Below are 60,738 nucleotides of genomic sequence, written 5' to 3' on the forward strand. Positions count from 1 at the left end.
GGAGAGGGCTCTGAGGACTCTGGTATGGGGGGGGGGGGGGAGAGGGCTCTGAGGACTCTGGTATGGGGGGGGGGGAGAGGGCTCTGAGGACTCTGGTATGGGGGGGGGGGAGAGGGCAATAGGGACTCTGATATAAGGAGGATTCTGCGGATAGTGGCGTGAGGGGAGCTCTGAAAACACTAGTGAAGGAGCTTTGAGGACTCTTGTTGGGGGGGGTCTGAGGACTCTGGTGTGGGGCACTCTGATAATTCTGTTATGATGGGGCTCTGAGGAGGCTCTAATGGGGCGATTCTAATGTAAATGGAGATTTCTTATAAAATGGGGGACTCTGATGTGAAGGGTGCTCCTGATATGAAAGTGGCTCCTGATATAAAAAGAGGGGGACTCTGATGTAAAGGGGGCTCCTAATTAAAGGGGACTTCTGACGTAAAAGGTACTCCGATATGAAGGTTCACCAACACACAGACTGCAGACAGGATGTGACACTGAGATGCTCACAGAAATGCAGTCTGTATTTGACTGGGTGGAACTCGGAGCGACTGCACTGGTACAGAGAGGTGGATTAAAATGTATTTACAGTGCACTGAGTGAATCAACCACTCTCTGTTATGGATATAATGGCAGAGGATTAAGAAGTTGGTCTTGCATTTTTGAGTTGATGTTATGGTAAAGTTATCTTATATATGGGTGTCGGATGCACATGGCTTCAAATGTATACAATATCTTGCTGGCAAATACAAAATATTAATTTAAAAATTGCATTGGGAATGTGTGTCAAAACACAATTTAAAGAGGACGTAAACCCTGATGGGTGTTACTTCCTCTTTGATTCCCTGCAAAGGTAAAGCATAATGGACTACTATGCATCGCATCACATAGTAGTCCATTATGTGTCACTTACCTGACACAGGAGCCAGCGAAGTCACCGCTGTCCCCTGTAGTCCGGAGCCTCCATCTTCTCAGTGGGTGTCGCTGCTCCTCCGCTGTCATTCGACGAAGCCACGATGACGTCACTCCCGTGCATGCGCGCGGGAGCCTCCACTCCGCGGCATATTCCTGTTGACAGCGGTGCCTGTATTTTGGCAAATATCTTTCTTGGACCTACAGGTAAGCCTTAATCTAGGCTTACCTGTAGGTCAAAGTGGTTTGTAAGGGTTTACAACCACTTTAACACACAAAGAAAAAACACACGTTGATGCATGACAATAAAGCTGCACAATAACAGTACAAAAAAAAAAAAAAAACGCACCTCAGTCTACACATACATATAGATCTCAAGGAGCCCTGATGTTATATTTGTTGGTTTTCTATGACAATGGATTGTTACAATGCCTCCAGTGACAGATGCAACAATGTATCTGGCTTCTTATCCTAGACCAGGGGTAGGCAACCCTTTGAGCATAAAATGTGCCAAATTGTTTTTTCAAAGAAATAGAGAGTGGCAGCTACATAAAACAAATGTCAACTTCACACTATCGTTCATGAAAATGAATCTTTAAATAGTGAATGCTGTTAATTACTTGAATAATAGTAAGAAACAAATATTGAACTTTGCACCTTCACATCACTACAATTCCTACACACCTCAGATCACCCCAAATCCTGCACCTTCACACCTCAAATCACCCCAAATCCTGCACCTTCACACCTCAAATCACCCCAAATCCTGCACCTTCACACCTCAAATCACCCCAAATCCTGCACCTTCACACCTCAGATCACCCCAAATCCTGCACCTTCACACCTCAGATCACCCCAAATCCTGCACCTTCACACCTCAGATCACCCCAAATCCTGCACCTTCACACCTCAGATCACCCCAAATCCTGCACCTTCACACCTCAGATCACCCCAAATCCTGCACCTTCACACCTCAAATCACCCCAAATCCTGCACCTTCACACCTCAGATCACCCCAAATCCTGCACCTTCACACCTCAGATCACCCCAAATCCTGCACCTTCACACCTCAGATCACCCCAAATCCTGCACCTTCACACCTCAGATCACCCCAAATCCTGCACCTTCACACCTCAAATCACCCCAAATCCTGCACCTTCACACCTCAGATCACCCCAAATCCTGCACCTTCACACCTCAGATCACCCCAAATCCTGCACCTTCACACCTCAGATCACCCCAAATCCTGCACCTTCACACCTCAGATCACCCCAAATCCTGCACCTTCACACCTCAGATCACCCCAAATCCTGCACCTTCAGACCTCAGATCACCCCAAATCATGCACCTTTGCACCAGTTTACCCCAATTATTGAACCTACATCTCAGATCACCACTAATTCCTGCTCCTTTACACCTCAGATCAGTCCCAATTCCTGTACCATCACATTTCAGATCAACCCCAATTCCTGCACTTTCACATCTCGGATCACCCCCATTTCTGCACCTTCAAACCTTAGATCAGTCCACAATCCTGCACCTTTACACCTCAGAACAACCCTGATTTCTGCACCTTCACATTTCAGATCAACCTCAATTTCTACACCTTCACACCCCAGGCCAGCCCCAATTCCTGCACCGTCGCACCTCAGATCAATCCCAATTCCTGCATCATCACATTTCAGATTAAAGCCTGGGTTCCTGCACTTTCACATCTCAGGTCACCCCAATTTCTACTCAGCCCCCAATCCTGCACCATCACATCTCAGGTCAGCCCCAATTCCTGCACCTTTAGACCCCAGATTAACTCCATTTCCTGGACTTTCTGCACCATCACACCTCAGATTAGACCCAATTCCTGCTCCATCAAACCTCAGATCTACCAAATCTCTGCACCTTCGCATTTCATTTTAACCCCAATTCCTGCACCTTCAGACCCCAGATAAACTCCATATCCTGCACTTTCTGACCCCAAATCAGTCCCAATTTCTGCACCTTCGCACCTCATATTAGCCTCAATTACTGCACACCTGTAAATTAGTAGTACCCAATAGCTAACATGGTTCAGCAGTGCAGGGGCAGGGTGCAGCAGGGAATAGCACAGTGTTCAGCAGGGCAGAGGCCTGGGTTCAGTGGAGTAGTGTACAGGGGCCAGCAAGGCAGAGGATGAGGTTAGAGGACAGAAGTCAGTGGGGCAGAGGATGGGGTTGGAGGAGAGAGGTCAGCGAGGCAGTGTACAGGGGTCAGTGGGGGGCAGAGGACAGAATTCAGCAGGCAGAGGATGGGGTTAAAGGACAGGGGTCAGTGGACAGAAGTTAGTGAGGCAGAGGATGTGGTTAGAGGTCAATGGGTAAATGAGGCCTTATAAGAGAACAGTGGTGGGGCACATGAGCAGGGGGTACAGTGGTGGGGCACATGAGCAGGGAGTACAGTGGTGGGGCACATGAGCAGGGAGTACAGTGGTGGGGCACATGAGCAGGGGGTACAGTGGTGGGGCACATGAGCAGGGAGTACAGTGGTGGGGCAGATGTGCAGGGGGGTACTGTGGTGGGGCAGATTAGCAGGGGGTACAGTGGTGAAACAGATTTGCAGGGGGAGCCGTGATCTGCGGTGTGGAGTTGCAGGAATTGGGGCTGATCTGAGGCGTGAGAGTGCAGGATGTTAATTTCTTACCACAAAGGCTCGATTCACATCTATGCATGTTGCTTTTGAGCGTTTTTGCAGTGCTTTTTGCGGTGCTTGCCGTGTTTTTGGACACGCGTTTTTACCGCGATTTTGCCGCAATTTTTGCGTTTTTCTTCTTTTTTTTTAACACTGTGGTTGCTTAGCAACCAGATATATACAGTGAAAAAATTTAAAAAAAATAAAAACGCAAAACGCTGCAAAATTGCAGCAAAAACGCGGTACTTGCGTTTTTGATGCAGGTCCATTGACTTCTATTACATGCAAAACGCTACATTTTGCATGAAAAAAAGTCCCCGACCCTTTCCAAAAACGCAGAGGCACAAAAATGCATTGATGTGAACATGTTCCATAGGAACCCATGTTAAAAAAAATTCCTTGCATTTCTGCAAAATGCATCAAAAAACGCGCTAGTGTGAATCGAGCCTAAAGTAGTACAGCATTTATTTTATAAAAAATCCTTTTCGTGATTGAGTGTAAAAGTTTAAATTTTTTGTTATAAAATCGGCACACTCAATTTCTTTGAAAGCATTTTTCGGCACGCTGTACTCAAAAGGTTGCCTACTCCTGGTGTAGAGTCTGTGAGACGTTTTGTTAATTTCCTTTTATTTTCTTTTATTTTCTTTTTAACTCAATGCCCTGGTTCACATTGGTACGATTTGACATGTCAAATCAGCGGCAATTGCCAGCAACTTTTTGCGATTTTGGAATGCGATTTACATTGACACCTGTGCAGAAACCTGCACAGATGTCTCTGAAATCGCAGCCGAAATCGGGATTGACAAGCAGGAGTGAAATCGTATGTCAGCTGAACTTTCATGGCTTCATTCTCGCAGCTCAGCGTGAACCTGGGCAAATAGTCAAAGATGACTCAACTCTATGCTTTGGTGCACCGACATGCGTTTTGTGTGTTCTGCTTTTTACACAATGCACATCCGTGCTGGGAACATTTATCTATGCGTCTTTGCATTGAGCCTGCGTTCAACAATGCACCTAGTGTAAATGAGCACTAAGGATTGATTGAAATCTATGCATGTTGCTTTTGAGCGTTTCTGCAGTGCTTTTTGCTGTGCTGTGTTTTTACCGCCTTTTTACTGTGATTTTGCAGTAAAAAGCATTTTGCATTTTTTATGCTTTTTTGGGGGGGGGGGGGATATTTTGTTAGGCAAATTTAAAAATGCAAAATGCAAATCACGGCAAAAAAAATGCTTTTCTGCAGCTTCTCCATTAAAATCCATGGAACGGAAAAAAAAAAAAAATAATAAAATAAAGCACCGTTTTGCATTTAAAAAAGGTCCCTGACCCTTTCCAAAAAAAAATCGCAGAGGCACAAAAACGCATTTATGTGAACATGTGCCTTAGGAAACCATGTTAAAAAAAAATAAAAAAAAAAAAAAAAAAAAAGTCCTGCATTTCTACAAAAAGCATGAAAAAAACGCATTGGCGTGAATGAAACCTAAGTGGTTGTCTGGATACACACCCCGTCCCTCATTACAGATCTTTTCCAGTCTGAACAAGCCATAACGTATCACACTTCTCAGGAGCTGCTTTCTGAAAATAGACCATCCACAGCTTAATAACAAAGCGCAGAAGCAAGGTCGCCGTTTTCTCACAGGATCGCGGTATCACAATATCGTTTGGATGACAGGTTCTCTTCTACGTGGGACCTCTGCGGTGCTTCGTTCACACCGGATCATTTGACTTTTCAACACAAAAATATTTAGTATTTTACCGAGGTGACCTCCACCAGGAAAGTGTGAAGAAATATCGCAGCATATTTAGGAAAGAAAAATAGAATTACTAAATATACCTTTTCCTTGCAGTGGAAGAGCAGCTAATATAAGTACCCACTGCCTGACTCCTTCACAAAGGGTCCCTGTTCATACCCTCTTTAGTAGCTTGTATGGACTGACAGCCCAGCTCATGCAGGAGTATTGCATAGGAGCCCAAATTGCATCCCAGGCAGTAAAAAAAAATAAAAAATAAAAATAATAATATGTTCTTGGTAAAAGACCAACCTCGCCCCCATCTACAGATATCGCCCAAATCGTCCCCTCCGCTCCTCTGAGGACCTCTTGCTTTCTAACTCCCTTGTTACCTCCTCCCATGCTCGCCTTCAAGACTTCTCCAGAGCCTCTCCCATCCTCTGGAACTCCCTGCCCCAGTCTGTCCGCTCAGCCCCTACCCTGTCCACCTTTAAGAGTTCCCTGAAAACTCATTTATTCAGGGAAGCCTATCCCACACCCACCTAATTGTCCCCGAGCCACCCCCATCAAATCATTCTCTGCAGCTATTACCTTTTGTATCACCACCCCCTCCCTTTTAGAATGTAAGCTCTACGAGCCGGGCCCTTCTGTACCTTTTGTATTGTACTGTAATTGTGTTGTCCCCCCTATACATTGTAAAGCGCTGCATAAACTGTTGGCGCTATATAAATCGTGTATAATAATAATAATAATAATAATAATAATAGATAGTTTACCCGGACATGGATAGAAGGGAAAGTGTCTACAGATTTGAATCGCCATACATGAATCTTGTTTTTTTTGTTTTTTTAAATGCTGCTTTATGCATTGACATACAGTACATCCATCCTTAGACCCAATCTGTCCAGACAGTATTGTCACCTGCTGACTTGGAACCATCCATAGGCAGTTTAACTCTTAACACACTGAAGGTGAATCCAACACAAATTCTACTTCACCTGACTGCAGTACCAAGGATGGTTTCCAGTCTGGTGAAGTATAAGAAGACAATGACTTTCTTGAACCAGTCTCTATGAAATACTAACACCGCCTGAGAGAACATTAAGTGGGGAAGGTCTAGCTGGGACTAAACTAACTAGCACTAAACAGGGAGGGAGGACAGAGGAAGATACCAAACTCACATGTGTAAACAAGTTTTATTGCCCCAAAACTGCCACTAGATAGCAGCATGCTACAAAAAAAATGATAACCTGATACAGTACAATACAAGATATAGAATATATATGAAAGTGGGACTGAACAAAACTGATCGAAATAGGGGGACTGTAAACGGTATTGATCTGAGAAGATGCGTTTTTTGTTTTTTTTTCAATGATCTGCAAAGGGCGATTAAGTTAAAATTTCTATACATGTGTCTGATAGAGGCCCATAGACCTGTCCTTTTTAATAGGTATACCTATTTAGTAGCACTTGGGACCCCTTTTGTCTTTGCAATAGCTTGGATTATTAAGGGATGGTTCACACTATGTGCACAGGTCACTCCTAGGGCTCGTATACACTATAAAAACGCAGGTCACCACTGAGGCACATAGAAATGCTTTTTTCTATGTGCCCTGTTCATTCCACAATGCTGTTGTGATGTGCAGTGCAGTGCCCAAAAATGCAGTATGTCAGCACTAGCGATGGACTCGGGCGTGTTCGGATCGAGCCCGCCAGGAAGCCGGCACTGTACACCGCCAATCATAGGCAGCTGTTAAAGTAAAAAAAAATCATCTGGACGCCTGAAAACAATTACCACTCTCCTTGATCGGTAGGGTGAATCTTATTAAGATGAAAATTTTACTAGTTTTTTTGCAAAGTCCGTCGGATTGTCCGCCGAAAAGTCCGGACGTGTGTACGTGGCATTAACGGTTTTGAAGCATTTATTGATGCATTTGCTGCGCCACGACTCGTTATGACCTTTATACTTGCTGGCCTGTTTTGAGATCCGGCCAATAAGCATTACGGATTTTGAAAAATTTGCGGATAGGGCTAAAATCCTGACTGTTGAGCTTGCAGTTTATGAACATTGCACTGTGGGGAAATGGGGAGGGCAGGGGACAGGGGGATTGTTTTTTTTGTTTGTGTACTGTCTTGAAAAATGAATAAAAATATTTTTCCAAAAATCATAGGCCGCGTGTGTGTGCAGCTGCCGGTCATGAAATGCCTTGCTGCCTATGATTGGTGGTGTGCAGTGATGGCTTCAATCCAAAACACACCTGACCCCATCACTGGTCAGCACACTTGATGGCACTACACCATTCCCTGCCACAGCAGACACTGTTACTAGCCTGCACGGTATATTTAATCCCAGCCTAATGAATACAGAAAGGTCCTGAAAATGTTTCCTTTTGGCCTGTATACATGATCAGAAAATTGCACGAAAATACCGCTTTCCAAGCGATTGTACGATACTCTGATCGTTCGTGTAGCACCCTCTAGTGTGAATAAAAGCATTGGTCTAAATATATAAATATATATTATATATATATAATTATTATTATTCAGGATTTATATAGCGCCAACAGTTTGCGCAGCGCTTTACAATATGAGGGCAGACAGTACACTTACAATACAAATCAATACAGGAGGGATCAGAGGGCCCTGCTCGTTAGAGCTTAAAATCTAGAAATATTATTAAATTAAGCTGGTTCCACGCAATGACTATTTAAATGCTGTCACAATATGTAAAAAGCTGCAGCCTCCAATAAAAACTACCAGGGTAAAAGGTTTTTTTTTTTTTTTTTTAACAGACATGGTTAATAAAATTAAGTAGTGGGTGTGGAGCTGCTCTTTAGGATAATGTGCAAATATATAAAAATAAATTCAATAAGTTCCTGGGTATTTAAAAATTCGCACTATAGAAGTGCCAGGTGTTGTAAATCATATGTCAGTGTTAGAACCCTCTTTTTTTATTGGTATATATGCAACTGTTAAATATTACTAAAAAAACAATACATATAATATAAATTCATAACATGTGCAAAAAATATCCTCAAAATTGACAAATAAAAAAAAAAAAAAAAGTCCATCAATATTTGATTAAAATATAAAGTGACAAGTGCCTCTTTTAAAGTGCTTCAAAATATGAAGTTAGCAGTTTATCTCATTTAAGTTCATAAGCATGTGTAGAAAAAAAAATTATAAATAGTATATATCCTCAAAATTGACAAAATAATAAGTCCATAGGTAACTGATAAAGTGATAGGTGCTGTTTAAGGCTGGATTCACAACTATGCATTATTAGTGCTTTTTGCATTTTGCACATTTGCACTTCAGAACATGTTCCATAGGAAACAATGCAAATCTGCAAAATGCAAAAACCATTAAAAATGCATAGGTGTGAATCCAGCCTAAGGCTGGATTCACACCTATGCATTTTTAGTGGTATTTGCATTTTGCAGATTTGCACTACAGAATTTATTCCATAGGAAACCATGTTAAATGGACTGTAGTGCAAATCTGCAAAATGCAAAAACCACTAAAACTGCATAGGTGTGAATCCAGCCTAAAAGTGCTTCAACTCGTGCTCCCCCTCTTTTACTGCACTGACCAGAGAGCTTTCCCCTCAAGGGGGTAGACAGCATTCACAGCAGACCTCAGATCCACAGTTAGTGTATTGCTCCTCTCTCCTTTCATTTTTCTTGGGTCCTTTGAAGGGCTGCTAGTCCAATTATTGTTGTCCAAAATTCATGGGTGGGCAGACACAGACTTCCACTGACTGTTACTTTCTGCAAGAAGGATAACACAACGATCCCAGAACAACTAGGCCTCTCCCAGTAGAGTTCAGAAGGTTTCCAGACACTTCTCACTCTCAACTCTCACTACTCTACACTCCAGGTGATCGAAACAAGAGCCGATCACAACAGTTCATCCAATATTATCCAATAGGACAAGCGCAAACATTTTTCTCGTTTGATACCAGACCGTACTAGCTTCATTTTAATCAGCACAGTTTTCATCCAAAAAAACAATACAAATACAATATAATACATCACTTCCGAATATTTGTTCTGTCATGTGAGAATTTTTGCAACTTTAGTAACCTCTTCTTTTTCGATATGAAACTAGCATGCAGCGGCGTCCTGTCCATACGGGGTGCAGGGGGCGCCCCCATCCTAATCCATGCGCCCGGACCCTAATTTACCCTAATTTACATGCAGGGTACCAGACGCATGGATTCCAATGTTTTTTTTTTTAAAGCACATGATTAGATCCTGAGGCTCTAACTGGCTTCAAAAAAGTGTGGGCTCGGGGTACAGTGCTCACCCAGTTGTGTGATAATAGCGAATTAATATTCACTATTGTTTTTCTGATTCTCCTCCCCGCCAATCCCGGCTCAGGAAGCGGGTCCTGAGACCCAATTGAGAGGAGAAGCGATCCTATTGGCCGCCGAGGAGGAGGAGGTGGGAGGAGACACAGGGCAAGCTGCTCCGCCATGAAGCCGAGGAAGGAGGAGACACAAGGTGAAGCCACCACCCGCCACCTAGAGGAAGCCCACGACTAAGGATGAGCCCAGGCGTGTTCGCAAGCCGCACGTGCAGAGCCTGCCAGGAAGTCGGCACTGCACAGCGCTAATCACAGGCAGTGAGACGTTTCCCGATCTCTGCAGCCGTGCATCGGGATAATGTCTCACTGCTTGTAATTAGCGCTGTGCAGTGCCGACTTCCTGGCGGGATCTGCATGTGTGGCTTGCGAACACGCCTGAGCTTATCCTTACCCACCACCTACAGTAGATGGGGTTAGTGCAGGGACCGATGGATCAACTGGGGGGGGGGGGGGGGTGCTGGAGACCCGACTGACCGACCGCTGGGATGGAGGGTGGCGGCAGATGGATTGCTGCCCCCCCAAAAAATATACCACCAGCCGCCACTACCAGGATGAAAAAAACAACAGTGTGTACCAGGCATTAGGGAGTGTAATACATGCTGACTTGATACATTTCTTACCACATGACAGAAGGTGATACAAATCCTAATTCCTCAACACAGTTTTGAAACTTTGACATGTGTTAGTATAACTGTCACTATCATTGTAACTACTTATTGTATTCAGGTTCATTTTAGATTTTTTTTTTATTTTGATTTTTTTTCAGGACAAATTGGGCCTTTGTTTGGTGCAAATGTGAATGGATATCTGCAGATTTTTTAATTATCAAAGAAAAACTGATTAAAAAAAATATAACAAAATGTAAATCTAGCTGTATATTTTTTGCCATGATCCACCACCAAAGAAATCACCAAAATAAATTCTCCTACTTCTGAGATTTGTGGCAATACCACATTTCGTGCTTCTTGCGCATTGTTTGTTGTTTGTACCCATAGTAGGACTCAGAAACAATAGTGCACATTTTAGTTTTTTTTTCTACCCCCTTCACACAGAGCGTACACAAATATGCTGCCCCACTGGACTGGGTTTTTTTTTTCCATGGGGCCGCATATTTGTATATCTCCCCTTGTGCTGGGAGAGTACTGACTAGGGATGAGCTCAGGCGTGTTCGCATTGGAACACGTGCAGAACCTGCCAGGGAGTCGGCGCAGCGCTGCGCTAATCACAGGCAATGAGACATTGCCCGATCTCTGCAGCCGCACATCGGGGAAATGTCTCACTGCCTGTGATTAGCGCAGCGCCCTGCCGACTTTCTGGCGGGCTCTGCACGTGTTCCATGCGAACACGCCTGAGCTCATCCTTAGTACTGACGATCGGGACCCAGAACTTCTGATTCCAGGTCACCTAATTGCTGTAATTGCTTCTGATTGGTTATCACAGTGATCAGTCAGTGTGAAGCCCGCCCCCATTTTTTCTCTGTCTGTGAATGGAGGAGAGAGATACATCGTGTCTGTCTCTCTCGCTCTCTCCTTGCAGAGAAAAAAAAAGTATGTGAAAAAAATAAAATACAAAAAAAAACCTAGATAAAGGTTTGACCTAGGTCAGTGTCAGGGTTAGGGTTTGGATAAAGGTCAAGGTCAGGGTCAAAGATCAGGGTCAGCATTTTTTTGGGCAGGATTTTTTTTTTAATTGGTATCAGTATCATTTAGTTTCAGTGTGTTTTAGGTAGGATAAAAATGCGCACTATTATCTCTGGCTGTACTACAGGTATAAACAGGAACTAACACACACATATGTGGTATCGCTGCGATCGTCAGCAGCAGCAGAGTTTAATTTAGGTTGCTCTTTGGTGGAAGGTTATGGTAGTATGGTAGTAGCAAGAAATATACAGCTATATATATATATATATATATATATATATATATATATATATATATATATATATATATATATATATATATATATATATATATATATATATTTTTTTTTTTTTTTTTTTTTTTTTTTTTACTATTTTGGGCCAGTTTTTTCCTTTGATAATAAAAAAATCAGGAGATATCCATTACAATTTACCACCAAATGAAAGCCCAATTTGTCTTGAAAAAAAGTAGTTGGGATGATATGTACAGTTTTACTGACACATGTCAAAGTTGCAAAATTGTGCTTAGGATTTGTTTTACCCTTAGGTGCAAAGGGGTTATTCTTATATTATACACCAGGGATATGCAATAAGCGAACCTCCAGTCCCTTCATGCCTCTGCCTCTGGGTGTCATGCTTGTGGCTGTCAGAGTCTTACTTTTCCTCATGGGACTTGTAGTTCTGCAACAGCTGGAGGTCCGCTAATTGCATATCCCTGTTATACACACTGACCCTGACCATTGACACTAACCTAGATCAAGCCCTGGTCTAGCTTTTTTATATTTATGTATTCATTATTATTATTAGCATTAGTATTTTTTACCCACTTTTTTACATTCTTTTTCTCCATTCAGAGAAGAAAAAGTTTACAGAGCCCTGCTTTACAGAATGACCGTTGTGATAGCCAATCACAGGGTCTCACAGCGATCATGTAATATGGAGCCAGTGTTCCGTCAGATTAGGCGACCCATCAAAACTTGTAATGGAAGTGACGTCCCGTCACGTTCATTTTGGTACACCTCGCACTCAGCCGCAGGAAGCCTACAGGCTGAAGTCGCCAAGTGGACATCTTTTTACATTTACCAAAGTCTTGCATTTCACACTTATTTTTACCACTAAACTGAGCTTATATTGTGAAATATAGTATTTACAAGTCCGTGACACTGTTTTCATGTTGAATTTTAAAAGCAGCGGCCTTCTGTCACATTAGCAAACGTTTGAGATCAGCAGGCTTGCCGCTGCTTTAAAAATTCAACATCAAAACAGTCACGTGGACTTCTAAATACTGTATTTCACAATATAAGCTCAGTTTACTGGTAAAAATAGGTGTGAAATGCAAGACTTTGGTGGGTGTAAAAAGTAGTCCGCTTGCCAACTTCAGACTGCAGGCTTACTGCGGCTGAGTGCGGGGTGTACCAAGATGGCTGTAACGGAACGTCACTTCCGTTACAAATTTTGACGGGTCACCTAATCTGACGGAACACCGACTCCATATTACATGATCGCTGAGAGACCCTGTGACTGGCAATCACAGTGGTCATTCCATTACGAAATCTGACGGGTCGCTCAATCTGATGGAACACCGGTCCTCCCGACCCTCAGTCATTAATAAGAGAAATAGAGCTGTTGCTGCTGGAGAACACTTCCAACACAAACATAAGCTCCATGGAGGAATGCCCCTCTGTAACCTGCATATATTTATGACGCTAGCATCCATTGTCTAAGGATGCAGCACAGTGGTGTAGTGGTTAGCACTTTCACCTAGCAGCAATAGGGTCACTGGTTCAAATCCGGACCACGACACCATCTGCCTGCAGTTTGCATGTTCTCCCTGTGCCTGCGTGGGTTTCCTCTGGGTACTCCGGTTTCCTCCCACAATCCAAACACATGCTGGTAGGTTAATTAGACCTTGTCAAAAAAACAAACAAACAAAAAAAAAATTGGCCTTAATATGTCAATGTTGTATGTGTTGTAAGCATGTCAGGACCTTACAGGGTAAAGGACCAAGCAAGAAAGCGCCCAGAGGCGATTCAGTTCGCATAGGTAGCGCTATACAAGTCATTCAGTCATAAGGACATAAACATTTTATGTGTAGTTCGCTTAACATAGCAAAGGGCTCATTCACATGACCATTCATGGCCATACACAGCCCAGAACAGGGGGTACAGCCCAGGGGGATACAGCCAAGGAGGGGTATGGCTCGGGGGGGTACAGCCCAGGAGGGGGTAGGGTCCAGGAGGGGTACGGCCCAGGAGGGGGTAGGGTCCAGGAGGGGTATGGCTCAGGGGGGGTACGGCCCAGGAGGGGGTAGGGTCCAGGAGGGGTATGGCCCAGGAGGGGTATGGCCCAGGGGGGGTACAGCCCAGGGGGGATATGGCCCAGGAGGGGTACGGCCCAGGAGGGGGTAGGGTCCAGGGGGGGTACGGCCCAGGGGGGGGTATGGCCAGGTGTTTACATTCAGATAGGAAGCCTATACAAATCAATGACAGACTGTTCACATGTAACCTCACAAGTTCAGTAGCTCTGTACATAGGCTGTTTGCGTCCAGGGCCGCTCATTGTTCCATGTGTGGTTGCACACAGACATCTGCATACATTCTCAGCCTGTCATTGATTTGTACTGGCTGAACAGCCACAGCTCAATGTAAACAACTGGCCGTATCTGCCGCAGAAATGCACTGATCCGGGTGGTGTAAAGCCAGGAGCAGCCATGTGAATGAGCCCTAAAACTGATACAAAGTACTAGGCCAGAGTAAGGCCTGATTCACACCTATGGCATTTTTAGTGCTTTTTGCATTTTGCAGATTTGCACTACAGTCCATTTATCATGGTTTCCTATGGAACACGTACGAATCCAGCCTAAAATCCTTAACAGGGGATTACAGGCAAACTATTGCTTGCCAAGATAATAACACAAAATTTAATTATTATATTTTGCGTAGAGCGGCCGGGGTCCCTTCTGGCAATTGCCCCCTTGCCATCTGCAGTTCCGGTATGATATCCTCCACCTATAGACCACATACAGTGATGAAAAGAGAGAGATTTCTGCGTGAAATGACACTTTCTCAACTTGAATAGAAGTCAACAGATGGTTTTATCTCAATTAAAATACTGAATTCAGCACATTGGTGAAATTCCAGAAGCTCCTCTGCGGCATCTGCAGAATCTCATTTTGGGAAAAGCCGGGAAACTTTCTACAGGAATCTCGTTTCCACTCCAGGAGGAGACAACACTAAACTTGTTTATAAACTTCTGCAAACTATTTTCGAGCTTCTGGCCAAGAGGTTTCCTGTGCCGGGAGGGGGCTCATGTGGTCAGATGAGAATATTTCCATGGGATAATTCAGGAGGGTAGTGGACTGCAGCCAAAGAGGGGTCTAAGCCAGGACTGCATAGATCTGTACAATTCACAGAAACCACTAAGACTGAATTCACAAAACAGTTTTTTTTTTTTTTAATGTAAGCAACGTTAGTAGTTGGTAGCAGCTTTCTGCGCCCACTGTGCGAACGAGTTTAGGCCCGGGGAAGGAGAACCAGTACAAGGAGCCAAAAAGTTGTGCTCCAAGGCAAGGAGCATGCTGATAGGAGGAGAAAGCAGAGAGACAAAAACAGATGAGCTTATAAATGTCCTGCTTCTCTTTTTACTGTCCCGCCATAGGCAGGGGAAGGGATAAGAGCTGTAAAGCCCCATACACACGATCAGATTTTCTGCTGATTTTTTTCCTTCAGGTTTACCAAAACCATGTAGTAGAAGGACCTGCCTGATTGCATACACATTGAAACTCCTAAGGTTTGACCTCATATTATATGGTTTTGGTAAATCTGAAGGAAAAACTCAGCAGAAAAACTGATAGTGTGTATGGGGCTGAAGTCTTTTTGCTCTGTGGCAAAAAAACAGGTTTTCTACCCTATAAGCCCTTGTACACACGGTCGGAGATTCCGACAACCAAATCCATCGGAGTAATTCTGACGGATTAATTCCGGAAGCGGTCCGAAAGTGATGTTGCATACACACGGTCGGACAAAGTTGTCGGAAAATCAGATTGTACATAACGTGATGACGTTATTTCATTGCGACGGGACTACGTTCAGGCTAGTAGCCAATAGCTTTGGTGTAGGATTTTGATCTGAGCATGCGTGGCACTTCGTCCGTCGGAGTAGGCTACACGTGATCGGAGTATGTCCGATAGGAGCATTTTGTCGGAAAATTTTACCGGCAAGTTGGAAAAGTTGGTCCGTCGGATATTCCGACGGAAACAGTCCGATGCAGACCACACACACAGTCGGAATATCCGACAAAACGGTCCGATAGGAAACATTCCGACGGAATCTCCGACCGTGTGTACAAGGGCTAAGACAGCACAGTGTGGTGTGGCAGAGCTTTGTAAATCTCAAGAGTAGGTGGTCAGAAATACAGATCCTTTGGCAAGAAAAACTGCTTCTATGTATGTATTTTATCCATGTATTTGATAGCTTGTAAGTTGCCAACTAACTTAAAGCGGTTGTATAGTCATTTTTTGGGACTTTTACCTACAGGAAGGCCTATAATAAGGCTTACCTGTAGGTAAAAAAAATGTGCGCACAGGGGATTCTCGGCTGAAAGTCCAGCAGACGCCGGACCCTGCCGGGAAGAAATCTCCCGCGCGCGTGCGCGGGAGTGACGACATCGCAGCTCCGGCCACTCACGGCGCCGGAGCCGCGATACCCGGAAGAAACGCAGAGGGAACATGTCAGCTCCCTCGGCGTGAATCGGGCCAGATGTCGGGACCTCGTTCTAAGGTAAGTATTTCATAATGAGCTAGTATGCGGTGCATGCTAGCTCATTATGCCTTTTCCTTTGCAGGTGAGTAAAAAAAAAAAAAAAACATCAGCGGGTTTACAACCGCTTTAACCACTTGCTTACTGGGCACTTAAACCCCCCTCCTGCCCAGACCAATTTTCAGCTTTCAGCGCTGATGCACTTTGAATGACAATTGCGCGGTCATATAATACTGTACCCAAATGAAATTTTTATAATTTTTTTTCCCACAAATAGAGCTTTCTTTTGGTGGTATTTAATTACAGCTGGGAGTTTTATTTTTTGCTAAACAAACAAAAAAAGATGCAAAATAAAAAAAAATTAAAAATCATGTTTAATAGTTTGTTATAAAATTTTGCAAACAGGTCATTTTTCTCCTTCATTGAAGTGCGCGGATGAGGGGCACTGATAGGCTGCACTGGTGGGCACTGATAGGCTGCACTGGTGGGCACTGATAGGCATAGTTAAGGCGGCACTAATAGGCACAGAAAAGGTGGCACCGATAGGCACAGATAAGGCAGTACTGATGGGCACAGATAAGGCGGCACTGATGGGCAAAGATGGGCACAGATAAGATGGCACGGATGGGTGGCACGGATGGGTGGCACTAAGGGACACTGATAGGTACCAATGATAGATGGGACTGATGGGCACTGATAGGTGGCACTGATAGGTGGCTCTGATAGGTGGCACTGCTGGGCACTGATGGACACTGATGGGCACTGGTAGATGACACTGATGGGCATGGATATGTGGCACTGGGGTGCAGCACCGTTGTTGAGGCAGATTGTGGGTGGCACTGTGGGCACTGATGGGTGGCACTGTGGGCACTGCTGGGTGGCACTTACGGGGGGCACGTGGGCACTGGTAAGCTGGCCGTGATCGGGACTGATGTCCCGATCACGGCCGCCGGTGATCAGCTCTTTTTTTTCTCAGGAGGAGGAATAATAGCCGATTACCGGCTCCGTTGTATCGCATGATCAGCTGTCATTGGCTGACAGCTGATCACGTGGTAAGGGGTCGGGATCGACCCCTTGCTTGGATCAGTGATCAGGCAAAACTCATAGACTCGCCGATCACAGAGCACGCCGCGCGTGCCCCTCAGGGGGCGCGCAGGCCACTCGTGCACGGGACGACATCAATAGACGTAGTCCCGGCAAAGGAGGTCCGCGCTGTAGCCGTCATTCGGCTATAGCGCAGGTCTCAAGTGGTTAAAGTGATAGTAAAGTCTAAAGGTCTTTTTTTTACCTTCATGTATTCTCTGCATGACGGTAAAAAATGTTTTGGGTGCAGCGCTCCCCCCCCCCCCCAAATACTTACCTGAGCCCAGGGCCGTCTTTAATATTGATTGGACCCTGGGCAAACATTTTCTTGGGCCCCCCCCCCACCCCCCATGCAATTTCACTCTCCACCAGCTCTGAGACATAAAATAAATAGCCGCTAGACTTAAAATCAGTTTGCTGTATCAGATCAGGCAGCAATTGTGATTGGTTGCCAGCGGTTACAGCATATCATTACTGCTTACTGACTGGTTACAGCACACATTGCAGCTCACTGATTAGTTGCTAGAGGTTACAGCAAATGATTTCTGCTTGTTAATTGGTTGCTAGAGATTACTGTACAGTAATACTGCTCACTGATTGGTTGCTAGAGGTTACAGCACATCATCTCCTCAGTGCAGGAGAGCATGATATACATATGAATGCCACCTTTATTTACATATCAATGCCGCTGGCTGCAGCTATTTACTTAGTAATGCTGCAGCAATTTACATATGAATTACAGTTATTTACATGTAAACATAAGGTCTGCAGGTGAATCATCTGAATACAATAGGGCAGAGCTGGGCAGCATTAGTAACAACACTTCACACTGAGATATCGGGACACCTCAAAAGGGACAAGGGAATTTAAACTGGGATAGTTGGCAAGTATGAGGCAGCTGCTTTGGGCCCCACAACATTGACAGGGCCCAGGGCAGCTGCTCCTTTTGCCCTGCCTTAAAGACGGCCCTGCCTGAGCCCCATCTCAGTTCAGCAGTGCTGCTCTTTCACTCCCTCCTCACTGGACTCAGTGAGAGCAGAAGGAGCCATTGGCTCCTGCTGCTGTCAATCAAATCCAGTGACGGAGGAGCATGGGGCAGGCCCGAGATACACTGTGTGTGTGTGAATAGATGCAAACAGTGCGGCTTGGGATCAATCCCGCATAAGAACCCCCCCTAGCAAGGGGCTTGCTTGGGATGGGACTCGAAAACAGAAGGAGCCAGGCGGGGGGACCCCAGAAGAGGAGGATGGGCGGCCCTTGCTGTACAGAGGGGATCTGTGACATCCTGACGTCTGACTTCAGCCCTTCTATACTGGAAACACCACAGTTTTCCTTAACAGCCTCCCTAATAGGACACCCTTCCTACCCCAGGCACCATGTCATTGCAGATACTTCCAGATATCTCCCTATTTCTGCCTCTTCTGAAAAGAGTGCGGCACATAAAAAAAAAAAAAAAGACATATAAAAGGCTGGTCTTGTCCAAATCACATGAGAAACAAAAGTCTGTTCATTTCTTTCACAGGGAGTAATGCGTTCAGAAGGTTTTCTGGTTTTCTAAGGTTGATAAATACACTGGCTGTCTGCACTTTCTGTGCCAGGACGATGGCTCTCATGGAGTAATTAGATATCCCGCCGGGCACCAAGCCGGATCCTTTGTGTAGATCTGGCTGTTTCCAAGTCTGGAGGAAGCCTTAAACAAAGTGTTAATGAGATAATTATGTATTCCTCTTGCGATGTTGAGCACTTTCTCTGTAGAAGTCATTATACATCTTGTACAAGTGCTGTGCTAAGGACTGAAATAAAAAAAAATGGTGTTATATACGTTTTATTTAAAGTGAAAGCAAAATGCTAACTCGCTCTCAGCGGTGTTTTAGGGGTTGACACATCCAGAGATGTGTATTTTACTCATCGGTGCCTGTTTCCACAATGTCAATGCAGATGGATAGTCATCACAAGCCCCCCACGTGCCACAAACACAATCACAGGGGAAGAAAGGGGAAGGTTACAACAGGATATTGTATGTGGAGAGAAATGAGTCACGCAGATGGAAGCCAGTACAGCAAGACAGACTACATGCAGCCTGTTCATTGTGAGTTTATCTCTTGTTAAAAATTTACAAAAAAAAAATTTTTTTTTATTTCTGCCAAGGCTTGTACATGCTCCATTTTATTCCTGCCAATATCCCGACTCTCACCGTCATACAAAACAACATACTTTAAAGTTAAAATAGTGTTTGAGGCCTGGTTCACACCTATGCAGGTTGCAGTTTGGATATTCCAGATGCATTTTGTGTTTTTCAATACACATTTTTAATCCATTGAAGTCTATGGAACCAAAAAGTCCCTGGCCCTTTCCATAAAATGCATAGATGTGAACGCGACCCATAGCAAACCATGTTAAATGGACTGTAGTGTGTTTCTGTAAAAAGCACTAAAAAATGCATAGGTGTGGCCTTAGGCTCGATTCACATCTATGCATGTTGCTTTTGAGCATTTTTGCAGTGCTTTTTGCGGTGCTTGACGCGTTTTTGGACATGCGTTTTTACAGCGATTCCTGATGGGTTTACTTCCTCTTTGTCTCCCTGCAAAGGTAAAGCATAATGGGCTACTATGCATCGCATAGTAGTCCATTATGTGTCACTTACCTGACACAGGAGCCAGCGATGTCACCGCTGTCCCCTGTAGTACGAAGCGACTATCTTCTTCTGGATATCGCTGCTCCGGCCACTCACAGCGCCGGAGAAGCGATGACGTCACTCCCGCGCATGCGCACAGGAGCCGCCACTAACGGCATATCGCCGTTAGCAGCGGCATGCTGCTAACAGCGATAGTGCGCCTGCGTGACGCTGTCTATGGTGCATGCGCCGTAGACAGCTATCGCTGTCTTTTAGTAAATATCTCCTAAACTGTGTAGGTTTAGGAGATATTTCTTGGACCTACAGGTAAGCCTTAATTTAGGCTTACCTGTAGGTCAAAGCGGTTTGTAAGGGTTTACAACCACTTTAATGAGCTTGTGTATTGTGAGGCTGGATTCACACCTATGGCATTTTTAGTGCTTTTTGCATTTTGCAGATTTGCACTACAGTCCATTTATCATGGTTTCCTATGGAACATGTTCTGTAGTGCAAATCTGCAAAATGCAAAAAGCACTAAAAATGCCTAGGTGTGAATCCAGCCTCAAAGGCCATTAAAGCGGGGTTCCACTCTAAAGTGGAACTTCCGCTCATTGGAACCCTCCCCCCCTCCGGTGTCACAGTTGGCACCTTTTAGGGGGGAGGGGGTGCAGATACCTGTCTAAGACAGGTATTTGCACCCACTTGCGGGCATAGACTCCCACGGGAGTCTATTCTGTTTCCTGTCCCGCTGCGCTATCTGCTGGGACACACACGGGTCCCAGAGACCACGCAGACCATTCCTAGTGCCCTGCGCGACTCGCGCATGTGCAGACGGGAACTGGGAAGAGAAGCCGCACCGCTTCACTTCCTGATTCCCTCACCTAGAATGGTGGCGGCAGCAGCCGAGAGCCAAGCAATCGATTGGTCTCGGCTGCCGACATCGCTGGACCCCGGGACAGGTGAGTGTCCATTTATTAAAAGCTGTAGTATTTATAGCTGCTGGCTTTTAATATTTTTTTGTAGGTGGAATCCCTCTTTAACCATTTTTGTTGATGAAGTCTATCACACAAGTCCTAAAAACGCTTATAAACTTGACTCTAGTAGTAGAACATCTCAAATGATGTCACCTGTCACAGATGGGTTCTATGTGTAGTCTTATGCCGCGTACACACGACCGGCAGACTAGGTCCGACGGGATCAGTCCGTCAGACAATATGATCGTGTGTGGTGTTAATCCAATCTTTTTTCGTTATAAAAATCCGACGGACCTAGAAATAGAACATGTCTCAAATCTGTCCAACGGACTCAATTCCTATCGGAAAAAAAGTTTGTCTGTATGCTGGTCCAACGGACCAAATACGACGCAAGGGAAGCTATTGGCTAATGGCTGTTGAACTTCCTTTTTTAGTCCCGTCTTAAGTCATAACGTTCAAAACGAACGGACTTTCGAACTTAGTCCGTTCATGTGTTACCAAGTTCATTTGCTCGGAAAGTCCATCGGAACTCCGCTGAAAAGTCAGTCGGGAAGACCGTCGGACCTAGTCTGCCGGAAAGTCCGGTCGTGTGTACGCGGCATTAGTTTTGCAGAAAGTTTGGAGCGAGGGGAGATTTCTTCTGCTCAGCATTTTCCGGCACTTGTTAAAACTCAAGATGCGTCAGTGGCTTTTGGGTGAAGCTGCCCTTTAAGAATGTGGATATTTAAAACAGTTCTTGTGAGGCAACATTTTATTTTGTATCAATTCCTACTCAAGCCTAATCTTATTCCATCCGCCTGATCCACTGTATGTAACTGAACCAATAGGAGAGCCAAAGTTTTAATTCAGTTTATTGTAATGGATTATACTGTGTGCCTGTCATCTTCCTGTCCTGCTGGCTTGTTTTGTAAGGTAATGAAAGCCAAGACCATATACTGGCATATTGCGGGGTGGCGGATAATGTGAACAGCTGGCACAGCGGATACGTTACATGGCAGTAGATGCTGGTAAGTCACCGTCTAATCTCACAATGGCTAAAATAACATAGGTTTACATCTAAGACATAGTACAGGGAATCTATGGAAATAGCAGATTTATACAGAACATTGTCCTTCATTATCAGATGGCATCCATTAAAGGTTATCTAAAGCCAAAACATTTTCCTATTTTATTTTTGATGGCGTGGGGAAGGGTTTTAATCCCTGTTGGGGCTTTATTGCTTTCACTATCACATTAAGGAGGTTCACCCTCTCTATTTTTCTCTGTGGCCTTTTTCATGGGGGTTAAAAGATATGGGAAATCTGACATTTAACAGTTGTCACTATAATAGGAAGTTCTAGAATAGAACGGTCCTCCAAAACGGGCACCAGTTCTGATGACAACTGTCTAAGCCCTTGTACACACGGTCGGATATTCCGACGGAAAATGTGCGATCGGACCGTGTTGTCGGATAATCCGACCGTGTGTGGGCTCCATCTGATTGTTTCCGTTGGAATATCCCTCGGACAAAGTTTGAGAGCTGGGCTATAAAATTTTCTGACATCATGATCCGATCGGACTTTGTGCGATCGTTTGTAGAGAATTCCGATCGGACAAAGTTGCACGCATGCTCAGATCAAATTTCCGAGACCAAAGCTCTTGGCTACTAGCCTGAACGTAGTCCCGTCGTAAAGAAATAACGTCATCACGTTACGAACGATCAGATTTTCCGACAACTTTGTCCGACCGTGTGTATGCAACACCAGTTTTGGACAAAATCCAGCTCTAAAACTTTGTCTGTCGGATATTCCGACGGAAACAGTCCGATGGAGCCCACACACGGTCGGATTATCCGACAACACGGTCCGATTGGACATTTTCCGTCGGAATGTCCGACCGTGTGTACAAGGGCTAAGGCTTAATGTACACGGGACGTTTTTACAACCTCTCCTGAACGATTTAACTTGACAGATAGTAAACCAAGTTTAAAACAATTGTTTTGCTGCACTTACATGCTGCATTTAGCAGCATTTTGCCACGAAAACAAACAGTTTAAAAAAAAAATATACACTTAAAAAAAGTGGACTGAAAACTATTATATTCTGTTTAAAGTGGATGAAAAATAGAAGGTCCACTTTTTTGACAGCTTCCACCCACCATCCAAACAAAATTAACTGCAAAAAAAAAAAACAATAAAAAAAAACTTGTGAAAATAAAGATGTTTAGAAATTAAAAAAATATTTACCTCACTCCTAGCTTCCAACATTTCCAGGAGGATGCAGGTTGCATCACCATGTCTCATCAGTGCCTCCTGGGATAGCTGGCCACTCAAAATCCCACAGGAATATGCCCCCTATTGCAGGAGTGAATTGTGGTGATGAGATTAGGCTTCTTTAATCTTTTTTTCCTTAAAATCTTTATTTTTAACTTTTTTTGCAGCCAATATTGTTTAGGCCAGGGATCTCAAACTGGTGGCCCTCCAGCTGTTGCAAAACTACAAGTTCCATGAGGCATTGCAAGGCTGACAGTTACAATCATGGTTACCACAGGCAGAGGCATGATGGGACTTGTAGTTTTGCAACAGCTGGAGGGCCGCTAGTTGAGACCCCTGGTTTAGGCGGTGAGGGGCTGGTAGGGAAGTAAACTTTCCAATAGCAAGAAAGGTCTTCTTTAACTCTTTAGAGCAGGGATATGCAATTAGCGGAACTCCAGCTATTGCAGGACTACAAGTCCCATGAGGCATAGCAAGACTCTAAGAGCCACAAGCATGACACCCAGTGGCATGATGGGACTTTTTCAACAGCTGGAGGTCCGCTAATTGCATATCTCTGCTTTAGAGCATCTTACTGTTCATATCTGCTGAATAAAAGGAGAGCTGGCTGAAACTTCCAGCCCTGCTTTAAGGTCATTTAAAGCTACATCTTGCATTCCCTTTAGGATTTGTATTTATCAATCCTAGAGTGGAGCTGAAGGAAGATTGTTGAATCTCCTACAGTTCGCATTGACTTTTGCCGGCAATTACTGACAAATGTCTGACTATTTAAAGTGGAAGTAAACCCTTCTATCGTTTTCAGTCAAGGAAGCCGCCATCTTGGCCTCTACTAATTCTTCAACTACCATAATGCTGCACATGTGATCAGTTATGACACCAGCCATTGGATGGTTTGAAAGTTTGGCTGAGAGCACAACCAATGTGAACGTTAGCATTTCTGGCATGCCGAGAATGTAAGTTATTTTTGAAACTGGGTTTACTCCCGCTTTAACTTAGTAGTTCAGTCCAGAACCGACTCATACAATTCAAGATATTACACAGAGCCTACTACATCCTAAGCAGGAGCCACTGGCTTAACTTCACTATCTCCCCAACCTGCTGGCGGTCATCCAGCTATTCTGGGAGTATGTTGTTAGCATTATAAGCACAATAGCTCAGATTCCATTTACCCCCTCTCCAAGAATCTGCTTGTTGGGCCTTGTTGAGGGCATCTCCAATACAACTGCTGGTAGGACACTATTTGGACTGTTTCCATTCTATGCCAGAAAGGCACCCATGCTTCACTGGAAAAAACCCCTGTCTCCCACAATTGTATACTACAAACAATTAGTCAATTCCCAACTGCCACTTTACACAGCCACTTAGGCCGCGTACACACGCGGGGACTGTTCCCCCAACTTTGTCCGCTGAACAGTGTTTCGGCGGACAGTCCGCTCGTGTGTGGGCTTCAGCGGACAGTTTCAGCGGACAGTCTGACGAACAAAGTTTTTCGGAAATTCCGTAAAACTGTCCGCTGAAACTTGGTTTGAGCGGACAGTCCACCCGTGTGTAGGCTTGTTCGTCAAACTAATTTCCGCGCATGCTCAGAAAGGATTTACACGGCGAAGGTTGCATTGCAGTGTATAGGACGTCGTATTTCTAGTCCCGTCGTACGTGCTGTTCACGTCATCGCACAAGTTTCAGCGGACTGTTCGTTCGTCGTGTGTGGCCAAGTCCGTCCATGCTAATTTTGAGCGGACTGTCCGCTCAAACTGTTTGACGAACAAAGTTGGGCGAACAGTCCCCGCGTGTGTACGCGGCCTTACGCGTATGGGGGTTTCAATTGTAAATTTGACATCATTTGGGCAAAGTAGCTAGAACACGCCACTACTGTGTAGTTTGGCGCTAGTATTTGGGATTGGGCCAGAGTTTAGGGAATAACTGGATTACACATTCCTTGTATCCTGTCTTCTTGGAGACCTGTGCAGGGCTGTTATTATTGACGTTCTCAGGGGGTCTAACACGAACCATATACACGCCTTTCTTAATGCTACTACCTTTTTTTTTTTGTTCTTTTATTTGGAGAATTTTTAGTCTGTACTGTGTACTATGTTCTGGATAGCCTGCTCCATGCATGGGCTGGGCTACCAGACTTCAGTTTTGTTTTGTAAATGCTAAAAATAAATAAAGAGATTGGTTAAAAAAATAAAAATAATAATAATCTTAGTGGGCATTCAGTTGCTGGAGCTGAGCGCTGCTTCTATGTGACGGAAGTGTACCACCGATCAATTTCTCCCAACCAGATCCTGGCAAATGAAATGTTAATCTACCTGTTTTACCTGGCTCAGTAAGGCCCCTTTCACACGGACGGCTGTTCTGCCGCAGTTTAGCATGTTTATTTTTTTTCTGTGAAATTCAAGACTCCAGGCGCAGCGATCAGCTGCATTTGTACAGTGCGATTACCTGCGTTTATGTGCGTTTCTGTGCAGTTGCGTTCAGCTGCAGTTATCTAATATAGTCGTTCCCATAGCAACCCTTTTTTTTAATTTTATTTTTTGGTCCCTTGAATCCCTTCTCACGCTGCTATCCGCAGTTGACACAAAAGACTGCGATTACTTGCGGTTAAGTGCATATAGCTGCACTACATCGCACCTGGATGCATTCAATTATATTTTTTCTATTCGCACCGAACCGCGTGTAACGAAATCGCAGCTAAACGCTGTGTGTGAATGGGGGCCATAGGAAAGCATTGTGCGCTTTTAGCTACGGTTGAAATCTAGAAAATCCACAGCTAAAAGCACCATTCTATCCGTCCGTGTGAAAGGCGCCTAAAAATGACAGTTGGGTTGCATTTGGCTTCCGAAGCAAGACTGCTTAAAAAAAAACTCCTCTGTGCGCACCCTGTCAACTGTCATTTTTGTTTGCAGCAGGAAGAGGTAAAAATACAAGCAATAAAAAGACTATTGTCTCCACACAACATCAACACACTAAGCCCCCGTACACACGGTTGGAGAATCCTTTGGAATGTGTCCTATCGGACCGTGTTGTCGGATAATCCGACTGTGTGTGGTATGCATCGGACTATTTCCGTCAGAATATCCGTCGGACCAAGTTTTCCAACTTGTTGGAAATATTTTCCGACAAACTGGTCCGATAGGACAAACTCTGATCATGTGTAGAGAATTCCGATCGGACAAAGTGCCACGCATGCTCAGATCAAATTCCTACATCAAAGCTATTGGCTACTAGCCTGAGCGTAGTCCCATCGTAACGAAATTACGTCATCACGTTACGTACGATCGGATTTTTCGACAACTTTGTCCGACCGTGTGTATGCAACAGTTTCGGACACAATCCGACGGACAAAATCCGACGGATTTGGTTGGCAGAATGTCCAACCGTGTGTACGGGTGCTTATGTGAGCTAAAGAGAATAATTAGTAGGTTCATTCTACTAATTACAGACTTGAATTGAATTGCAGCATCTATTGAATTACAGACTTTGGCTGAGATATCATTCAGCAGCAGGAATAACTTCCCAGACAGGATAATGAAAGATGCAAAAAAAATAAATATAATCTTTCTCTCCTGTCACAGCTTCAGATGGTTTATTATAAATTGTACAAATAACTTATTAAATATTACATATATCATTACAACGTCACTAGATCCTAATGAACTGCCTGGCTTTATGCATTATGGTATCAAGTATAAAATAAATTTTGTTCTGTTTCTGTTAGCTTTCCAGAGTTCTGACATACAATTCTCACCAGATATATTTAAATTTTTTTTCGCCCTTTATCGCACATACGCAAATGGGTTTTCCTGTACAATTGCTAGAAACTGTTTGCACTGCTGTGACCGCATGCTGAACCACATTCTACCTTTCTTAGAGGAACTGCATGGTGTGTACATATTCATTCAGTTTCACTGTACAACATATCCAGACCTGTTATGATGTGGTTGGCATTTGGGATCATATAAATATACACAGATTATACAGTCCCCTTAGAAACCAGCATGAATTCGTTCTCCAGAGTATTGGGTCACTATATGTTCAACTGATAAAAAAAAAAAACCCGAGCAGCAGCTGCCTGTAGCAATAAATGAAAACCCAGTATGTACTTTCAATCCATTTCTAACCTGTTACAAAGATTTAAAAAAACTGTAAATAAAACAATATATTGGGGGTTATTTACGAAAAGGCAACTCCACTTTGCACTGCAAGTGCACTTGGAAGTGCAGTCGCTCTAAATCTAAGCCCTTGTACACACGGTTGGACATTCCGACGGAAAATGTCCGATCGAACCGTGTTGTTGGATAATCCGACCGTGTGTGGGCTCCATCGGACTGTTTTACGTCGGAATATCCGATGGACAAAGTTTTAGCCCTTGTACACACGGTCGGAGTTTCCGACGGAATGTGTCCTATCAGACCGTTTTGTCGGATAATCCGACTGTGTGTGGTCTCCATCGGACTGTTTCCGTCGGAGTATCCGACGGACCAAGTTTTCCAACTTGTCCGTAAAATTTTCCCACAAAATGCTCCTATCGGACATACTCCGATCATGTGTTGCCTACTCCGACGGACAAAGTGCCACGCATGCTCAGATCAAATTCCTAGACCAAAGTTATTGGCTACTAGCCTGAACGTAGTCCCGTCGTAACGAAATAATGTCATCACGTTATGTACAATCGGATTTTCCAACAACTTTGTCCGACCGTGTGTATGCAACAGTTTCGGACAAAATCCGTCGGACAAAATCCAATGGATTTGGTTGTCAGAATGTCCGACTGTGTGTACAAGGGCTTAGAGCTGGGCTATAAAACTTTCCGACAACATGATTCGATCGGACTTTGTCCGATTGTATGTAGAGAATTCCGATCGGACAAAGTGCCACGCATGCTCAGATCAAATTCCTAGACCAAAGCTATTGGCTACTAGCCTGAACGTAGTCCGGTCTTAACGAAATAACGTTGTCACGTTACGTACGATCGGATTTTCCAACAACTTTGTCCGACCGTGTGTATGCAACACAAGTTTCGGACAAAATCCGTCGGATTTTGTTGTTGGAATGTCCGACCGTGTGTACAAGGGCTAAGGGGTAGATCTGAAATGAGTGGAAGCTCTGCTGATTTTATCATCCAATCACGTGCAAGCTAAAATGCTGTTTTTTTATTTTCCTTGCAAGTCCCCCCCTCGGATCTACAGCGACTTTACTTCCAGGTGCACTTGCAGTGCAAAGTGGATTTTTCTTTAGTAAATAACCCCCATTGCATTTTAAAAATGATGTCATTATTATAGCACAGTAGCGTTGCACCAGTTTATAGGCCTGACACGGACTACAAGTCCAGAACCACCCTCTTCCTCTACATCACTCTGCCAGCAAAGCTTAGGGAAGAATCTGTTGCATCATGGGGACTGAGTCTTTTTTCCTGGATCAGTTCTGCTCAGCTATATCATTGTGAGCCGAACAACTGGCCAGATGAAAGCGTATTTATATGTTATCTCATGTGCTTCAATTTCAAAGGTATGGGAACCTCATAAGCAGTCTTTGACACTTGACTGGTTATGTTATCTGGTCAGCTCAGTTATAAATAGTGCTTTAATATATAGTTCTGTGCACATAACACTGTCAGTCTCGTGCATTGGATCCATATTCCTGCATGGCGCCTATGAAGAGCTGGCGTCGATGATACAGCGGATGAAGAGGGTGTCATCTTTTAAGTAGTTGTTCTTGGAGGACTGTAGTTTGGACAGGAGGCAGAACAAGGGGCAGCCGCTGGCGATATTCATGTCGTTGACTGGTCGCTGGAAGGAGGCGGAGGTAATGTCAGGGCGGAAGGCATCAAACACATGTTCTCGGTTATTCTGGTCCAGCAGCATAAATGTCACCTATAAGAAGAAGGAGGGGGGTATAAATTATACTTATGGCAGCTCTACTACAAATCAGTTTTCCACTTTTGGACCTACTATATACAGGTCCCAAAGCTGAAATGGGTAAAAATAAAACATATTGCTTGTTCGTGTTTGAAGTTGCTTTAACCTCCCTGGCGGTATGATTAGTTCTGGTTTTAGGTGCTGAAAGCGGTACAATTATTTTGCATGGAAATTTGGCGTTTTATATTGTAGTCCTGTAATTCTTAGGAATAACTCTCTTAAATCTGTTCAAACCTAGCAAAAGTCTAGCAAACATCCCAGGTATGATAAAGTTTATAATATAATAAAGAATAATAAAAAGTATTTAATAATGTAATCAAATCCTAAAACACTGAAAAAGGGACACTTTTTGGTTGCTATGGACAATCTCCAAATTTCAGGCAGAAAAAACAGTATTTATAATATAAAAGTGCATGCAGGGCACTGCACAGACCACTAGGGACAAAGGGGGTGTGTAATTTTTAATGCAGTACTGTAATCTGTAAGATTAGTGTGCTGTGTGTGTTTTGTGTCTTTTTACTTTTTTGAATTTGCCGCCGTTCTCAGCTCCCGTGCGCCGCAATGTCGCAGGGAACGGAGCTCGGCTGCATTCGGCACTGTGAATCGATCACACAGCGCGGAGGACATCGCTGGATCCAGGGGACAAGGTAAGTAACGCTCCCTGTGCCCTCCCTGTATCCAGCGATGCGATCCCGAGTCTGGCTCGGGGTTACCGCTCCTGCTAGTAAAATCCTAACCCGAGCCAGACTCAGGATTACCGCTAGGCGGGTTAACTGAGGTTGTGTGCAGATCTAATGCCGCGTACACACGATCGGAATTCTCGTCGGAAAAAGCTCAGATGGTTTTCCCGATGGAATTCCGACGGAATTTGGCTCAAGCTGTCTTGCCTACACACGTTCACATCAAATTCCGATCGTTTAGAACACAGTGACGTACAACACGTACGAATGGACTAGAAAAAGGGAGTTCAATAGCCAGTAGCCAATAGCTTCTGTCTCGTAGGTTGAATCTGAGCATGCGTGATTTTTGGCGTGTCGGAATTACATACACACGATCCGAATTACTGATAGAAAGTTTTTCCGTCGGGAAAATTGAGAACATGCTATCAATTTTTGGCTGGTGGAAATTCGGACAGCTAAATTCCGATGGAGCATGCACACGGTCGCATTTTCCGATGAAAAGCTCTTTTTCTGGCCGGAATTCCGATCGTGTGTACGCGGTATTAAGGCTTGACCTCATATTATATGGTTTTGGTAGATCTGAAGGAAAAAAAATCCTAAGGACTCATTCACACGGGCGTACCTAAAATTACACCCTTGTGAGGGCTGCGTTTGCACACTCAGGGATGCACAGGTGTTCTGTGCAACCTTGTGCAGGCATTCCCATACACTTAAGTCCCTTTTACACTGGGGAGCTTTGCAGGCACTACAGTGCTCAAAATAGCTGGAGCATACACACGGTCGCATTTTCCGATGAAAAGCTCTCATCGGTCTTTTTCTGGCCGGAATTCCGATCGTGTGTACGCAGCATGAGAATGTTTTAAAAACTTTAAACTGGTTTGAAAGGCTGAAGGTTTTTTACCTTCATGAATTCAATGCATGAATGTTAAAAACCTTCCATGTGTTGCTCCCCCCCCCCCAGCCCCCCTAATACTCACTTGAGCCCAATCTTGATCTAGCGATGTACATGGGAGCCTTGTCTGTCCCAGGTCTCTCTCTCCTCATTGGCTGAGACAGCAGTGGGAGCCTTTGGCTGTCATTTGCTGTCAGTCACAGCCAGTGAGCCAATAAGGAGAGAGCGGGGATTGGGCTGATCTGGGGCTCTATGTGTCTTATGGGTGCATAGAGTAGGGCTCAGGAGCGAGCATGCACCAGTGCACCAGTAGCAAGCAGTTTACAATAAATCTGTTAATATACTACACTTATATTGTGCACTGCTGTTCGTCTTCCTATCTGTTTGCCTAAAGATACTTCAGTCTCTTCAGAGGTGCTGCATCTGGTGCATTGAGATCAGCAGAAAGTTGTCCTGAATACTCCAATTAGACTCTATGAATTTTTTGCTGTTCTGCATTGATCTTTATGTACGCACAGCACCTATTGGGCCCTATACCCCATTATTACTGTATACACCTTTCTTGAAGAAACTGGAGCTGACTGGAGGGGACATGTGTTAAAACATTAAATTGACCTGCAATAAAAGAGTGTGTCATATATTTCTGGTGAGGATTCGTTATTGACCTACGCATGTATGGTGGGTGAAATTTTTTACTGGTGAGTGTTCTACCTGCTTGGTTACATAGAGGTTGAAAACTGTGAATGACCCATGCTTGTAAGTAAATTGTATGTTTGAATTTGAGAATCGATTTACTATGTTATGAGGTCCTTTATCTTCTTATGGTACATTTCCCAAAGAGTTTGAGGGGGTTGAGACTATACCAAAAAACTATGCATGACTCTCTTTTTATAAAGGTTGTTAAATTCTGGTAAACCTCCTTTCCAGGGATAAGGGTGGTAAAAGGATTAATATATCCAGGGGTCAAGTCCTGGAAAAAAAAAGTGTGGGAACTCACCCAAGATTCCCCACCCAACCTCAAAAAAAAAAAAAAGTGTGTGTAATATACGCACTCCTTTTTTAACAAATAAAGTGCAACATTTATTGTAAAGCGACAGTTTATGAGGACACCTCCAAAATTCACATGCATCAAAAAAATAAATATAGAACAGATCTAACAAAATAATTTAACCTGCATGCTATACCAAAAAAAACAACACAATGTGCGATAATGGTTCAATGCAGACTCTCTGTGCCCATCATTGCAGCCTCACTGTGCCCATCATTGCAGCCTCACTGTGCCCATCAATTCAGCCTCACCGTGCCCATCAATGCAGCCTCACCTGTGCCCATCAATGCAGCCTCACTGTGCCCATCATTGCACCCTCACTGTGCCCATCATTGCAGCCTCACTGTGCCCATCATTGCAGACTTACTGTGCCCATCATTGCAGCCTTACTGTGCCCATCAATGCAGCCTCACCTGTGCCCATCAATGCAGCCTCACCTGTGCCCATCAATGCAGCCTCACCTGTGCCCATCATTGCAGCTTCACCTTGCAAAAATCTAAACACATGCTATCCTTCTCAGTGACGGAGTGTAGCATGTGTAGTACTGCAGCAATGATTGATAATAGATCATTGGGCACTCGCCAAGCTCATGCTGTTCACTGCAAGATTGTCAGGCTCGGACTGACCAACACGGTTCTATACCACCAGGCAGCATTGTGGGAGCGGCATAGTGGGAGCGGCATAGTGGGAGCTGCATCCGTAGTCCCACTAGAGAGTAGTGGGTGGGACTAAGGGTGCCGCTCCCAGTGTGCTCAGTGCTGCCTCACAGGGTGGGCGGGACTATGGGTGGTGCTCCTGCTGTGTTTAATGCTGCCTGGCAGTGTAGAACCATGTCAGTCAGCCCAAGCCCAGCAATCTAGCGGTGAACAGCATGAGCTTGGCGAGTGCTCAATGATCTATTAACCCTTGCTGCAGTACTATACACACTACACTCCGTCAACTGACAGGGACATCATGTTTTACACAAGAGGAGGAGGGAGGGCAGGGTCGGCCCCCTGCAGCCACAGTGCGAAGGGAACGTCGTTCCTGCTGTAGAAAAAGTACAGGAACAACGTTCCCCTGCGTTCCTGCAGGACTCGAGCCCTGATATCTGAAGATCTTTTGCATAGGAGAAAACAAGACTGTGGTGATATAGGGTATATTTTCTATTTGATTCCAATCAATAGTTTATGGGACTTGATTATTATTGTATTTCAGTTAATTAGACACTGTTTATTTCCCAAGAGAAGTGTAATTTTTTTTTTATATTTTAGTACTGGTTTTTGTATGTTTGTGAGTTGAAACACCAGAGGTGTTATTTTACCAGCAGCTTGTGGAAGTAGAGCTGAGTGCAGGTTAAGTTGGTTACTTATCAATAATAAGTAGGGATAGGGGAAAACACTGCGCTAAAATCAAATATACATAAAGAAGCACAGCAGCCAACTGCGCTAAGATCAAATATACGTAAAAAAGTACAGCAGCCAACACTCAAACAAACAAAGTTCAACAAACAGAAATAAAAAATAGTGTAGCGCTTCTAAGGTGAAAAATATGTTGAAAGAATGCTCCTATAGCAAAGAACATATAAATGTGTAAATTAACAAAATAAAGTCCAAAGAAATGGATGTAAGCTTCCGTGGAAGGACCGGCACAATGGTAGTCAGACCGTATCACAATACGAGGCAAATCTCATTAAACGGACATGTCCTTGTACAACAGCTTGTCTGGAAACATTGGGAAAGAATAGATGGATACTTCTTACCAGATCTGTTGGACTCACACAGTCATATGACGGTTGAGTCAATAAGGCTTGGGGTCACAATCTGGGACCGAGGAGTGGATCAAAGTGGGTTCATCAGCCTGGTGGAGAGACTTCAAAAGACCGTATATCCAAATGATGAATCTCACCGATGGAACTTCGGAATGGTTAAGAAATCCAACTCAGGTATAGCTCACTGCACTCCGATACTCCAAATACCCCAAATGGAGGGGAAGATATTTAAAGGGTTTAAACCAAAAAAGAAAAAAGAAAGAAAAAGCTCCACATGGTGCGGGTCAGGCGATAAAAAATGGTAATTTATTAAAAGTCAAAAGAGTAACAAATGACTTAGTGATCACAAAGCAATAAGGTAAAAATTAAAGTAAAAGCAATGTGGGGTGCCAACAGCTAGCCCGACGCGTTTCGACACATATGTCTTCAACAGGGGCATGTTGAAGACATATGTGTCGAAACGCGTCGGGCTAGCTGTTGGCACCCCACATTGCTTTTACTTTAATTTTTACCTTATTGCTTTGTGATCACTAAGTCATTTGTTACTCTTTTGACTTTTAATAAATTACCATTTTTTATCGCCTGACCCGCACCATGTGGAGCTTTTTCTTTCTTTTTTCTTTTTTGGTTTAAACCCTTTAAATATCTTCCCCTCCATTTGGGGTATTTGGAGTATCGGAGTGCAGTGAGCTATACCTGAGTTGGATTTCTTAACCATTCCGAAGTTCCATCGGTGAGATTCATCATTTGGATATACGGTCTTTTGAAGTCTCTCCACCAGGCTGATGAACCCACTTTGATCCACTCCTCGGTCCCAGATTGTGACCCCAAGCCTTATTGACTCAACCGTCATATGACTGTGTGAGTCCAACAGATCTGGTAAGAAGTATCCATCTATTCTTTCCCAATGTTTCCAGACAAGCTGTTGTACAAGGACATGTCCGTTTAATGAGATTTGCCTCGTATTGTGATACGGTCTGACTACCATTGTGCCGGTCCTTCCACGGAAGCTTACATCCATTTCTTTGGACTTTATTTTGTTAATTTACACATTTATATGTTCTTTGCTATAGGAGCATTCTTTCAACATATTTTTCACCTTAGAAGCGCTACACTATTTTTTATTTCTACTTATCAATAATGCCTACAAACATTGGTTGCAGGCATCACTTACATAGAAGTTATTGCAGCAGTTGCTGAAAGACAACGTGAGACATGGTTTTCAAAATCGCACCCGAAGTCCCTAACTAGTTAAAAATCACTTATGTAGTTTAGATTTTAGACTCATTCCTTGCAGTGTTTAAAAATGTATATTAAAGGATCACTTCGTAGAAGGCGCAAAAATAGATGGCCAGTAGACATCATCAAACTTGCACTGATAATGAAACAATTCTTATTTTTTATAAGTTCAGAGTTCCTCTTTAAAGCTAAACCTCAGGTACACCCCTCAAGAGACGAGCTCTTGCAGCTCTGTATTAATTAATATATCCTATATAATACAAATATCACTGATATATATTTTCTAATAAATATCACTGAACCCAGCGCTCTAAAGAAGATGTTCAAAAAATTAAATTTTAAGCTGCTGTCATAACAGAAAATCGCAATAACACACAAATATATAGTATCACTTATTCCAAAGAAAATCGCAGCACAGAGTATACTATATTGAAAGCGCTGTCAATATAGTATACTCTGTGCTGCGATTTTCTTTGGAATAAGTGATACTATATATTTGTGTGTTAATATATCCTATATGTATTTTTTTTAATGCGAGCGATGTTCAGGTAGAGACAGAGCTCAGATTGGAAGAGGGACAAGCAGCACAAAGAGCCAACCAGTTGTGCTTCAGTGCTCATGTACAAACAAGGAACATGCTGGTAGGAGTAGAGAGTGTGGCAAAAAGAAAAGCCTAGTGTGCCGCTTCTTGTCTCGCTGTCCAATCACAGGCTGCCGCAGGAACTTCAGAAGAGAAAATTCCAGTCCTCTGTCCTGCCAGACAGCGCTGTGCTGTGTGGCAGAGCTGTGTAAATCTTAAAGCGGACCTCCACCCTGAAGTGGAAGTTCCGCTCATCTGATCCCTCCCCCCCTCCGGTGCCACAATTGGCACCTTTCAGGGGGGAGGGGGGTGCAGATACCTGGATAATCCAGGTATCTGCACCCACTTCCGGGACAAGCTAGCCACAGCTAGCCGCAGATGCCCCGCCCCCCCCCCCCCCTTGTGTTCTGGGAAACACACAGTTCCCAGGACACAGTGGGGACCAGTGGAGACGCGCAGGGCGACTCACGCATGTGCAGTAGGGAACCGGGCAGTGAAGCCGCAATGCTTCACTTCCCGATTCCCTGACAGAGGATGGCGGCGGGGGCAGCGGATAGATGAGCGATCGCTCGTCATCTGCCGTCGACATCGCTGGACCCTGGGACAGGTGAGTGTCAATTTATTAAAAGTCAGCAGCTGCGGTATTTGTAGCTGCTGGCTTTTAATATTTTTTTTAAAGGTGCAGCTCCTCTTTATGACTAAATGGACAGACATACACATCCTTTGGCAGATAAAACAGCTACCTCATATACTGTATATTTCAGATGTGTTTTTATCAGTTTTCCTAGTGTTTGGCATTACATGCCCATCAGATGCCCCTCTGTGTCATGCCGATGTTAGTGACATAATGTAAACACTGCTTAATTGTTACAGTAATTATCTTCATCTGGAAGGAAAGCAAGGTATGGTTCTCCATTCTCTGATTACACAATCTTCATTTCTAGTAAATGCCTGCCAGGGGTAGACATGTTACCTTGTGTTTAAAGGGCCAGGGCAGCAGAGCATCGTATTCTCCTTTCATGATGGCGAAGAACAGGGAGACATGCGTTCCCTTGCCGGCTCCATCCCCATTTAAATAAATACGCAGGCACACCTTATATCCATACCTGGCAGTGTAGAAGGCTGTAAAGAAGAAGAAATGAGGTAATCAGTCACTGTAGGTGTGATTAAAAGTCTTCAGGCCCTGGAGCAAAATGTAACCTGGGATTCCATCACGTCTGTTACAAAAGCCTAATCTGTCCTGTTTATAATTTTGCAAATGTAGCCCCATTTTCTTACAATCGTTACAGACACTAATGCCGCGTACACACGATCGGAATTCCGCGCATAAAAAGACCGATGAGAGCTTTTCATCAGAAAATGCAACCGTGTACGCTCCATCAGAATTTAGCTGTCCGAATTTCCGCCAGCCAAAAATTGATCGCACGTTCTCAATTTTCCCGACGGAAAAACTTTCTATCGGTGATTCCGATCGTGTGTATGCAATTCCGACACGCCAAAAATCACGCATTGCTCAGATTCAACTACGAGACAGAAGCTATTGGCTACTGGCTATTGAACTTCCTTTTTCTAGTCACGTTGTACGTGTTGTATGTCACTGCGTTATAAATGATTGGAATTTGATGTGACCGTGTGTAGGCAAGACAGCTTGAGCCGAATTCCGTCGGAATTCCGTTGGGAAAACCATCAGAGCTTTTTCCGATGAGAATTCCGATCGTGTGTACGCGGTATAAGAGTTTCAATTTGTATGCAATCAGGCAGGTCATGCACTACATAGTTTTGGTAAATCTAAAGGAAATCAGACAACAAAAGTTGTATAGTGTGTATGGGGTCTTATAAATGGATGAATCTGCTAAAGCTGTGGTGCAGTTTATGCAGCTGGAAGTAGTATGCACAAAAACCTCCCACAGCACACACACCTTTCTTCTTCTGGCTGTCAAGGCATTCTAATGCCCCGTACACACGATCGGAAATTCCACCAGCAAAAGTCCGATGAGATCTTTTGGTCGGAAAATGTGATTGTGTGTATGCTCCATCGGACTTATGCTGGCGGATTTTCGGAAAGTTCCCATCGGAAATTCCGATCGTCTGTACAAATTCCGACACGCAAAAAAATTCCTATGCATGCTCGGAAACAATTCAACGCATTCTTGGAAGCATTGAACTTAATTTTCTCGGCTCGCCGCAGTGTTGTACGTCACCGCGTTCTTGACAGTCGAAAGCTCAGCGAACTTTTGTGTGACTGTGTGTATGCAAGCCAAGCTTGAGTGGAATTCCGTCGGAAAAACCATCCAAGTTTTTTCCAATGGAAAATCGGCTCGTGTGTACGGGGCATAAGGCTGGGTTCACACTGAAGCGATGCGGGAACGCCGCAAATCCGCGGCGTTTTCCCGCATCGCATGCCTCCCGCCGGCAGTTCACACTGCCCTATGCGGACTGCTGGGAGTGTCAGTGAAATGTTAATGACACCCCCAGATCAGTTCGCATATCGCAGTGCGATCTGCAAACTCGGACAGGAATCGGATCGCATGGTGTGAACACCCATGCGATCCGATTCTGCTGCGGACCAAAAAAAGGGTCCTGTGCGAGTTTGCGGCGGGTGCGATGCGAATTCAGCCATACTATCTGTATGGCTGAACTCGCATCGCACAGAGATCGCATGTGATTTGCACTGCAGTGCGGTGCGAATCACATCCGGTTCTCGCTGCCGCAGCGGTGTGAACCCAGCCTAAGACTTGTAGTTCCCTTGTGTTTAGCATTTACACAAACACAACATCTTCTCTGTAACAGTCATGTCTCTCCTGACCTCAACATTGAAAGAAAAAAATACGGAAAATTCCAAATCAGTTTCCCTTGGCGGATGACTCAGTGCAATTATGGGATTTGAAGTCATTCTTTGAAACACTTAACAACTTAAAGTATCACCGCAGAATTGGGCAGTGCTCCCAATCCCCCGTCCGTAACTAAATACTGCCAAGTACTTATTGTAATTAAATGGTTGTATTTAAATCATTAAGCTGGGAAATGTGCACTTAACATGACTTTGTTACTTTCACTTTGCTCCACAGATTTGGAGTTTTTCCTGTTCTGCTTCTCGTGTAAATGTTTCCACTGCATTCTGTGTGGATTCCAACTGACCACATAACAATGACATAAACACAATGGGGGTTATTAATGAAAGACAAATTCACTTTGCAATGAAAGTGCACTTGGAAGTGCAGCCGATCCAGATCTAAGGGGGTAGATCTGAAATGAGGGGAAGCTCTGCTGATTTTATCATCTAATCATGTGCAAGCTAAAATGCTGTTTTTTATTTTCCTTGCATGTCCCCCTCAGATCTACAGCGACTTTACTTTCAAGTGCACTTGCAATGAAAAGTGGATTTTCCTTTAGTAAATAACCCCCAATATAAGCATATATGTTTATGTATCCTATACTGTATAGTGGTACGGGATAGCATACACTCATTTAAATATAAATGAATACAATTAGTGCATGACTGAAGGGGACGAGCATGTCCTACTCTAATGCAATGACGGGAATGGCTCAGTGTTCTGTACAAAACTGCAGAATTTGCCAGAGCCATATAAATGTATAATAATAATAATGGGTGACTGTGGTGGAACCAAGCTATATAAATGTACAGTTGCAAAAAAAAAGTATGTGAACCCTTTTGGAATGATATGGGTTTCTGCACAAATTGATCATAAAATGTTTTATGATATTCATCTAAGTCACAATAGACAATCACTGTCTGCTTAAAGAGGAAGTAAACCCTGATGAGTTTACTTCCTCTTTGATTCCCTGCAAAGGTAAAGCATAATGGACTACTATGCATCGCATAGTAGTCCATTATGTGTCACTTACCTGACACAGGAGCCAGCGAAGTCACCACTGTCCCCTGTAGTCCGGCGCATCCATCTACTCGGTGGGCCTCGCCGCTCCGCCGCTGTCATTCGGCAAAGCCGCAATGACGTCACTCCCACGCATGCGCACGGGAGCCGCCACGCGCGACATATCGCCGTTGACGGCGGCGCACTCAGTGCGCCTGCGTGCTGCTGTCTACGGCGCATGCTCCGTAGACAGCGGTGCCTGTCTTTCGGTAAATATCTCCTAAACCGTATAGGTTTAGGAGATATTTCTTGGACCTACAGGTAAGCCTTAATCTAGGCTTACCTGTAGGTCAAAGAGTGTTGTAAGGGTTTACAACCACTTTAAACTAATAATATACAAAGAATTACATTTTACCATGTTTTTATTGAACACACCATGTAAACATTCACAATGCAGGTGGAAAAAAGTATTTGAACCCTTGGATTTAATAACTGGTTGAACCTCCTTTGACAGCAATAACTTCAACCAAACGTTTCCCGTAGTTGCAGATCAGACGCGCACAACGGTCAGGAGTAATTCCTGACCATTCCTCTTTACAGAACTGTTTGAGTTCAGCAATATTCTTGGGATGTCTGGTGTGAATCGCTTTCTTAAGGTCGTGCCACAGCATCTTAATGGGGTTGAGGTCAGGACTCTGACTGGGCCACTCCAGAAAGCGTATTTTCTTCTGTTTAAGCCATTCTGTTGTTGATTTACTTCTATGCTTTGGATCGTTGTCCTGTTGCAACACCCATCTTCTGTTGAGCTTCAGCTGGCGGACAGGTGGCCTTAAGTTCTCCTGCAAAATGTCTTGATAAACTTGGGAATTAATTTTTCCTTCAATGATAGCAATCCGTCCAGGCCCTGATGCAGCAAAGCAGCCCCAAACGATGATGCCCCCACCACCATACTTCACAGTTGAGATGAGGTTTTGATGTTGGTGTGCTGTGCCTCTTTTTCTCCACACATAGTGTTGTGTGTTTTTTCCAAATAACTCAACTTTGGTTTCATCTGCCCACCGAATATTTTGCCAGTACTGCTGTGGAACATCCAGGTGCTCTTGTGCAAACTGTAAACGTGCAGCAATGTTTTTTTTGGACAGAAGTGGCTTCCCCTGTGGTATCCTCCCATGAAATCCATTATTGTTTAGTGTTTTACATATCGTAGATTCGCTAACAGGGATGTTAGCATATGCCAGAGACTTTTGTAAGTCTTTAGCTGACACTTTAGGATTCTTCTTCACCCCCATTGAGCAGCCTGCGCTGTGCTATTGCAGTCATCTTTACAGGACGCCCACTCCTAGGGAGAGTAGCAGCAGTGCTGAACTTTCTCCATTTATAGACAATTTGTCTTACCATGGACTGATGAACAGCAAGGCTTTTGGAGATACTTTTATAACCCTTTCCAGCTGTATACAAGTCAACATTTCTTAATCATAGGTCTACTGAGAGCTCTTTTGTGTGAGGCATCATTTACATCAGGCAATTCTTCTTGTGAAAAGCAAACCCAGAACTAGTGTGTGTTTTTTATAGGGCAGGGCAGCTGTAACCAACACCTACAATCTCATCTCATTGATTTGACTCCAGTTGGCTGACACCTCATTACAATTAGCTCTTGGAGATCTCATTAGTCTGGGGGTTCACATACTTTTTCCACCTGCACTGTGTGTGTTTACATGGTGCGTTCAATAAAAACATGGTAACATTTAATTCTTTGCGTGTTATTAGTTTAAGCACACTGTTATTGTCTATTGTTGTGACTTAGATGAAGATCAGATCACATTTTATGACTAATCTGTGCAGAAATCCATATCATTCCAAAAGGGTTCACATACTTTTTTTTTGCGACTGTATAATAATAATAATAGTGGGTGACAATCGAGCTGTGAGGAAATAGTGATGTGTAAGTGAACATAATAAATAATTATAAAATGCATCCATCAAGTCAGAATTCATTTTGCTGTGATATGAGTTAGCTGGTTGCTATGGGTTATTGTCCATTACCCATTTGTTGTTTAGCTATAGGTGGAAATGTAGTAGGATGATGTACCTGGAGAATAAAGGCTGATAGCTCTTCCTGTCACAGCATCATGACTTTTCTGTGTGAAGTTGCTGATCTTCCATAGAAACACACCATCATATGAGGTTTGCTCAAGAGTTGACAGACGCATGTGCAACTCATTTATTGCCATCTCCTTTGTGGCCAATGTGCAACGTAAGTCAGTGATCTGCAAGAAGATGAGGATGGTTTAGTCGAGATTATTGATTATCATTAGATAAACACACAACTGTAGTAACTCCCTGCCTTACTTCAGGTGGACGTGAACTCAAAAAGGGATTTGCTATGTTACAGGCAACATTTAAAAGCGTTAAAGTGGTTGTAAACCCCTACAAACCACTTTGACCTACAGATAAGCCTAGATTAAGGCTTACCTACTGTAGGTCCAAGAAATATCTCCTAAACCTACACGGTTTAGGAGATATTTACAAAAAGACAGCCACCGCTGTCTACGGTGCATGATCGCGGCAATATGCCGTGAGTGTCGGCTCCCGTGCGCATGCGCGGGAGTGACGTCATCACTGCTCCGACGAATCACAGCGCCGGAGCAGCAAGACCAGGAAGTCACTCCGGGATACATGGCAGCGGCAGACATGAAGACGGAGAACCGCTTCGGGGGCTTCGTTCTCAGGTAAGTTATTCATAATGAGCTAGTATGCTATGCATACTAGCTCATTATGCCTTTGCCTTGCAGGATGCTTTTTTTTTTTTTACCCCCCCATGGGTTTACAACCACTTTAATTGTGCATAAGCAGTACTCGGAATATGTATCTTTCATCTTTATTTTCTCCTTGGTTTCAGATATGTGAGTCTGCCTAGGCACGTCTGTTCCTGCAGCTTCTCAGCTATATATCTGAAGTGTGAGATCTAAGTCACTGATGCCTCTGAATGCTAAACTCAGGATTTTGAGTCAGAATTTGCTGATGTCACTGTTGTGCTGCTCACTGTTCTCCTTGCTGGAGGCTTTGATATGGGATCGGGAGGTGCATGCTGGGTAGCCAGCTGCACCGAATCCCTGAAATAAATATGAGAGGGCTTCAGATGCCCACAGCAGAGATAGACCCTGTCTACTTCCGAGATCAGGTTAGGTTTAGACAATTTAAACATTAACTAAAAGGACAACATTATTGTCATTATCTAAATGTTAAATTTGAATCGGAGCCAAATACAGTGGAGTATTTAAAAAAAAAAAAATGAATTGGGGGACTGAAACTCCGCTTTAAGATAATGGAACAAGCATAGACTACAGTACACACAGTCATTTTCCATCTCTGGAAGCTTCAATCATTGTCGTCTGCTGCTGTCATGTGTATTTTTCAATAGATTGCTGTTGTCAATGAACGAATCATTCCTGTGCCTGGAATTTTTCCAGGGTCTAATCAGGGAATCCCCAGTAAAAAGACCTTGTTAGCCCTTGTACACACGGTCGGAAATTCCGACAACCAAATCCGTCAGAGTAATTCCGACGGATTAATTACGGAAGAGGTCCGGAAGTGATGTTGCATACACACGGTCGGACTAAATTGTCGGAAAATCCGATTGTACATAACGTGATGACGTTATTTCGTTACGACGGGACTACGTTCAGGCTAGTAGCCGATAGCTTTGGTCTAGGAATTTGATCTGAGCATGCGTGGCACTTTGTCCGTCGGAGTAGGCAACACATGATCGGAGTATGTCCGATCGGAGCATTTTGTCTGAAAATTTCACCGTCAAGTTGGAAAAGTTGGTCCGTCGGATATTCCGATGGAAACAGTCCGATGCAGACCACACACAGTCGGAATATCCGACAAAACGGTCCGATAGGAAACATTCCGACGGAATCTCCGACCGTGTGTACAAGGGCTTGCAGGTGACATTTCTAGGTTGTGAGCCCAAAAAGCATCCATGAGAAATACACAAGTAATTTAAGTAATCCCAAGTGGGGCAGCTGACATGCTAATTATTATAGCGTATGTCAGTTAGTGATGAACTACAAATCCCAGCATCCTCTGCCTACCAGGACTTCTCAACAGCATTGTGACCACAAACGGCCTCTTTCAGCTTTTTTTTTTTCTTTTAGTAAAGATAGTAACGGCCCTCACTTTTTGTTCACAGGCTTTTACTTTCTGCTGCTCCTCATTCTTCTGCTCCAGTGCTGCTGCCAGTTTGCCGGTGGCACTGTCCATTTCACGGTTCAGGACGGAAATTATATTTTCAAAAACTTGCGTCCTGGCCTCCAGCATGGCCAGTCTAGTATGGAGATCTGTTCCTGTGGAGCCGACTCCATTCAAACAGCCACAGTCTTGGGCAATGTCACCATTCACAGCATATAGTTCACCATTTGGTAGGTTGGAAAGCACTTTCCGGACAGCCTGAGCGGTGGAATCCTGCCGGGGGTATTGGAATCCATTCTCAGTTGGCTCTGGCAGGGACAGACTCTCTTTGATCTGCATTAAAAGGGGGGCGATCAGAGACAGGTGTGCCACCACGGAGGATTTCTCATGTTCCTTCAGCTTATCTCTGCTGCCCTGCAGGGGGAAAGAAAAATGTTAATCCTATTTATTTGAGGAATACCCTTATTAAAGCGGAAGTTCCGCTGTTTTTTTTTTTTTTTTTTTAAAGCCAGCAGCTACAAATACTGCAGCTGCTGACTTTTAAAATAAGGACACTTACCCGCCCAGCGCGCCCGCGATGTCGGCACCCGAAGCCGATCTCTCGATCGTCTCTTGGGTGCTGCCGCCGCCATCTTGGCTATGGGAATCAGGAAGTGGAGCCTTGCGGCTTAATTTCCCGGTTCCCTACTGCGCATGCGCGAGTCGCACTGCGCAATAAGGATGGTCCCCGCTGTCTCTGGGATCCGTGTGTTTCCCAGCAGACAGCGGGGGACCTGCGGAAAGGGGCGTAGATTCTGCGGAAAGGGGCGTAGCTTCTGCAGAATCTACGCCGGAAGTGGGTGCAGATACCTGTACTGTACAGGTACCTGCACCCCCCTCCCCCCTAAAAGGTGCCAATTGTAGTGCCAGAGGGGAGGAGGGTTCCAATGAGCGGAAGCTCCACTTTAGGGTGGAGCTCTACTTTAAACAATATCAGAAGTTTACTGACTGGATGAAGTAACGTGTCCAACGAGCCCACCAGATTAAAATTTCACTAAAACTATGCTAACTTCTAGGCAGTTAAAGCAGAATTAAATTCTGCTATTTCTACTTAAATGGGCCCCCAGGAGATTTATGCCATAATGTGCTAGTATGCAGTTCCCAATAGCACATTATGGCAGACTTACATGTCAAACAAATCCCTCCAGCATTGTCAGCGCACCTGCTGGTCCTGGGTTCTTCCATATTCTTCCTTCTGCGTTTGCTCGGTTCAGCCACTTGAATGGCCAGGCCACGATGACATCCATCCCACATTATCATGGCACAGAGCTGTGCCATAAATGTTCTCTAAACAGCGCATGCGTGGCTTAATGTATCTTACTACTGACAGGCCTGGAGAAGGATTTATGACAGAAGAAACCACTAGGGTCTCTTCTGTTATAAAAACCCTGTCTGTCAATGTTTTTTCAAAACTGTGACTTTAATTCTGCTTTAATTATTTTATCCCAAAGCAGTTCAATTTAAAGCAAGGCTTGAATGATAACTTTACAGTTGCTAGTGTGCTTATGCCAGCTCTCGGTCAACTGTCAAGCCATTGAATGGTTGGTATCATAGCTGATTACATGTGCAGAACCATGGCAACTGCAGATCAAACAGGCTAAATTACCAGCTTCCTTGGCTGTAATGGATAGGAGTCCAGAACTACCACCTCCATTTTCGGCTATAGATTTGGAGATTGAAGCATAAGAGAGTTACTCACAGTTGCCAAATGTACCCCCCCCCCCAGAATACCCCTTTGAATCTGCTTCTAAGCGTAGGCAATCCCAAGGAGAGAAGAGGTTTAAATGGTGCAGTAAATGCCTTTACTGGGTTTTTACTCCTGTCCATATTCCCATTGGAGGGATTTCTCTTTACTTTCTCTTCTAACACCCAAATGCTCCTTCCTGTCCCTTTAAGGCATGAAATATAGCACAGTGATTTTGCCATGTCAATTGTCCCTCTCCATGTTGTACAATATCTGGCTGATTGTGCCTGTTCCTGTCTCCCCCTCTGTAAACTGACCACATTTATCATGGCTGCTGATCTCTGATAGCGTGGTCAGTTGTCTCCCATCCAGCTATTTCCTCAGCATTTCTGTATCTCCCCCTCCCTCTCTTTCTCCATATCTCTTCCATAACCTGTGTGAGAGCCAATCTCCTCCCTGCCCCTCTCCTTCCCATGTAATTCTATTACTTACAATCTGGTCCAGTGCTTGTTAAGTAAAGAAACATATATATTACTTTGATCCTCTCTGTTTTAGGTCCCTGTTCAGTACAGCGTATTCTTAAAATTATAATGCTAAATACCTTCTTTGCAGATCCCTGCTGTGTAGACACGTGACCTCCCTCTGCTAACTTGCATTTATCAGAGAGAAATCTCAACCCCTCCCTCTGTACTCCCTCGGGAAGGGAAGCAGAGGGAGGTCACATGACATGATAGAAGAGCTCTGCAAAGAAGGTACTTAGCGTTATAATTTCAGAAAATCACGCACACTGTTCGGAACAGGGAACTAAAACAGAGAGAATTAAAGTAATTAATACACATGACTTTACAACCACTCAAAATGTTTCCCCTCTGCTAAAATAATTTTCTTATTGCTGTCTGTGTTTCTCTTGAAAACTCCCTTCTTTTTCTCCTGTCTGACATCCAACACCAACAAAGGGGTAAATCTCTACCTTGGAGACACAGATAGAGGATCTAACGGCATAAAAGCTCATTTTCTGTTAGAATTGGCCATTAAATTGTCACCAATTGGAATAAATAGGTTTTTCTGTTCATTGTCCATCGCACTTACCTTGTATGTGCAGCCCAGCAAGGAAAAGCGACATTTTTCCTTCCAGTTATTGTTAACGGAATTCTGGTTCTGTAATAATTCCATGTTGTAGTTAATGACATTGTTACTTTTTTCTTGGAAGTATAAACTATTTTTAGAGAAACTAAAGTCAAGGAAAGGAAACATGAATATTTTACATTTAAACAAAGGGTCCCTCTAAAACTTTTTTTTTTGTTGTTATGCCTGTTTGCTGGTATTTATCCACCATCTTGATATATCTCTTGCAGACCCTGGAAGGAAAATCTTTAAACTTGACTTTTAACTCAGTTGTTCAGACTAGTTAGTTGTGGGAGTTAATAGAAAACTATTCTGTTAGCAAATGAATTGCGTTTGGCATTAGATCTACATAGCAGAAGTAGCAAAGAAAATACATTGACTTTAACTTAAAAAAAATCCTTGCAATAAATAATAACTGGTTTTAGCCCTTGTACACACGGTCGGAGATTTCGACAACCAAATCTGTCGGATTTTGTCCGTCGGATCTTGTCCGAAACTGTTGCATACACACGGTCGGACAAAGTTGTCGGAAAATCCGATCTTTCAGAATGTGATGATGTTATTTCGTTACGATGGTACTACGTTCAGGCTAGTAGCCAATAGCTTTGATGTAGGAATTTGATCTGAGCATGCGTGGCACTTTGTCCGATCAAAATTCTCTACACATGATCGGAGTATGTCCTATCGGACCAGTTTGTCGGAAAATATTTCCAACAAGTTGGGAAATTGGGTCCGACGGATATTCCGACAGAAACAGTGTGATGCAGACCACACACAGTCGGATTATCCGACAAACCGGTCCGATAGGACACATTCCGTCGGAATCTCCGACCGTGTGTACAAGGGCTTAGAAGGATTTTCTCAACAAAAGTAAAGAATCATTTTCAGTTCTTTATTGGAAGGTTTTGTCTCAAAATGCAGAATTGTGTCCTACCTTCCCCTTTGCCAGCATTCCATTTTTGTTCTGCATTTGATCATCTGGGGACCTTTTTTCACATTTGTGTTTCTGAAAAGGAAGAAGGATATTTCCTGGTTGTAAATGCACATTATGTAACTATTTGTAAAGTGCACCCGCACGACAGAAAGTCCCCGAAACCTGCCCTTTAAATGCTTTTTGAAGTCTTTCCAGATTTTGTAATTGCTTTGGCTTATGTGTTTATTTATTTTTTTGTATGTCCCAGGTGGAAACTTCTAACCTTTAGAAGTAACCCAGCTTTAGTTATTTCCAGGGTCATAAATATCTTTCTGAAAGCTTTTAAAGTCCCTTGTCATGAACGATACTGCTTTCGCTTTTGATAGTCAAAAGTTTCACAGATCCTCTACTTTGGGAAGAAATCAAAATGAGAGTAAAAAGGGTACGTTTTTCTTCAGCTAGAGAGCTGTGTATTATATTTGTGTTTAGTGTATGATAACTACTGTATATTTGTATACTAGTAACTTATCATAACCGTTTATCTACTTGATATGTACAGTGGTGTGAAAAAGTGTTTGCCCCCTTCCTCATTTCCTGTTCCTTTGCATGTTTGTCACACTTAAGTGTTTCGGAACATCAAACCAATTTAAACAATAGTCAAGGACAACACAAGTAAACACAAAATGCAATTTGTAAATGAAGGTGTTGGGCCACCCTTAGCAGCAACAACTGCAACCAAGCGTTTGCGATAACGTGCAATGAGGCTTTTACAGCGTCCTGGAGGAATTTTGGCCCACTCATCTTTGCAGAATTGTCCTAATTCAGTTACATTAGAGGGTTTTCGAGCATGAACGGCCTTTTTAAGGTCATACCACAACATCTCAATAGGATTCAGGTCAGGACTTTGGCTAGGCCACTCCAAAGTCTTCATTTTGTTTTTCTTCAGCCATTCGGTGGTGGACTTGCTGGTGTGTTTAGGATCATTGTCCTGCTGCAGAACCCAAGTTCGTTTCAGCTTGAGTACACGAACAGATGGTCGGACATTCTCCTTCAGGATCTCTTGGTAGACAGCAGAATTCATATTTCATTTTATCACGGCAAGTCTTCCAGGTCCTGAAGCAGCAAAACAGCCCCAGACCATCACACTACCACCACCATATTTTCCTGTTGGTATAATGTTCTTTTTATGAAATGCAGTGTTCCTTCTACGCCAGATATACTTGGACACACACCTTCCAAAGAGTTCCACTTTTGTCTCATCGGTCCACAGAATGTTGTCCCAAAAGTCTTGGGGATCATCAAGATGTGTTGTGGAGAAATTGAGACGAGCTTTGATGTTCTTTTTGCTCAGCAGTGGTTTTCTCCTTGGAACTCTGCCATGCAGGCCATTTTTGCCCAGTCTTTTCCTGATGGTGGAGGCATGAACGCTGACCTTAACTGAGGCAAGTGAGGCCTGCAGTTCCTTGGACGTTGTTGTGGGGTCTTTTGTGACCCCCTTGGATGAGTCGTCGCTGCGCTCTTGGGGTAATTTTGGGCGGCCGGCCACTCCTGGGAAGGTTCACCACTGTTCCATGTCTTCGCCATTTGTGGATAATGGCTCTCACTGTGGTTCGCTGGATTCCCAAAGCTTTGGAAATGGCTTTATAACCCTTTCCAGACTGATAGATCTCAATTACTTTCTTTCTCAATTGTTCCCGAATTTCTTTGGGTCTCGGCATGATGTGTAGCTTTTAAGGATCTTCTGGTGGACCTTACTGTGTCAAGCAGCTCCTATTTAAGTGATGCCTTGATTGTGAACAGGTGTGGCAATAATCAGGCCTGGGTGTGGCTAGAGAAATTGAACTCAGGTGTGGACAACCACAGTTATAGTATGTTTTAACAAGGGGGGCAATCACTTTTTCACACAGGGCCATGATGGTTTGGATTTTTTTTCACCTTAAAAAGGCCGTTCATGCTCGAAAACCCTCTAATGTAACTGAATTAGGACAATTCTGCAAAGATGAGTGGGCCAAAATTCCTCCAGGACGCTGTAAAAGCCTCATTGCACGTTATCGCAAACGCTTGGTTGCAGTTGTTGCTGCTAAGGGTGGCCCAACACCTTCATTTACAAATTGCATTTTGTGTTTACTTGTGTTGTCCTTGACTATTGTTTAAATTGGTTTGATGTTCCGAAACACTTAAGTGTGACAAACATGCAAAGGAACAGGAAATGAGGAAGGGGGCAAACACTTTTTCACACCACTGTATTATACTTACATAAATATTCACACCATACATGTAATATAAGTGTATATTTATATACCGTATTTATCGGCGTATAACACACACTTTTTTCCCTCTAAAATCAGGGGGAAAGTGGGAGTGCATGTTATACGCTGATCCCCCACAATTTTTAACCCTTTCTGCCGCTCTCTGCGGCTTCGGGGGAATTTTCGGTGCACTCGGCCGTTCCCGGTTATCTTCGGCCGTTCTCGGCTATTTTCGCCCATTCTCGGCTATTTTCGGCCGCACTTGGCCGTTCTCTGCGGCTTTCGTAAAGCTGAAAGCCGCCGAGAACGGCTGACTGTGGCCGAAAATAGCCGAGTGCGGCCGAAGATAGCCAGGAACGGCCGGAGATAGCCGAGTGCGGCCGAAAATAGCTGAAAGCCGCCGAGAGCGGGCGAGAACTACCGAGCGCCGCCGAGATACACAGGAGATCCGCTCTGTATCTCGGCGGCGCCATTTTTAAATGACAAAGCCACAGAAAAGACTGCAAATGACTGACGAGACTAAATACAAGGTTGCAAGTGACTGACAAGGCTGCAATGCAAGGCTGCAAATGACACTGATAAGGCGGCATTGATGGACATTTAAATGTAAGTTTTTCTCCTTAAACTTCCCTCCTAAAAGTTTTTTTCTTTTAAATTCCCCCCTAAACTTGGGGTGCGTGTTATACGCCGGCGCGTGTTATACGCCGATAAATACGGTACTTATTTATACTTTGTGCGATTATTTCAATAATATAAATATTTCAATATTTTTTATAGAAAATTTTTAAGCATTATATAAAAACTTAATGTCAAATAAATGTCAAAAAGAAGACACATCCCCCAAAGTGATCAGAGACCCTGTGAAGATAAGCACAGAATGGGGTCTGTTTTTTATTGTTTTCACCCAAGATTCCCACAACTTTCACCCAAGTTTCAGACATTTTCTTGTTCAATATTTTTATTGAAGCAGTTATAATGGTTACATAAACAACAATAGCACCAGAGAAGCAAGTAAATATGAGTGATACTTAGAGAAAATGTACGAAATTTCGGCCAGCAAAAGACAGATGAAAGCTTTTCATCGGAAAATGCGACCGTGTGTATGCTCCATCGGAATTTAGCTGGCCGAATTCCCGCCAGCAAAAATTTGAGAGCATGTTCTCAATTTTCCAGATGGAAAAACGTTCTATCTGAAATTCTGATCGCGTGTATGTAATTCCGACGCGCTAAAGCTCACGCATGCTCAGATTCAACTACCAGAGCTATTGGCTACTGGCTATTGAACTTCCTTTTTCTAGTTCCGTCGTATGTGTTGTACGTCACCGCGTTCTAAACAATCGGAATTTGGTGTGACCGTGTGTAGGCAAGACAGCTTGAGCGGAATTCCGACGGGAAAACCATCAGACCTTTTTCGACCATAATTCCGATCGTGTGTACGCGGCATTAGAAATCTGACAAAGTAATGAAAAGAGGCGATCCAGCTATTGGATGTGGATGGAAAAGACGCGGGCAAAAAGCATCCAAAAACACACATAATATTAGTCCAGCAATCAGGAAATATAATGCCAACTGGTTAACCAGGACAGAAGGTAAAATATACTCAGGGGGGAGACCCCAAGTACTTCATGAAGAAAATGAGAAAAAAAAAAGAAGAAAGAAGGCAGAAGCGAAAGAAGAGGAAAAAAGAGAAGAAAGGAAGGCCGGGGCCAGGGCCACAATCTACAAGATTCAGACATTTTCTAACTGGAACATCTGTGCAAATATGTAAATCTTGAATTAAAACATTGATAAATAGATTACATAGTGTTATTGATTATACCTGTTTAGAAGCTTTAAATGTATTATTCTTACCAGGAAATCAGTACTGAAGATTCTCAGGGAACATTTGGGGCAGACTGTTATATTATTGACACATTCGGTCTCTAAGTGTTTGGCAAGGTGTCTCCGCTGCACTGTCCGTTCACAGCCAGTGTGGCACAGAATTTGGGCAAATTCGCAGAGGATTTGGTGATCCTACAAGATGTAAAAATCTGATATCATCTTATCATTTCACAAACACTCTAGGGAAAGGGGGGCAGGATGATATTACAGTATACTGGAGCAGCAATTGGCTGTCCTGACGAATGGTCACATACACAGGAAGATGTAAATGTGCTAAGCTAGCCATACACACAAAGATTTCTTTATCCACGCTGAACAGCATGAATGGGGGAACTTGTGCTGTCAGCAATTGTATTTTAGAAAGCATGACAATTGCAGTTGCCCTAAATGTATGAACAGTGACTGCATGTAATAGGATGCAGTCACTGTTCAGCTGACAGTTTTCCACCTGGCTCCTTGGATTTTTCTATCAAAATTTGTCGATCCAGGTGGTGCAGGCAGGGTCACCCACAGATCAAATTTTGGCTGATTTAGCAGGGATCTACTGAAATTCCCGCTATGTATGACCACTTGGGCCTGGGCATGCTCAGCATACAAATGTTTACAATATCATTATTCTATGAACAATTTAAAGAGGAAGTAAACCCTGATGGGTTTACTTCCTCTTTCATTCCCTGCAAAGGCAAAGCATAATGGACTACTATGAATCGCATTGTAGCCCATTATGTGTCACTTACCTGACACAGGAGCCAGCGAAGTCGCCGCTGTCCCCTGTAGTCTGCCGCATCCATCTTCTCGGTGGGTCTCGCAGCTCCGCCGCTGTCATTCGGCTAAACCGCGATGACGTCACTCCCGCGCATGCGCACGGGAGCCGAGACGCGCGGCATTGAGGCCCTTTTTCGTTATAGAGGATGCCACGCTTAGTGCGCCTGTGCGCTGCTGTCTACGTCTCATGCGCCGTAGACAGCGGTGCCCGTCTTCGGGCAAATATCTCCTAAACTGTATAGGTTTTGGAGATATTTCTTGGACCTACAGGTAAGCCTTAATCTAGGCTTACCTGTAGGTCAATGTGGTTTGTAAGGGTTTACAACCACTTTAAGACCCCTTTCACACCAGGGCGTTTTGCAGGCGCTATAGCGTTAGAAATAGTGCCTGCAAAACGCCCTAAAGAAGCTGCACCATTGTTTCTAGTGTGAAAGCCCAGAGGGCTTTCACACTACAGTGGTGCGCTGGCAGGACGTCAGAAAAAAGTCCTGCCAGAAGCTTCTTTGGAGCGGTGAAGGAGCGGTGTGTTTACCGCTCCTCCACCGCTGCTCCCCATTGAAATCAATGGGGCAGCGCTGTAATCCCGCCGGCAAAACGCCGCTATTGCGGCATATTGCTGGCGTTTTTAACCCTTTCGCGGCCGCTAGCGGGGGGTAAAAGCGCCCCGCTAGTGGCCGAAATGCGTCGCAAATCCGGCGGTAAAACGCCGGTAAAAATAGCGTTTTACCGCCCACGCTATCAGCTGTGTGGTGTGAAAGGGGTCTAAGGGGCCTGTACCCATTTCAGTCTTACACCCCATTCACACCTGAGCATAGTGTTTTTAGGCAGAAAATTGGGCGATTTTTCCCGCGCTTTTGCAGCGTTTTTACCGCAATTTTTGCAGCTTTTTTTACCGCATTTTGCCGCGATTTTGTGCAGGGCAAAAGGTCACCAATGTAAAAAGAAGAAAAACGGCCAAATCTGCCCTATTCGAGCAACAAAAAAGGGTCCAGAACTTGTTTGAGTTTTAGGCGTTCGGCTTCAGGCGACATAGAGTGGAGATGTGAACCATCTCCATTGAGAATAATGGATTTTTTTTCCCCTCCAGTGTTTTGTAGCTTCAGGCTTCAAGCTACAAAACGCTCAGGTGTGAATGGGGCCTGATAGTTTGGTAAGCAGACTGTTTAATATTCTGATATTATTCAGTAAACAATTGATAGGGGGATATTTCTGTTACTTGTACCTTTTTCTTGGATCCAAATCAAGAGGAAACAGTAGGACAGGTTGGGAAATTCCCTTTTTACGTCTACATAATTTTTTGGCACATGAAAAGTATCTCAAGGAGACAATTAGAATTTCTGATTTGCAAATACAAGCATAACATTTGACTGACTATAAACCGATTGTAGCAGTATTTTAATGTATAACTAAAGAGGGGTTAATTAGTTTTTATCGCTGTTTGTTCCTCAGTTAGGGAGATTCACATTTGCTTCTTGTCTTGATCACCAAAGTCATCAGGAATAACAGTAAGGGGGTTAGTCAGTTGGCACCAGGACAGAAATAAAGGGGAAGTCTTCCAATAGGGAAAGTTATTCCTGTGACAACCATCCAAGGGGATTTCTGTCACATTAAAAAGAAAAATCCTCTCACTTCCCATTGAGTCTGCAGAAGGGGAAGTAAAGGGGAAAATACCTAATGAGACTCAGATTGCAAAAAACAAAAAAAAACAAAAGATAGTGGTTTTAACCCTCTCCTAGCTCTTCCTCATTCACTTCCTTCTCTCACATGAGACTCAGGCAGAAGCAGGAGCCATAAATTCCTGTTGCTGTCAATCAAATCCTGTGAGGCGGGAGCTGGGGGGGGGGTAGGGCTGAGCCACTCTGTGTCTAAAGGTGTACACAGCCTGGCTCAGGAGCGTGTCTGCATGGGTGCCCCCATAGTACCTGGATTGCTATGGAGCAAAGAGCACCACCAGGGGGCATCCAGAAGAGGAGGCAAGGGACAATAAGCACTATTGTTGCACAGAACAGGTAAGTATAACCTCTTTTCTATTTTAATAAACAAATTGAGGCTTTAATATCACTTTAAATTGCATAGTCTGTTCTATTCATCTGCCTGATTATCTGGCTGTAATCTTATCTGTGCACAATTCAATCATCATATCATATTTACCAGCATTTCAGTGTCATGGTGTCATGCCTGGCTCCTTCTCTTGATAGAACAAAAGAGAAGAACAACAAATTTCAATTATAGACCTAAAGACATACAGTATAGGTAGGTGCAGGTTCTCCTTGAGGCTGTAGGTGGCATGTGCTATTGCTACAAGTGGAGAGGAGTCTGAATAGGAAATTGTCTCCTTATGGACTGCATCAAGGACTCAGAGAAGCTGGCTGTCCAACTGGATGCTGAAACCTCGTAGGACCTCAGGCAGCCATCTTGACTGAGAACCTTATAAATAGCGTCTCCTGAGCCATTATGGTTTGCCTGGAACTAGTGCTAGGGCAGACAAAGCCCACTGGCTAGAGTAAGTAATTAGTGCAAGGAGAGGTTCCTGGCAAATAGGGTCAAACCCAGGACTACACCTGCAGAGAGGAACATTCTGGTATTTAGAATAGCCCCATGGGGCTTTCCTTAGCAACTACAGTGCTGTCCAGTGCACCACAAATCGCCACCCCTCTAGCGGAAGCCATCTTTTGGTTGTACATCACCCAAGAGAATAGGAACAAATACTAATGCTGCGTACACACGATCGAATTGTCCAGCAGACTTAGACCGGCAAACAATCCACCGGACCTTCTAACGAAGGGACTTGGCCACACAAGGACACTCCGAAAGTCCGGCGATTTCTAACGCGATGACGTACAGCACGTACGACGGGGCTAGAAAATGGAAGTTCAATAGCCAGTAGCCAATAGCTTCCTTCTCGTACTTGCTTCTGAGCATGCGTCATTCTTATTCCGCCGGACTAGCACACTGACGAACGGATTGTCCGGCGGACAAATTTTGAGTCAAAACTACTTTCTAAGTCCGCCGGACTTTACAATGAAAAAGTCAGCTGGAGCCCACCCACGATCGAATTGTACGGGGTAATGCGGTCCAGCGGACAATTCGATCGTGTGTATGCGGCATAAGCCCTTGTACACAGAGATTCCGACAACCAAATCCGTCGGATTTTGTCCGAAACTGGTGCATACACACGGTCGGACGAAGTTGTCGGAAAATCCGATCGTTCAGAACGTGATGACGTAATTTCGTTACGACGGGACTACGTTCAGGCTAGTAGCCAATAGCTTTGATGTAGGAATTTGATCTGAGCACGCGTGGCACTTTGTCCGATCGGAATTCTCTACACATGATCGGAGTATGTCCGATCGGAGCATTTTGTCGGAAAATATTTCCGGCAAGTTGGAAAATTTGGTCCGACGGATAAATTCCGTCTGAATCTCCAATCGTGTGTACAAGGGCTTATGCCGCGTACACACGACAGGACTTAAGTCCGGCAGACTTTCGACGGAGTTCTGACAGAGTTCTGACGGACTTTCCGAATGAACGGACTTGGCCACACACAATCACACCAAAGTGTGAATCAAAAGTCTGTTGCAGCCCACACACGATCGAATAGTCTATCCGGAATCATTCCGTCAGACTTTGGATGTTGAAAAGTCCGCTCGTGTGTACGGGGCTTTAGAGTTACAATACATCAGAATATACAATAGGACAAGAGAAGGGGTCCTGTGCAGTGTCCATACATACAGAATAAGAACAGATACTGAAAACTACACTAAGCATATGGGACAAGACATTGTTCAGTGTCCACACATAGAGAATAGGAACAGATACTGAGAATTACACAGAACAAGAGAAGTGGCGTTATGTATCATCCAACAGTGATAATGTGTACCATTAATATGTACAAAAAAAGAACAGGTACTAAGAATTACATCCAGCATACAGTTCAAGAGAAGTAGTACTGTGCAGAGTCTAAATATATAGCGCAAGAGAAGTGGTAATGTGCACAATCCAAGTATACAGAACAAGAGAATACCGTATTTGCCGGCGTATAAGACGACCTTTTACACTTAAAAAAACTGGCCGAAAATCGGGGGTCGTCTTATACGCCGGATCAGCCCCTCCGATGCCTGCTGAGGGTTCGGTAATACTGTATGTAGCTTCGGCTACATACAGTATATACCGCTGAGCCAATCCCAGCGAGCGATGCATTCAAATGAATACAGAGCCTGCTCGGATTGGAGCAACAACCTCTGCCAATCCGAGCAGGCTACTCTGTAGCCTGCTCGGATTGGCTTTGAGAGTCAGAGAGGCGCGGGCTGATGATGATACAGCCTCTGCCAATCCAAGCAGGCTTTGTATTCATTAATAGAATACATCGCTCGCTGTGATTGGTTCCAGCAAAAGCAGGAAGAAGGATATGGCGCCAGCTCCTGCTCCAGCAAGAAGGACGGAATATCAAGCGTCGGAAGCCTTGGAAGGGGGTCGTCTTATACGGTAAGTACAAGAAAAAAATGTAAGATTAACAGTAAGTTTAGGGGGTCGTCTTATATGCCCGGTCGTCTTATACACCGGCATATACGGTAGGTTACTGTGTAGAGTCCATTCAAGCCTAGGATCATGCTGTGTCTCGGAAATGCATGTACAATCGCATGCTCCCAACACATGAGAGAAATGCACTGCTGTTTACCGTGGCTTGCTTTTGAATGCTCAAATCTGCATGGTGCCACAGCACCATGTGATTCAGTGCAGTGCGTTTTAAAGTAAAAGGGTCAGGGACTTTTTTCCCCATGTTTCTGCAGGTAGGGCAGCCCATTGAAATGAATGGGCTGCCTTCACTTAGAACACAAGCCTGCACATACGTGAATGGATCCAAAAGTGGGGTACACACTATAAGAAAATTGGGCGAACCGTTGCCTGGATTTAATCAATGTTTCATAGCAAGTCGGAACCAAGGAAAGAAATAATGTATGAAAATTCTCATAGGACAAAGGCTTTTTGTTGGGTTATTTGTTTCTGATCACGCGCAGTCTTTCATATCTGATCTTTCTCGTATGAAAATGGTACACATTAAATGAAAATCGATTGTTCTGTTTATGTACGAGAAAAACATTTGAGTTTGTCCCTTTGGAAATTTTCGTGTGCAAAGTCGGAATCGGATGTCGAAAGTCGTGTACATACTGTACTGGGATCGAATGATTGTGAATCGTACGGAATTTTTCTTTTCCGTTTTTTTTCTCATAGTGTGTACGGGGCTTTAGAGCACATACTGAGAATTATAAACAAGAAATTACATATTATTACAATGTAACAAAATTTTAAAAATATATTACACATCCAAAAATGAGGTTAATATAAAACATACCTCGTAGTCTCGCAGCACTCCACTCCAGTTGCAGTTTGCTGTCACACAATGAACTCTGAGCTCTGAGATCTCCTTATTGATAGCGGCATCACTGAATGCCTGAAATAAAATCAGATGAGTAATAAGTTGGGGGAATTTCTCGCCTTTTACATTCAAAACCACAACAGAAAAGTCCCAATGTGTTAAACATAATGAAAGTATCATTTTTTATAGTTAAAGGGTAAGTCCACGCAAGTGATATTTCAGTTCTGAGTAGAGCTTGTTACACGTTGTAGCAAAACTGTTTAGGGGAGAAGGCAGATTGCTGTTCCTTACCCTGTCTGCTGATAGGTAGCTGTCCTCAGTCAATGCTTCTGGGCCCCCTTGTTTACATTTGGGACAGATGGGACTTTCGTGGTTCCTGTTCAGATAAACATACAGATGACAATTTTGGTATAACTCTGATTATTTCCCTACCGTTTAAAAGGGAATTTTGATTTCCGCTCTGTCATTTTAAATTTTTTTAGTATAATGTGGATGTTAGCTAAATGAAGCTAGAAGGCGTAATAAAATGAATTACATACTGTGTATATCTTGTTATCTTCAGCCTTGAGTCCCTCCATTCTTTCTTAGTTGAAGCCCTTCTAAATCTATAACATTCACTTGTGGAACACTAATTCCAAATTGCTGCTAGACTGCAAGTGACAGCATCAGAATCAGAAATGTTTTTCTGTTCCTAAACACTAAAATGAAGGTATTATGGCACCCAATTGTCTGCCCACCAACATGCAGGAAGGATGTTGATCGGATGGAAACCTAAATCCCACCGAATGTGGTGCTTGCCATAAATACAAGAGCTCCTAAAGATCTACAAAACATTGGATTCCTCCATTGAGTGATCCGAGCTCTCAATTTTGGAAATGTTTTTATGTAACCAAGTGTGTTAGCCCTTGTACACACGGTCGGACATTCCGATGGACAATGTCCGATCGGACCGTGTTGCCGGATAATCCGACAGTGTGTGGGCTCCATCGGACTGTTTTCGTCGGAATATCCGACGGCCCAAGTTTTCCAGCTGGGCTATAAAATTTTCCGACAACATGATCCGATCGGACTTTGTCCGATTGTGTGTAGAGGATTCCGATCGGACAAAGTGCCACGCATGCTCAGATCAAATTCCTAGACCAAAGCTATTGGCTACTAGCCTGAACGTAGTCCCGTCGTAACGAAATAACGTCATCACGTTCTGAACGATCGGATTTTCCGACAACTTTGTCCGATTGTGTGTATGCAACAGTTTCGGACAAAATCCGTCAGACAAAATCCATTGGACAAAATCCGACGGATTTGGTTGTCTGAATGTCCGACCGTGTGTACAAGGGCTTAAACAACAGCTCCACTGAACATCAGTGATCACAGAAACAAATGCCTAGGCTTGTGGTCCGATGACCAGAACAGGAGGAACGTAGAGCAACCCCCCCCCCCCCCCCCCCCCCACCAAAATATAAATACTTTAGTTAGCTATTGCTCTTCATTTAGCCATCCCATCAAGAATGATAAAATGATTAAAGGACCAATCCATCCAAAAGTGATATTTTACCAGGTGAAGCCTGGTGGGCTGAGTCAACCTGTTTCTCCTTCTAGGTCTTGGACACTTTTACAGTGAGCCCTTCCTCTTCGCCACTCAGGATAAATTGTACAGGAACATCAGTGGTGGTGTAGGGGAGACAGATAGACCACATGTATGACTGACCTGATAATCCAGGCCAAACACGGTGTGCAGTATCGGTGTCCGCAAAGCGTCTGTTGAGCCTTCTTCAGGACATTGTTACAGTTGCAGCACAGGTATTTGTTTCCAGGTACAAGGTCGCAGATACTGGTGGGGTAGCCAGATACAAACACGTTCTCATCTGGCAAAGAAGATACACCACTCTTTAGTTTCGCCATGGTATACGATCCCCAGAAGGCCACCGGTTGATGCGTGTCTCTCTCCTTCTTCTGTGTGAATACTTTTAGATGTCACACAAGAATTAATACCTGTGAGCTGTGGCAGCTCCCTCTTAGTCAGTGTCCTGTACTGGGGAAACCAGCTAGAAATTCCCCTGATTACTTCACTCACTGACTGACGAGTGTGATTTCCCCAGACGCCTTGCTCGGTACAATCCACACTCTAACAGGAAGTAAGCATTCAGCAAATGACAAGCTGAAGTTTTGTGACTTTTACACATAGTGTGCTGGAGGGAAGGAATCTGTGGTAGTCTCCCGATTATATTGGGAGGGGATTGACGCAGGTACACTGTACTTACTTGGGGGAAACTAGAATAGTTTTTTTATTATTACCCTGTATTATGTAGGAGCTATTTTAAAGTGTATATATGGCAATTTTTTTATTCATTTTGAATGGAATATGGAAAGATTTAAGCACCTGTCCAGTTTTTATTGCTGTCCCTGTGTAATGGGTTGCAAGTTTTCTATAGGTATAAGGCCTCTATATATATATATATATATATATATATATATATATATATATATATATATTTATTTATGGTTGAAGCCCTATGGCCGATACTGATATGAACAAATAGATTTATGATAAGACTTACAACATGAAATAGACCTGAAGTGCGCCCTGGTCTGATGGTCGGTATACCAAAATAAGGGGGCAAAAACATTCAGGTAGGGGTGTAGTTTTATTCGTTTTAGCTTAATTTATTGAACAAGTTCGGTGAATGCTTGTGTCATTTCCACCCGAGGACTGGGGATGTACCAGGCGAGTTCCACCTGCTTAGTCTCTTAATGATGTGAGCTGGGACCCATGCCAAGATGCTGCCAAGGCTGCTCCAATACTAAAAAGAGTAACCATGGTACGGAGTGGGGTCGAGGTGTAGACTGCGTAGAAGAAACCCCATGTGTTTAAAAAACTGGCGGGCACTCAAGGGTTTGCACAAAAAGGTAACAGGGGACTAGAGTTTGAGTGTTTTTGTAGGAGTGACAGTAGGTGGTCGAGTATGGTTACTGGACAGCATACATTGTTTGTTTTCTAGAGATGGACGTCTATCCTGGAGCCTGATTTCTGGGTTTTAGACACTGCAAGGTGGAGGATGAAATGGTGTTGGTAGCGAGCCAAGTGACGACTATGCAGAACTTGGCCTGCGGTAGGTGAACTTGCTAGGCCATCAGAACCCGTAGTAGGCTAAGTAAATGGCTATTTGTATGAGCAGGTTGGGGAGAAGGCCAAAAGGCGAACTAGCAAAGATAGTAGACATGTCCCGGAAGATGGCAGCCTGGAATGAACATACAGTGGACATTAAACTGGTGCTGCCAAGACAATTGCAGCAGCCCGTGCAGGAAGGACATAACTGAGAGCGATCCAGACCTGGCTTCATCAACAAGATTGGCCTCGGCCCGGTTGTCGGTGGTGAAAGCCACGGCCTGTCCTGTCCTGATATGACCCCAGAGTTGAGCGGCTGTCATGACCTGGTATAGCTTGAAGAGGGAGGAAGTCCGGGTAAACCTGGGGTTTAGGAGTATCCCTGAGGCCATGGTCCTGTAAACCAATGGTGGCCAAAAATTGCAGCGAAGCCTGTGGAGGCTGTGGCATCTGTCACTACCAGGGGTGATAGGGACGTTGTAGATGGTATGA

General features: G+C 44.0%; 1 protein-coding gene across 2 annotated transcripts; it reads right to left on the reverse strand.

Annotated features, from left to right (window-relative positions):
* Window positions 1-26,544: 26,544 nt before the first annotated feature.
* Window positions 26,545-59,235, reverse strand: TRAF1 (TNF receptor associated factor 1). Of its 2 annotated transcripts, XM_077479156.1 has the most exons (10): window positions 58,849-59,235; window positions 57,432-57,516; window positions 57,117-57,215; window positions 50,969-51,130; window positions 46,890-46,961; window positions 45,920-45,988; window positions 43,096-43,521; window positions 41,003-41,180; window positions 36,054-36,202; window positions 26,545-28,846 (listed from the first exon to the last, which is right to left on the reverse strand). In XM_077479156.1, exons 1-10 carry the CDS (start codon window positions 59,040-59,042, stop codon window positions 28,625-28,627), a joined length of 1,656 nt encoding a protein of 551 aa, XP_077335282.1. In that variant the 5' UTR covers window positions 59,043-59,235; the 3' UTR covers window positions 26,545-28,624. The 2 variants fall into 2 exon arrangements, with proteins under 2 accessions (XP_077335282.1, XP_077335283.1); XM_077479157.1 differs by lacking the exon at window positions 50,969-51,130.
* Window positions 59,236-60,738: the final 1,503 nt, after the last annotated feature.

The sequence above is a fragment of the Lithobates pipiens genome, unplaced genomic scaffold (assembly GCF_037356315.1).
Source record: "Lithobates pipiens isolate NorthernLeopardFrog02 unplaced genomic scaffold, aLitPip1_a1.2 Scaffold_14, whole genome shotgun sequence".
Classification (NCBI taxonomy): Eukaryota; Metazoa; Chordata; class Amphibia; order Anura; family Ranidae; genus Lithobates; species Lithobates pipiens.

Excerpts from the sequence above, each read along its gene's own strand:
- TRAF1 (XM_077479156.1), bottom strand. The coding sequence starts at position 59,042 with ATGGCGAAACTAAAGAGTGGTGTATCTTCTTTGCCAGATGAGAACGTG. Across the intron at positions 57,517-58,848 it reads TGTTTGGCCTGGATTATCAG|GAACCACGAAAGTCCCATCT; the intron begins GTCAGTCATACA and ends TTATCTGAACAG. Across the intron at positions 41,181-43,095 it reads TAAAAGCCTGTGAACAAAAA|ATCACTGACTTACGTTGCAC; the intron begins GTGAGGGCCGTT and ends ATCTTCTTGCAG.